The 72089-nt window shown below is 40.9% G+C and overlaps 1 protein-coding gene across 1 annotated transcript; it reads right to left on the bottom strand.

Annotated features, from left to right (window-relative positions):
• Positions 1-24823: 24823 nt before the first annotated feature.
• Positions 24824-70538, bottom strand: EPSTI1 (epithelial stromal interaction 1). Its single transcript, XM_086478742.1, has 11 exons — positions 70351-70538; positions 60504-60562; positions 58440-58523; positions 54556-54629; positions 53833-53916; positions 48086-48159; positions 37329-37422; positions 34761-34844; positions 31861-31934; positions 30251-30356; positions 24824-24844 (listed from the first exon to the last, which is right to left on the bottom strand). The coding sequence occupies exons 1-11, from the start codon at positions 70536-70538 to the stop codon at positions 24824-24826; spliced, it is 942 nt and encodes a 313-aa protein (XP_086334868.1).
• Positions 70539-72089: the final 1551 nt, after the last annotated feature.

Here is a 72089-nt window from a genome sequence, read left to right as displayed (position 1 = left end):
CTGCCCAAGCAGCCAATCAGAAACATAAATGGACAAAAGCAATTCTACAATAAAACTGTTTGTGTATTATATCACAGCCATATTATTCTGAATTTTTGCTCTATTTTTGCCTAAGGATTGATGGATAACTGAAACACAACAGGAAATGTTGTTTGTTTGCTTCTTAAAGAGAAACAGAACCACCAAATTGATAATAAAAATTGGTATGTGCTTTTCTATGAATGCATTCTAGCACAGCAATTAAGTATTGAGTAAATAATAAACATCTCAAGGCAAAAGTTTTACAGCCCAAATAAGACAAGTGAGTTACAAAACATTCACTTATAATAGGAAGAAGGGCTTTATCATCCCTGGAAGCAATACGAAACAACTGATATTACAATTCAATTCCTGGTGCTTTCTCAGCAGCCCAGTGGAATACTGGGTATCACTTGGAACAAATGAATTCCTTCATTCAAGCATGTGGAAATCAACATTTTCAAGACTTCTCAAATTCTGATGCTGTGTTAACCCAGGAAAACAGGAAATATTCTTTGCATTCATCAAAGGTTTTGTTGTTTGTTCTTTTTTTCATCTAAGGGCATTGAGAGCTGTTTTACTTCATAAAGGTATCTAGCAAATGATTAGTCTCCGTGATAGTACAAAAGACATTGATTGTCCAGCTGGCAGAGTAGCAGTCCTTTAATTAGTCCAATCTGCAAGTTGGATGGTCCTCCGTGACACTGTCTGCTGTTGTGTGAACTACTGCTCCTGCTGAAGTCAATGCTACTAATGACATCTGCTGAGCCAGGTTTCATCTCTCAAGGACAGCTTGGTTTTTTCGCAAAAACACACTGGCACCAATCTCTCAGGTTGCCTTGGGACAAGGTCTCCCTTCAGCTCTGACCAGGGTGGACCCTGAGCCCCCCAAGTGAGAGATCACAGCTCCTGGGAATATAACCCTCTGGGTTTCTGGGGCTCTTACTTCCCTGTGAACACTTTCCTTGGGCAGATCCCTGCAGCACTTAGGTTTGCAGTTTGGCTGTAGCCCGTTACAAGTGGACAGCGTCACAGTCATGACAGGGTGTCTCTTGGGGACTTCGCTTTCTGTTTTGCTTGAGCACTCTGCTTGGGTAGTCAATTTTCATGGCGTATTTTCCTGCATGTTAACGGAGAGTTTCGTTTGACCAGGAATGGCTTCTCTGGGTTGTGCTGTGTATCACTAATCAATAAGACAGACACAGAGACATAATGCAGAAATTAATTGATTTCTGTGAAGAGAGAAGAATGCGACTAATTATTGCTAAGCCACCTGCTGCTACAGCCAGATTGAAACATCTCCACTGCTCACTGCTACGTTTAGCAGCAAATTGGTAGGTATGAAGGCTTTCTGCCAGCAATGCAAATGCCCAGCACGAGAGGATGCCTTCTTCACAGCATAATCCCACGACTTCAGCTTTTGTAGACAAACTGGCTTCAAACTAGCAGCCCAGGTGCTGCTAGCAAAATAGGAGGCTCACAGCTCACCCCAATTGCTTGGCTTTTAGGAAGGAGTTTTGAAGATAGTTTGAAACTGAGCTAGGGATGTGACAACAACCTGCAATCCTGGCACTGACCTTGTTATAGACATACCCAGAATGTGATCTGTGGCAGGAAACTCTTTTTGAACAGTGTTTTATCCCAATAGGTCTTGAGATGCTTGACAAAGACTGCCACAATTACGCCGTTTTCCAGATGAGAAAATTGAGGTGAGGAGGCAGCAGCAACTAACTGATCATGGTCTCTTCTCACAGATAGTTAATGGTAGAACAAGAGGGAACAGACTCAAACTGCTCCAGGGTAGGTTTGGGCTAGACATTAGGAAAAAAAAATTCACTGAAAGGGTTGACAGACATTGGAATAGGCTGCCCAGGGAGGTGGTTGAGTCACCATCCCTTAATGTGTTTAAAGGTCTTTTAGATGGGGTGCTTGGAGATATGGTTTAGGGGTGTACTTGGTAAAGTAGCGTTGACAGTTGGACTTGAGGATCTCAAAGGTCTTTTCCAGCCTGAATGATTCTACAATTCTATGATTCTATGATCAAGAGAGCAATGTCAGAGGCTGAAAATGAATCCAGGTCATTTGCAAAATTTCTCCTAGGTGCGCTAGTTCCTAGTATCTACCCATGCTTGCGTCTTCAATTCTTCTGGGAAGGCATTTGCTCTAAGAGAAAAGAAATTATGGATCTCACCTGAGTGATTTTCAAAGCTAGTTATGTTGTTTACATCAGTGCTAGACCTATGAAGTCGACCTGGATGCTCAGTGTGGCTATGCCATTGCATTGCAGCTTTGGTTGGTTGGTACTAGGATGTGAGTGATGCTTGTGACTCTAACAAATCTATTTATAATGCCTGGATACTATTTGCATTTTCTAGAGTCCTCATGGTCTTCAGACAAATTGTCCCTTCTTTCTCTGCTCACTTTCAAGCTTTTAGCTCTTCTCCCAGGATCAACATGTGTCTGGGATTCCCTGAAGGCATTGAATACATCACACTGATTTCTCTAGTGTTTTTGAGCACCTGTCTTTTTAATACAACTGCTATTCTGATGCATGGAAAAATTTGCCAGCTCAACATTAGTCTCACAGTCGTTCTTTGTTTGTTTGGTTGTTTTTTTAATGCAGACTGGTTACCTGTCAATCTGGAGAATATGCTGTTTGCCTGCCACTGTAAAATATTTAATTTGTCATGCTCCTTCTCCTCCTCCATCCATTTCCAAATTAGACACACAGACAAAAAGACAGGAAGACCTTCACTTGCTTAAATGGGAATATCTAGGACTGTATGTGAAGAGAGTTTAATATCTCCTATTTCAAATAACTTACATCTCAGATTTCCCTGCTTAAAGTCCCTTTGAAGTTCATTTTTAATTGGATTGGACTCGGAAATTAATTATCGTGATTCTCAGCAGTCAGAGAGCGCTTTACCTCCTCTGAGCCTTGCTCAGATGTTAATGAATTAAGGACAGTTTGCATCTAATTTGGTCTAGGTGACTAAACAACTCAGAAGAAGGACGGTGTTTCTATATCCAGTGTCTAATTTTGTCGCTGCTGGGGGAAGTACCTGCTGGGGGATGGCTGACATTTAAGGGCTTGTGCAGTGAGGATACTTCCTTTTGCAGCATGGAGTCATTAGGGTTTGCTCCGAGCAGGTTTTCTTGGCATGGTGCTGGAAACAGTTGAGCTCTGTCTGCTCCCCCAACGCACAGGCAGCTGCACCAAGTCACTTAGAGAAACAGTCAGAAAGCGCGGACAGCATGTACCAGGGTAGATGGGCATATTAAAGCACTAAATACATTCAACCATAATCAATGGTTCATTGCTGGTGGGTTAAACAACCTTCTCCCTTGCTGAAGGATTTTATTTGACAGCAAGGTTATAGTGAAACACAGAAATCCAATATCCCTTCTATAAAATACAGAAGGAGAAAAAAAATTATGTGGACTAAAATTATGACTTAATATCACATTTAGTTTGTCCTTTGCTGGGATTGGTAGGCTGTGTTTCAAAGCTTTATAATTGATATTGCTCATAACACCAGGGAAAAAGAGAAAGAGGGCAGGCTATAAACTAAAAGATTGGAGCCGTAAGACAAGCATATTGTAAAGTGACAATAGGGAACAAGGTGGTTAAGGGATCACTAGATGGCAGTCAGCTCTCCAGCAAGGATAATTAAGGGAGGGAGATACAGGCTTGTGGAGACACAAAAACAGCGAGGAGGAAAGCAGCTGTAATGTCATAAAATTATTGAAATGATGTCAAATTTGCTTTGCTTTGTGCCAGAAGTCCCAGAGCAGGCAATGCTCTCTCGAAAGTGCTCTCATTGTGTCAATAGATTTACTGACATGAGGAGATCAGGTGGGATCAGTTTGTGCACACACAAAGCAAGGAAAAGAAAGGAACTCAATTTGAAAGAAAGAAGGAAAGAAAGAAGGAAAGAAAGAAGGAAAGAAAGAAAGAAAGAAAGAAAGAAAGAAAGAAAGAAAGAAAGAAAGAAAGAAAGAAAGAAAGAAAGAAAGAAAGAAAGAAAGAAAGAAAGAAAGAAAGAAAGAAAGAAAGAAAGAAAGAAAGAAAGAAAGAAAGAAAGAAAGAAAGAAAGAAAGAAAGAAAGAAAGAAAGAAAGAAAGAAAGAAAGAAAGAAAGAAAGAAAGAAAGAAAGAAAGAAAGAAAGAAAGAAAGAAAGAAAGAAAGAAGGAAAGAAAGAAGGAAAGAAAGAAGGAAAGAAAGAAAGAAGGAAAGAAAGAAAGAAAGAAAAGAAAGAAAGAAAATTGTCTTGCTGAGTCCTTCAGCCTTGTATTGGGATGTGAATATGCGGTAGTTCAAGCTCAAACCCTAATGAATTTTTAGACACAGATTGCACACATTAATGTTACTTGTACAGCACCAGTGCGGGAGTGCCATATATTTTAGCAAGGCTGAAAACTGTAGAATATCTGATGGTCTCAGAGTTTATGAATGTTGTTCATTATTTCTGTTGCACTGTTCATGGTGCATAGGCCTGTGCTAACTTCAATGAAGAAGGAAAGGTATCCTGCATACAGAAGCCAATAGCAGGGAATGCATTAAAATACCTGCATTTGGGATCATCCCAGCATTTCCCTTCCATGGTTATGCTAGAGGAAGGCAGGGATTTGGAAGGCAAGGAGCATAGATCAAAGAGTAGCTATGGTTTAGTTCACCTGCTCTTTCCTAATTCATATGACTTTCTTCTCCACATTAACACTCATCCAGAAATGTGGCAAACATGGCTCAGTTCTCCATACACTTTCCTGGAATAATTCCTAATTTTAAAGAGACACAGGATTATGTGAGTTCCTCTATACCAGCAAAGACCATAGGATTACATTGAATAACATGCTCCCCCATCAATACTGCACATTTATAGTTGAACTGCGGCTACATTTTTCAACTTGTGGGGTCAGAATTTCAAGTAGATGGGGACAATTAGAAGTGGGAATGTATTAGTCATAGCCCAGTTCTCCCAGTTGGCACTGCCACATGTAAGAGCTGTAATACAGTAATTTGTTAACATTAGTCCTGACACCATTCTTGTAAATGTTAAGACCAAACTTGCCTTCTTCAGTGGAAAAAAGTCATCTAGCTTTCTGTTACCAGCCCCAGGCAGGATTTTTGGTTTTCAACAAAGTCAGGTTGTCTGTGGTCTGATCTGACCTTTACAGACACCAATTTACAGTCATCAGCTTGGTCTCACTAAGAAGAAAGCAGAGGACCCGATAGGACTCCGAGCATCTGGACTCCTAGACACTGTCCACTGATTTCTGATGCAGTTTCATCATGCTCTGTTGACCCACAACCCACAGAGGAATATCAAGCATGATTTTCATGGGATCCAAATCAGCACCCTTTCACAATCCAGCAGTGGATATCTAAAGCTGAGCTATTCCCAGGAAGCTCCTTCTGTAGCCAATGAAGAGAGATGGGCCCCCAAAGATAATTTTAAAAGACCTACATCAGAAACTTAGGGTAAGATTCATCACACAAAAGAGGCATCATTTTTACTACACCAAAAGGAGTGAAGGTAACTGTGTCAGATCTCTGTGTTTTGGTTTTAGAAGTAGATTAATCCTGTCTGTGGACTAGTTAGAAAGAGATGGAAAATTAAGATTTTGGAGCAGTAGAAAATTGAAATTTACATTTTCTACTGAAACTGTTGTAAATTTCAGCATAACAAAAAAAAAAAAAGAAGCCCACAACGGTGAAAATTTCTTCAAATGACAGGTCAGGGGGACAGTTTGCTGTTTCCATGGAAGAATTTAGCTGAGATAAAAGTATTGTCCACAATCAGAACAGTATGTATGCAATAAGCAATTGTCAGTTAAGAGCTCTGCTCCCCAGGCTCATTCTAGAAAAAGCGTATCTAGGATTACTGCTTAGTATCATCGTCCTAAAACTGAATTTCACCTCGCTGGAGTCACATCAAATCAGTGAGTTCTATTCTTTTACCTTTTTCTCTTTCACGGTAGGGATAAGGCATTTGTCATTTGTTTTCCTGGCAGTATATTATCTATTGCATGCCTTATGCCTATGCCTGCACTGCTGCTTTACTTGGCAGTATCAAAGCAACTCCATCCGCTTCTTCTTATGCATGTATTTCTGTTATGGAGTGAAGAAATGAGGGTAATTCATGTCATTGGACTGGGATTTGTGGATGTCATCACAATTCATTAAAACTAGCAAGTGCTGTAGCTTGTTCCCTGTTATTCTGCAATATAATTGGTATATAGATTGACATACTAGTAAAAGTAGATGAGGACAGTTTTCTCTGTAGAGAAAAGTATTTCTGCTTCATTGTCACAGCTTAGTGAAATACTTTCCGTACTGTACCTGGGTAGCAGTCCTTTGCTACCAATATAAATGCTGGTTCTGTCTCTTAAAGGTATTCCCTTCTTCCTTTATTCTTTGACTTTCGTCCTCCTGTAAGTCATATAGAAATCAGTAGAGTTTGTAAAGCTTTCTATAGCACTTTAAAACCATATCACAGCACTTAGTAAACTGCACTTTCGCTAGTTGATGCTATGGGTCAGTAAAACAAGACAGATAAATGCCTTGTGAAAGTTAACAGGCTTTTTTGACCAACTTCTTTTCAGTGCAATCGTTTTTACAAGACTTCTTTCAAAGATGGGCCTCGGAATGAAGTCCTATCTCCCAGGGTGTGGAAGAAAAACTTGCCATCTCTGAGCCGTACATCACACCTCAATCCTGCTCATAGATCTTGCTATTAAGGGCTTGACTGGCACTTAATTTCCATCTCTATCTAGCTGTTCATGTTGGCTCCTTTCTCTTTCATTTACCTTCTTACGATTTTCAGTTCTTGGTTTCCTTTCAAGACTTCCTGGATAAATTCAATAGACTTCTTCCTGACCTCCTTCTCATGCTATTATTAGGTTGGAAGTGCATTTGTTTCTTATAAGTATTTTATTTAGACCATAGAACATAAGAATCTTCTTATTTCATTATTTCAGGTGGTTTTACACTCTAATTATTGTAACTAATCAAATGAGGTTTTTTATGTTTCGTTGTTGGGGTTCTTTTAATTATTTTTTATGTCTCTTCTGGTATTGTTCCTAGCTGGCTGTTTTATTCCAAGACAAAGACGTTCTGAGACAGGTTTCCTTGGTCATACATCCGGTGCCTCTCTTTCACAGTTTTAAGACAGAATTGTTCTTTGTACCAGCTTAGGTTAAGCATTCTGTATTCTGCTGCGTTCTTGCATTTTTGCAGAGCCCTACAACAAAAACAGCTAGGCCCCTTTCTTGTGCTGGTGATCAAACTAAGAATTAATACTAAAAGCTAATCACTGCCTAAAGAGTGTATCAACAGCTTTTTGTTGGTTTTTTTTTTTTTTTAAATTTTATTTTATTTGTTTGTGATTTTTTAAAAGAGCAAGCAGGAACATACGGTGCTCCCTGGCTTGCTCAGTTCTCAGACATATGGATGCCTTCCAGCCACCCCGATGGCAGAGTGGGCTGGCAACAGACTTAATGCCAGTGCCATAGGCACACTCGAACGCACAGCCTCCCTTGAGCTATGGAAGGAACCCTGTGGGGCATCCAAGCCTGTGCTTCCACCGCAAAGCTGTCTTGAGGTGCCCCTCAAAAGATCACAGAGTCGCATCCAAAGACTTTCTGGATTAAATGTGTGGGATATTTGTCACTGTCATCTTTTGAAGACTGTTGTCCCTGAGCCGAAAGGTTTTGGCAAGCTGTGTGCTTGGTGTTAAACTCTGACTCTGAGTAACCAATAATGAACTATTCACTGTCAGCAAAGATAAATTTATGAGTGTAATAATAGTTATGTGCTTACTATCAAATGTTTCTAAATGGAACTTGTGCACATATGGAATAAAGTCAGTTTTGTGACATCTCTTAACTCTGGTCCAGTTTCATTAACTTTTATTTTCCTCACCTGTTTCCACTGTCATTATTGTCAGCTTGGGGGCAGGCATTTTTGAAACATTCCTTTTAATTACAGCACAATAAGAATACGGCCCCTTGTGATATTTATCAGTGGAATACCCAAGAAATTTTTTATATATTGAAAATAAATCCTGTTTATAGCACACTGCTTTCCCAACTGTAGAAGATTTTAGCAGTTCATATATCATGCATTTACCACCTTTTTAACATTTAAACAGAGCCTGGAATTTATACCCTTTGATGACTCACCAGTCCCTGCTGCTCAGATGTAATCATCACTCAATAAGGAGTGGAAGTACTGAGTGAACACAAGTAACGCTGCAGTGCCGACCAGGGTGGCAGAGCTGAGCAAAATTGATTAATAAATTCCAGCATGATCTGTTCCTAGCAACAAACATAGGCACCCCAGAACAGGCTGGGACTGATCTATTCACATGCAAGGCGAGGTAAGAGAGAAAGTGATACTGCTGGATAATCAGTACAGAAGCTTGTTATAAAAGTTTATGGTAGACTTTTACTGGTCCCTTAACCCTTGAGGAATGCACCCTTTGGTGAATGAATAGTCAACAATTTGCTGGGAGCTTTTGTTGAACAAAATATTTGTAGAACCTGTTTGAACAGGCTTTGGCAGAGAGGACCACCTTTGACAGGCTAACTATACCTTATTATAGTAGGAAAACACTTCGCAGATCCATTAGCAAGGAAGTGTCCAAGGAAAAAATGAGCTCCTCACTACTGGGAGCTATTAGCACATAGTACTACTGGCCTTTTTCCCTGACATGTGGAAGGGCTAAACACAACAGCCAAATCTTTGGCCTCACAGCTCTGCAGTTAATGTCCTTTTGCAATTAAACACAGTGAGCTGGTTCTGCCTTCATCTGTGGGCTTTAGCTGTAACTGAGATCAGGCAGTGGCTTGGCATATCGCTGATGCTGCCAGGCATCTCCAATATCTCCTTTACTGATGTGCACAACCGCACTGCTTTGGCACCCGTAGCAGATGCACAGTTGGCATGTTTAGTAGGTGCAAGGAGGTGCGGTAGCAATAGGCTGCAGCTTGCTGAAAGGATTCCCAGGATTAAGTCTGTTGCCAGCCCAATCTGCCATAGGGGGTGTCTGCAAATCCCCCCAGCCTGCCCAGAGCCAGCTGTGTGGCTCCTTCACAATGCATGAGACTCAGCTGCTCAGGATTGCTCGCACCGAGATATACAATCCATGTGCAGTTTAAAGGACCCAGTTTCACCGAGACTATGCTGATTTACCCCTTTTTATGATCTGACCATACATATTTATTTTAAATGCTGTCAGATTCAAGGTATCTTAGAGGCCTGCGTGGTCTATATTGCCTTTAGAATGAAATCGCGTATCAAGTGACATAAACCTCAGTACTGGTACTAGGTATTTATGAGTGCTGTCGTCCCCTTCAAATGGATGCCTGACAAACAGCAGCCAAGAGAAGGTGACTTAGGGATGAAAAGGATTTTTAGCAACAATAAAGTCATAACACATCATCTTCTCAAGGCCTGACCCTGCCTAGGTACCTCCTAGTTGGAATATGAATGAAAGCCCATGAATGGCAGAGGCACCTCTGCAGGCCATAGAAAGGGAAGAAACAGAAAGATGTCAGTTAGCCATAGTCAAACCTTTCTCCTGGCAATCCCACTCCAGTGCTATTGAGCAGTGCCCCTCCAATTCTAGCACAACCATGATACCCCGAGCCATTTATTTTAATGCATTTTGTCCCAAGAGTAATTTCTTTCTGGCCCTCAAGCCACGTGGACTTGATGGAAGGCAATTCTAGGGAGAGATCCTTACTGGGATCACAAAAGCTTTTAAGCTGGCTGGCTGCTCATGTACTGTCTCCACAACTGTTTCACTTCAGCTACGGACCCCTCTGCTCTCTTCTGCCCTGCTCTAATCACCTTCCTTCCACCCCACGCTCCTCTTCACCTTCCCTTATTTCCTTTGTTTTGTTAATCCTCTCTAATGAACTCCTGAAGAATTAAATAATTTAAAAATGCATCTAAGAATTCATTTGTTGTTCGCCAGCCTTCACTTTGTTCATATGTTTTATTCCTTTTTCCCCTACCCTCTGCCTTGCCTGTTTAAACAAAGCCTTTTTTTGGGTCAGGGACTCTCAGTGAACAGCAATGCACAGCACTGCGTGCTCACACAACAGGCTTCTAATCTTGGCTGACCCTTCAACAACCTTTAAGCTTAAACTGCCACAAATATCAACATATAATTTCAGCTAATAGATATCAATGAGTACCAAGGCTTCCATTTTAAACAGTGATCCCTATATTTGCCTGAAAGACGGATTTGTGAGAAGTGACAGACTGAAGTGTGGAGTACTATAACCTCGTGGGAAATCCTTGTATTTATTTGTGAAAGCAGTTTTTTAAAAAGGCCTCAGGACTACCCATATAGTTGCAACTATGGGAATATGCTGCAAGTAAATCACTTTTCTTGGTGCTGAGGCTGTTATAGTTGGGATTCATATCACCCCAAAATTAGGAACATTGTCTGTGGCGATCATTTGTGTTCTCTCCATAGACAGCAAAGACAGTCAGACATCCTCAGAGGCTGATTCATCTTAGGTGTCAAAAATCCTCTATCAGATGGCTCCACAGATCTTCTCTCCAGACAGTTCAGAAAACTGAATCCTTCCCTCAGTAAAGACACTCATTGGAACAGAAAATAAACTATCCCTGCAGGACCAATTTGTGTTTGCTTCTCCTCTCCACATGCAAACTACAAACCTAGTATGTGGTCTGTTTGTATCACCTCCATATTTGTATTCCACCTATGTTTTCAGTTTATCCTGCCTCACAACATTAAAAGACAGCTATAAAGATTATCGTTACCTATGTTACATTGAAAATATAACCAGTAAGAAAGATACACTCTATGAATCATAGATTTTGAAAATTGCTAACACAGCAGCATTTGTTTTCAGTACTTGTTCATGAGCCCACATGCACACTCCCAAGTCCTAAAAGCTGTCCATTTTGCATGTCCATTTTGTGACACCAGAAATCTAACCTGCAAGAGACCAAAGAGCTGGCTATTCCACTTGAATCAAAAGGAGCTGCAACTTGTAAGGCAATAATTACATTGAATCTGTTTATTAAATTATTTTATCTTTATGGTTTGGTTTCTTTACTATCAGTCTAAGCTATTTAAATTCCAATATTTCCCATAGCCTTCTGCTGAAGATAATTGCCAGGGTACAAAGAGTAAGCAATGCATTTTCCCAGATTAAACAGAGAAAGCAGAATGAATCACTGCTTCATACAGCTGTTCCTTGAAGGAGAGCCAAGAGAGACATTGATTTAAAGAGTAAAGTAATTGGCACTTCGAGTTTTGATCTCACATATAGAAAACATATGAGTTCAAGAGAACAGAATTTATCACAATTGATCCAGTGTGACAAGGTACTGCAGAACTTCTGAAAAAATCATGTAAAATAAAGGCTAATCCAAAAAAAAATCCCAGTTTATCACATTCAACCATTTCTTCTCTCTGGATGAAATGAAAACAAAAAAGAGACTTTATTTTATTTTAGTTTGGTTTGGGTTTTTGTGGTTTGGGCTTTTTTTTTTTTTTTTTTTTTTTTTTTTTTTTTCCATTTCATTTTATTCAGGTTAAAAAGAAATTGGGCAAAATAGGTGAAATTTACCTAAGAAACTTCTTCAGGTATTACAGCTTTGCAGATGCAATCCGCTCACCTTAACCTCCAGTAAAAGGTCCAGATTAGTTCATTGTAGCAAATCTTTTTGATTTATTTAAATGGAGCTGGATCAGGTACACGAATAAAGAGAAGCAGTCCAATTTCTAGGATTGAAGGCTCTAGTCTTTGCTTTGCTGTGCTAGCAATTGCTGACCTTCAAGATATACTATAACAGCACATCTGTTTCCCTGACTCTCCATGAAGGAGGAAGCAATTCAGTTGTGTAGATCAGCAAAACAAATACAAATCAAGATACAAGCATTCCAACAATCCGTTTGCATCTTTTATAAGAAAAAAAAAAAAAAAAAGAGTCAATAGCAATAGAGTGTCTCCAGAAAAACAGAGCAAAACTGAAATAGCATGGGCTACTCTACATTAAGGAGGAAATCGTAGATTCTTAAGGTGAGAAATACTTGAAATGTATTGAACAAAGACAATTGAACAAACCAGAGAACTTTTAGCTGTAACTGAGGGGACAGTAATGAAGAGTAGATCTGGTTGTTTTCCTCTTGGCTGCTGGGCCATAGTATTACTCAAAGATTTGAAGTGACCGTTAGATGAAAGTTTTGGTATCAGGGATACACCAAGATAGCATTTATTATTTTCCTCTTTCCATAACTTTGTTTTCTCCTTTGTAACTCAAGACTTAACCTTTACCTTGGTGGAGTAAATATGGAGGGTGGCTACTAAAAGGTTATCTGCTGTGAGGATCAGGTTTTACAAAAATGAGCTAACCTGCTTCTCCAGCAGTCATCAGTCATTTACCATGGCTTGTGGAAACACAGCCTCTGGGAACATCTGTAACCCACAAGGAGTTTGGGAATTGCTGGCACTGGAGTATTTCTCCTGTTAAGGGGCCAAGGTAACACACATGGTCTTCCATGTGGGTGGCAATGAAGCTGCAATGCACAGTCCAAGGGCAATCAAAAGAGACTTCAGGGCCTTGGGATGGTTGGTGAGGAAATCTGGAGCAGAGGTTATTCTTTCCTTTCTCCTTCCAGTTGTGGGCAGAGACATTGGAAGAAACAGATGGGTCCAGTCTATTAACACATGGCTGTGCAGACAAATTTTAGGATTTTTGATAATGGGATGGCCTACATGGCCCTAGGTTTGATGGCATTAGAAGATTCACCTTTCTCAAAGGGGGAAGAGAGTCTTTGCCCACAAGCTAGCAGGGGTCATTGACAGAGCTTTAAACTAGACTTGAAGGGGGAGATGGATAATATCAGGCTTGCCCATGACAAGCTGTGGGATGACACACCAAGGTTAGAGGGATGGGGTGCTAGTGAAGGCCCTCAGCCTGTTGCTCTGAGATGTCCTGAGCACACTGGAGCACACTTGAAATCTTACATCAATGAGCCAGGAGCTCCTGAGGTAGTAGAAGCCACCAGAGAAACACCAGTGAAATACCTCAAAGGAATTAAGGCATGTTCTTCTAAGAAGGTGACACAGTTGACAGCCCAACTGAAGTGCCTCTACACCAATGCACACAGCTTGGGCAACAAACAGGAGGAGGTGGAAGCCACTGTGCTGCTAGAAAGCAACAACGTGGTTGTCACTACTGAAAATTGGTGGGACAAATCCCACAGCTGGAGTGTGGCTATCGATGGCTATAAGCTGTTCAGAAGGACAGGAGTGGAAGGAAGGGCGGAGGGGTTGCCCTCTCCATCAAGAACTGGATAGAGTGTGAAGAGCTGTCTCTGAAGAACAGCCACGAGCAGGATGAAAGCTTATGGGTAAGAATTAGAGACCGAGGCAACAAAGGGAACCGTGTGGCTGGGGTCTACTACAGCCCACCCGATCGAGGGGAGCCTATGGACGAAGCCTTCTTACTCCAGCTGCAGGAGGCTTCGCACTCCAGGCTCTTGTCCTGCTGGGGGACTTCAGCCACCCCAATGTCTGCTGGAAAAGCAGCACGGCAAGCTGTAGGCAATCCTGGAGACTCACGGAGTGCATGAAGGATAACTTCTTAGGCCAGGTAATAGAGAACCCTACCAGAGGAGACCAATGTCAAGATTGGAGGTAGCCTGGGCTGCAGTGATCACACACTGGCAGAGTTTGCAGTCCTGAGGGATATGGGTCAGGCAAAGAGTAAAGTCAGGACCCTGAATTTTAGGAAAGAAAACTTCCAGCTCTTCAAGGAGTTAGGCAACAGGGCCCCCTGAGAAACTGCCCTCAGGGACAAGGGAGCAGAACAGCGCTGGCAGATCTTTAAGGACACTTGCCATAGAACGCAAGAGCTCTCAATCCCCAGGTGTAAGAAACCAAGTAAGGAAGACAAAAGATCAGCATGGCTAAGTCAAGACCTGCTGGTCAAACTAAAGGGCAAGAAGGAAATGCACAGGCAGTGGAAGCTGGGACAGGTATCCTGGGAAAAGTATAAGGATGTTGCCTGGTTTTGTAGAGATGGGGTCAGGAAGGCCAAGGTGTAGCTGGAGCTGAACTTGGCAAGGGGTGCAAAGAATAATAATAAGCTTCTACAGGTATGTCAACCAGAAAAGGAAGGTCAAAGAAAGTGTACTCCCCCTGATAAGCAAGACTGACAAACTGGTGACAACGGACGAGAAGAAGGCTGAGGTACCCAACAACTCTTTTTGCCTCGGTTTTCACTGGCAATTTCTCCTCCCACACCTCTCGAGTGCATGGGCGACAAGTTGGGGATTGGGGGAGCAAAGTCCCTCCCACTGTAAGAGACAATCAGGTTTGTGACCACCTGAGGAACCTGAACATACAGAAGTCTACGAGACCTGACGAGATGCATCCCAGAGTCCTGAGGGAACAGGCTGATGCAGTTGCCAAGCCACTCTCCATGATGTTTGAAAAGTTCTGGCAGTCAGGTGAAGTCCCTGGTGACTGGAAGAAGGGAAACATTGCACCCATTTTTAAACAGGGTAGAAAGGAGGACCCTGGGAACTGCTGACCTGTCAGCCTCCCCTCTGTGCCTGGGAAGATCATGGAACACATCCTCCTAGAAGCTATGCTAAGGCACATGGAGGACAGGGAGGTGATTCAAGACAGTCAGCATGGCTTCACCAAGGGAAGTCCTTCATGACCAACCTAGAGGCCTTCTGCTATGGAGTGACCACATCAGTGGATAAGGGAAGACCTACAGATGTTGGCTATCTGGACTTCTGTAAGGCCTTTGATACCGTCCCCTGCAACATCCTTCTCTCTAAATTGGCAAGAGATGGATTTGATGGGTGGACTGTTCAGTGGGTGAGGACTTGGTTGGATGGTAACATCCAGAGGGTAGTGGTCAACAGCTTGATGTCTGGTTGGAGATCAGTGACAAGTGGTCCATATTGGGATCAGTAATTCAACAAGGCCAAATGCAAGGTCCAGCACCTGCGTCAGGGCAATCCATGGTATCAATACAGACTGAGAGATGAAGAGATTGAGAGCAGCCCTGCCAAGAAGGACTTGGGGGTACTGGTGGATGAAAAACTGGACATGAGCCAGCAATGTGCGCTTGCAGCCCAGAAGGCCAGATGTGTCCTGGGCTGCATCAAAAGCAGTGCGGCCAGCAGGTTGAGGGAGGTGATTCTGCCCCTCTACTCTGCTCTGTTGAGACTCCACCCAGAGTACTGAGTCCAGCTCTGGGGCCCCCAGCACAAGTAAGACAAGGACCTGTTGGAGTCCAGAAGAGGGTCATGAGGATGATCAGGGAGCTAGACCACTTCTCCTATGAAGATAGGCTGAGGGAGTTGGAGTTGTTCAGCCTGGAGAAGAGAAGGCTCCAGGGAGACATTATTGTAGCATTTCAACACTTAAAGGGGGCTTATAAAAAAGATGGGGACAAACTTTTTAGTAGGGCCTGTTGTGATAGGACAAGGCATAATGGTTTCAAACTAAAAGAGGGTAGATTCAGACTAGATATAAGGAAGAAATTTTTTGCAATGAGGGTGGTGAAACACTGGAACAGGATGTCCAGAGAGCTGTTAGAAGCCCCATCCCTGGAAGTGTTCAAGATCAGGTTGGACAGGGTTCTGAGCAACCTGATCTAGCTAAAGACGTCCCTGGTCACTGCAGTGGGGGTGGACTAGATGGTCCCTTCCAACTCAAAGGCCCCTTCCAACTCAAACTATTCTACAGTTCTATGATTCTGTGATTTTGGGTGCTACTGCTACTGCGTGCCTACCTCCAGGCAAACACCCCACTCCTTGCAGGGACCAAAGTATCTAAGATAAGGAGCACCAGCAAAAAACTCTGCCACCCCCACAGATTAGCTCAATAACAAATGCTGAGCCAAAGAGGAGGTAAAAGTGCTAAAACCTCACTCTTGGTAATAAAATAAATTCTTATTCATTTTTAGGAAACAGACATATAACTATCTCCAGATTAGAATAGGGATATCTCTTTTTTTTCATTCCTTTAATAAAGCAGTGAGATACTAAATATCAACAAAACAGAAAACTTGGACCATTGGCTGCAGAAGTATTGACTGGTGAGATTATTAAACTGCTGTTTTCAAAGCAGGCTACTGGTTAAGTCCTCTGAGATATGGTGACTGTCCAAAAGATTGAACAGAGAAGACAGGAAACAAATTTTTCAATATTTCCAAAGAATAATGTGCTGAAAATGTAACTATAGGTCTGTCAATTCAATGCTTATCCAGGGCAAAGTCGCAGGAAGGGAAAATAGGATGTGTTCAATAAAGAATTAAGGGTGAACAGCATAATCAACAGCAGAAAACATGGTTTAATGAAAGATGAAAATTTACATATAAATAAGGTGCATTTTAAGTGGGATTACTAGTCTGACAAAATGTGCATTTGTTAAAATAGCAGAGTTATATAAGGCCATATGACTTTCTCTTTTTAAAAAGAAGAACTATTGAAACTTCAAAGTCTAGGTAAGCAAATTACCAATTTATTAGAGAGATTTTAAAAGAAAATACTAAATCGGAATGATCTGTCAAAAATAACATTTTTGGTAGGGTTTTCTTACCCAAATGTAGTTCAAGGATGTTCATGGATTGGGAGGAAAGGCAAGAGAAATTGGTGGTAAAGGCTGTGGTTGGCACTAACTGAATGAGAGATAAAGATAGCTTCCAGAGCGAGGTCCAGACAGTGGGAAAATTTGGGCTTGTCTTCTTTTAATTAAATAACTAGGTGCAAAGATCAAACTGCCAGGAACAGGGAATGTGTGCTGTAAGTGAAATAAAAAATGAATTAATGTTGACAAGAAAAAAAAACCACCCTTTTTTAATGAGAGCAGACTGGAGAGAGTTCAGATGAGATCCCTAGAATGGTTTGAAATTCGGAAAGCCTTTAATGAAAGACTGAAGATGTTCAAGCGAATTTTCTCTCATCTTCAAGCTTGCATTTCTACTCAGCCCCAGTCACAGCAAATTCTTCCCCTCTGCTAACAGTGTCAGTGTCTGCTGAGTGCCTGCCCATGATCGCCGCGACTGAGGTGACTCCTTTAAGGCCAGGACAAGAGAAAGCATTAATTCCACATAACAGGATACACTTATTGGTTGCTCCTCCACAGGTGAGGGGAGTGAGCAGTTTGGAACTCAGATGCACTGAAGCTAGCATCCAGGGTCTTTTGAGCTATCCAGACCTGCCCAAAGGAGCAAGTGGAGAGGTGGAAGAGAGCCACCATGGGCAGAACTCAAGAGGACCAGGACTGGCTGTTGCTAACAAAAAAGGAGGGTGAAGACAAAGAGTCGACTCCAAGATTTAGACAAAAAGAAATAATTTGAGATATTGATTTAAACTGCTTCTTAAAGAATTAATTTTAGAAGTGTAGAATTACTTTAAGATAGCTACAAATTTTTAAAAAAATGTTAAAATTAATTGAGGCACAAAAATTTTGGTTTATGTCTGCAGGATGGAACAACTCTTTCTTGGATTGTGAACTGAAAGTGGAAAATGCAGGCTGGGGAAAGAAATGAGTGATAGCAGAAGATGAAAGTAGGTATGGATAGATCAGGAAATCACTTCTGGACAGGTGAGATTCACAAGCACCTCTGGAGGACCTCTCCTCACTCAGAGCAGGGTCACCTACAGGTTGATCAGGACTGTGCAGCTTGGTTTTGAAGATCTCTAAGGATGGGGACTCAGCAGCCTCTCTGGGCAACCCGTGCCATTGCCTGATCACCCTCACAGTACAAAAAAAGGGGGGATTGTGTGTTCAGACAGAATTTTCTGTATTGTAACTTGTGCCCGTTGCCTCTTGTTCTGTCAGTCGGCACCAAGAGGAGCCTGGCTCCATCTCCTTTACTCCCTCTCTTCCAATATTTGCCCACATGGATATATATATAATATAAATTCTCCAGACTGAACAGTCCCAGCTCTCTCAGTCTTTCCTCATATCGAAGATGATCGAGTCCCTTCATTATCTTCTCAGCCCTTTGCTGGACACACTCCAGCATGTCCATGTCTTTCTTGTACTGGGGAGCCCAGCACTGGACCCAGTAATCCAGATGCATCTCACACACATACTGAGTAGAGGGGAAGGATCACCTCCCTTGACCCACTGGCAATGATCTTCCTAATGCAGACCCATACCAAGATGGGAAAGGATGGGATAAGTAGGGGACACAGAGAGGAGTCAGGAAAACCCACTGACTGGAAAAGGGGAAACATCACTCCAATTTTCAAAAAGGAAAAAAAGGAAGACCCAGGCAACTACAGGCCGGTCAGTCTTACTTCTGTGCCTGGCAAGATCATGGAGCAGATCCTCCTGAAGGCTCTGCTATGGCACATGGAAAATATGGAGGTGATTTCTGGCAACCAATATGGCTTCACCAAGGGAAAATCCTGCCTTACGGATCTGGTGGCCTTTTATGACAAAGTAACCGCATCAATTGACAAAGGAAGAGCAACTGATGTCATCTATCTGGACTTGTGCAAAGGCTTCAACACTGTCCCACACGACATCCTGGTCTCCAAATTGGAAAGACATAGATTTGACAGATGGAACACTCGATGGATAAGGGATTGGCTGGAAGGTCACACCCAAAGAGTTGCAATCAATGGCTGGATGTCTGAGTCGAGACCAATGCAAGTGGTGTTCCTCAGAGATCAGTACTGGGACCGGTGCTATTTAACATCTTTGTTAGCAACATGGACAGTGGCATCAAGTGCATTCCCAGCAAGTTTGCCGATGACACCAAGTTGTGTGGTGTGGTCGACATGCTGGAGGGAAGGGATGCCATCCAGAGGGACCTTGACAGGCTTGAGAGGTGGGCCCGTGCAAACCTCATGAAGTTCAACAAGGCCAAGTGCAAGGTCCTGCACCTTGGTTGAGGCAATCCCAAGCACAGATACAGGCTGGGCAATGAGTAGATTGAGAGCAGCCCTGGGGAGATGGACTCAGGGGTGCTGGTGGATGATAAGATGAACATGAGCCAACACTGTGCATGTGCAGCCCAGAAAGCCAACCGTACCCTGGGCTGCATCAAAAGAAGTGTGGCCAGCAGGTCGAGGGAGGTGATTCTCCCCCTCTACTCTGCCCTTGTGAGACCCCACCTGGAACACTGCATCCAGCTCTGGAGCCCCTAACACAAGAAAGACATGGAGCTGTTGGAGCAAGTCCAGAGGAGGGCTACCAAGATGGTCAGAGGGTTGGAACACCCTTCCTATGAGGACAGGCTGAAAGAGTTTGGCTTATACAGCTGGGAAAAGAGAAGGCTCCGGGGAGACCTTATAGCAGCCTTCCAGTACTTAAAGGGGGCCTACAGGAAGGCTGGGAAGGGACTTTTTACAAGGGCATGTAGTGACAGGATGAAGGGTAATGGTTGGAAGCTGGGAGAGGGCAGGTTTAGACTAGATACAAGGAAGAAGTTCTTCATCCTGAGGGTGATGAGACACTGGAACAGGTTGCCTAAGGAAGTGGTGGATGCTCCATCCCTGGAAGTGCTCAAGACCAGGTTGGATGGAGCCTTGAGCAACCTGGTCTAGTGGGAGGTGTCCCTGCCATGGCAGTGGGGTTGGAACTAGATGAACATTGAGGTCCTTTCCAACCCAAACCATTCTATGATTCTACAAAAACACATCTGCCTCTGAGAAAGGAAAGAGAAATGACTGCAAAAGAAAAAAGTTAAGTTGAAGCAGCACATAGCAATAGTATTTTGTCTATTTATTCTTCAATAAAATATAGCAGAGGGAGTCTGTTGATGAAGGAGTCAAGAGTGCCGAAGAAGAATCCATGGAGTGCAGGAACCTGATTCAATTCATCTAGTGAAGTAGAGGGATTTAACAAGAAAGGGGGCATGACTGAAGGGAAAGGAGGAAGAATACTTAACAGAGGGAGCAAAAGAGATTTCTGCCAAAGACTCTGCCCTCTGGGAGAAGGACTAGAGAAAACAAACATCTGGAATTATAAAGGAGTGAGTGCGCTATGTGAGGGAGCTCTTAGGGAAGACTATGATGAGGAACAGAGTCATGGCATGGGCCACAGCAGGAACACCCAGCTCTTGGGCTAGATAAAGCCTTCTCATTTCACTTGCATTTTTATTCTTTTGCATAACACACAAGAGCCGTCACAGCCTCAGTGCTGAGAACTACCCTAAAGAGCCTGGTGGTGAAGATATTCTCCAAGGTACGAGACAGGGATTTGGATCTCTTGAAACAGAGGCATGAACTGAACATGGATGAGTACCATAAAATGTAAGCTATGGGTTAGCTCCCTTTCTAATAGCTAGTAATATTCTACCTCAGTGTCTGGATAGTGGGGCACATACTAAAAAGAAGATACACTCACACCAAATCCTATTACATCTAAGGCATTCTGTAACTCTGGGATATTTTTACAAATAAAAGCTGAATAAGGACTGCAAATTGAATGAAGCTGTCCAAACATGCACACTGAAAAAAGTAAGAGTTCCAAGAACAGAAAACTTTAATTTACCAGGCAAGTGGTTAAAAAAATTCAATAACAGATACCTGAAACTTGCCAAGTTTGAACTAGGAGTGAGGCAGATATTTTAAAAAGCAAGGATAGTTAAACCATTGGAACAACTTGTAGGTACATAATGGAGAATAAATCTTGTAAGTCCTTAAACAAACATTGCATTTCTTGATAGGAAAGTAGTTTCTGATCTAGGCAGACCATAAAATCTAAACATAGGAATCTGGCTGTCAAGTTCTATTGGAATCCAGAATAGCTGATCATAATGGTTTAGTCAGTTTGTTAAAATGAATTTGTCTGAGCAATGAAAAAGTAAGGGGGTTTCCTCTTGTAACTTTCAGCCCCATACCACTCCTTGTCGGAAGGTTTGTTTCTGAAATACCAAGGAGGTCATCAGTATAGATAATATTGAGACAACAATTTTCAAAACAAAAAACCTGAACCTCTTATTACTCTTATATAGTAATAAAACATGTTTTTATGCCACTGCATATTAGGTAATTAACTCAGTCAGTGTAAGTTATAACTAGAGGAACCTATTTGTATTTGAAAACCTCTATCAAAGGTTCACTCTAACAGGTAGATAGGAAACACAACCAAGTATCAGTTCCTAACTCTCAACAGACATGAGCCATTTTCCTAGTCTATCACCAGTTCATTTCAATATAACCCCTTTAAAGAGATGTCATAAAATCTCTTTGCTTTCAAGCTTAAAGTTTTGGCAGGATGTGTGTGTGCGGGGAGATGGTAATTCTGAGATACTGGAAGCTTTCCAGCAGGATAAGAACACCGTTTTCCAGACATCCTGCTAACATCAACTCGTGGATGCATATAGCTTCTTATCATCTCCATCGCAGGCCACGGCTCTCAAAGACACTTCCTGGGCCACTGTTCATATAGATTTGTCTGTTCTGTTCAGAAAGATAGGAGAGGAAAAATTCTGATACTTCACCATTAAATAAGGATGGAATAGTTAATGTCTGAAATAGTTTGTAGAGAGCATTTCAAATAAGAGATTGAAATGCTGGATAAGGGGAAGCACTTTGAAGATTGCGATCAAGTTTCATCTTTGAAGACAGCCAAAAGAAAGTAGGCAAGCTTAATGGGAGAGGTTACTCAAGGTGACTTGCCGTCACTGTTCCTGAATGTGAAAGAGGCAGGTTAATAAAAAGTTCTTCTTCTTCTTTGGATATAGAAACACAGCAACGGGATCACACTGAATTTTAACCTGTCAGTGACCATGGTGACTTCTCCCCCACTCAGCCTTTGTCAGCAGGGTCTAGGGGTATTGTACATCAAGTGTGGAGAGGCTGCAAGTTCACTACCTCAAAAAGACCACCTACAAGCCTTAGTCTAATTAGAGTACAATACAAGGATCTGATTAGAGTAAAGACATTTCCTTTAAAATATACATTCATGCATGTACGTGTATCCCACTCTGCAGACATTTAGCCCCAGTTGCTGATATCTACTTAAGGAGGCTGGGTGAGTGAGTTCTTTGAGGAAGATGTGAATTTAATCTCCAAAGCAGCAGTTCAATAGCACAGCCAGGTACCACTTGCAATACAGTGCCATTTGTATAGGTATGCAAAAATCTTCCCAATGAATTTTCTCAGTGTCAGACACTTAAAAAACCCACAGAGCATTACCAAGATCTCTTGCACTTCCTATTAACATCAGCTAGCTATTAGTACAAGACATTTGAGTAATTCTTTGAGGCAAAGAGAGCCAAGGGCAACTGCAGGGAGTCCCAGAGGGGAAAGCAAACATAGCAACATCCATGATTCAAAAGAAAACTTCTAGTGATCAATTATGAAGTTTCCATATTGCAAGGGTGATGGAAAAATATCGTGGCATGCCTGCACACTAAAAAAACTGCTCAGGAAACCTTTAACTTTGCCTAAGATGTACTTGTAAATGCTGCAGATACTTTTTCTTGCCTGCATGGTTTATCTAACATGTACTGTGGACCCTTTTTCCCATTAGAAATACCTTGGTCATGCATCTGACTTTTGGAAAGCATTAAAATATTGTTGTCTGCAGAAACAGGGAGATACAAATTAAATTCCATTAGATTAAAGGGACAAAGAAAAGCAAGAAACTAAAGCTAACCTTGGAGACATTTTCCCCACTCATGTAAGAAGTTACCAAGGTAAACAGGCAAAGTGAAAAACTCGTATATTGTATGACAAAAGATGTGGGAGAGATCGAATAAATGTCAGTGTTATTTTGAGTTTTATTTCTTTCATGTGTTGTATTTGTCTAAGAACATATTTAAAAGATCCTGTCTACAATACACACATCTATTTCTTCTTGAGAGTCTGCCGTTGAATACAAAAGTAAAACAATTCCACAAAAACTCTGCCAAAACAAAGCAAAAAATCCACAAGCCAGCAATACTTCTCCTTCCCATTCCAAAAGAAAACCCTCTACCTGCTTCTTTTTGGCTGGGTATGGAGCAGCAAGTAAACACAGAAATTACTGTATCTTCTGCAGCCACTAGTACCTTCTCTTTCTGAGATCCCAAAGACTGGGATAATTACATTCTGCAAGAGGCAAAACAATTTATGAAAAAAAAATGACACATTCTCTTATTAAAAATTAAATAGGACTTTCATAATAAGCTGCTTCAAATATGCGTGAATAATGACAGATAGAAACCAGCCTCTGCAGATTGCTCATGAAGTGGGTGTGAAGCTAAAGTCAGGGTAAGAAAAAAAATCACAATGATAAAAGAGCGCTTTCTTGGAGCTTTTACAAGGTCATTTGGGCTAGGCCAGATAAAAGCGAATATTTCTCCAATACCCTGTAACAAGAGGGAGAAAACAGAATTAAAAATTATCTTTTGCAGCAAAACCAAAAATCAAAGTCAACTTCTCTAGGATTAAGTCCACTGGAAAATAGAGTCTCCCTTTTTTTCTGACAGGTTTTAGCTTTTAATTATGTAAAGCCTTCATGAAGGGATTTCTATCTTTTTGTAAATTTAATTCACAAAATGTCCTAATTATCTGCAGACATATTAATAACTCTTTGAACAATATATTAATGTAGCAAGCTGAAATGTGTTTTCCAAACAACAGTAAAACAAGGCTTAAAAAATTGCACCCATCAGTAATTCTTGTACAGTTCATATGTAAATGTATTATTGGTATTGTAGATATTGTGAAAAACAACAAAGAATCCAATGCGTTGAAATCCTTCAGCTGCTCACAGTTTACAAAACCTAATAGTATCGTGGGCTGCAAAAGATGGCCACTTCTTCCTCTGTGGGGAACTGCCTTTATCTGCTCATTGCCATTTCTTTAGTGTATCTGAGTTAATTTTTAATAACAATTTTACTCCTCATAAAACTGAAAAGACGACTCATGGGATACCATCTTCAGAATACAACCCTGCTGCAAAAATACTAAAATAACTGTTGGAACAGAAAATGAGGAAGAAAGTTGCAGAAGAATATCTGCACTTGTGGGAGAAGGGTTGAAAGCAAGAGGCTTTTTTAAGTTTGATTTTTTTAAATTCCTCTTTATAAAACCCTAGCTGTCAAAAAAAAAAAAAAAAAGAGTTATGTCAAAGCCATCCTAAGGCAAGAATAATGTGTGTCCGTACCTGAACTTGCTTTAAAAGTCTCCAAGCTTAGAAGTAAAGGCTCTGCACATATCTTTATACTGGAACTGGGAATTAGGGTAGGGAACCCCTTTCAGGAAAGAACATAGGTGCAGTGAGCCTGATGAAATGGTCATTTGAAAACAGAGGGCCTGACTTCTCTGATTCAATAGTAGTGTTTTATCAACAGCCTCCACTAATATGAATAGTCTCCCTTTTTGCTCATGGGAAACAGCCCATGACAAAGTCATCCTCTTTCACTTAAGACCACTGAAAGTTTGCAGAGTCGCCTCCTGCATTTCCAGCCACATTCCTCATCTGCCCAAGTTTATCCACTCACAGTCCATGACACAGAGAATGTGGCTGTATTGTGTTTTTAGCCTAATATGAAGGCACCTCAAGCAGGTGCCTTCCATGCCATCAGCACTTCCTCTGCTTTGAAATACACATTCTGCAGATCTTTACAAAAGAACATGTTTCAGAATAGGTATGTGCCATTGCATGGCCTCAAACACAGAGTTGGAAAGCATTTATTTTAAGATCCCCTCTCATATTATTTGAGAACTAAACCACGTAAGCTGTCATAATGAAATGTCAAATATGAAGCTAAATTAACACCAGCATTGGTACTAAAAAAAAAAATGAACAAATTCATTATTCTTACCTTTTTTCTCCTTTATTCCAAGTAGTCTGACTCCTGGATAAAAGAAAAAAATGCATTAGTACAGTACAATGTAAAATGTACAGTACAATCACATATTTATGCACGGAATTCTGGTTAGCCAGCTGTGTAGAACTTTCTTGATTACTTTGTGCCCTCTCCTGTCTTTTGAAACTCCACTTAAAATAAGTAAACCCTTATGCAAGTTTCCAATTCTAGCAATAAATATTTCTTCGATTTGAACTCAATATGAATAGCAGGATGTATCGACTCAGGAGATAAACATATCTTGTTTCTGCTGGAAAAAAAAAATCAATCTAGAAGTGTTCCAAATATCTTCAGAAGCCTCACACAATTTCTTTCTTGATCTCACACAATTTGAAAGAGTGAAAAGTTTCTTCCATTCCTCCCCGGACTCCCACTATTCTCTTTTAGGATGAGATTTTCAAAGGAAAGAATGATTGAGCTCAAAGTCAATGCAGGCAGAACCCATCTGCATATGCTGTTTGACTGCCTTGTCAGAGTTAAGTCATTAAACTCAGCTACAGCATGCCTAGACCTACTCATCTGAGGTCCCTATATCAATGCTGATACTTCTGCTGAGTTGTTTGTTTATTTTATGCCATCCTTCTGCCAGGAAAGACAAGCACGTTACTCTGAATAAAAAAACCCCAACCAACCAGTTCGAGGAAAAAATTTAATACTGATTGTACATAGACTAACCAGGTTAAAACTAATTTATCAAACCACATTCTTTGTTAAAACAAACGTAACCATTATGGACTGCACTCTGGAACCTTCTCATATAAACATTCTATTCTCAATATTCCCATGTTAAATAAAAGCTTTTTCTTTGTTCTGGGAAACCAGCATTTTCAGTGCATCTTTGCCCATCTAAAGGTTCACGAAAGTTTGCGTTAAAGACTGATTGTGTATGGAAAACTGTGGCATGCATGCTGGCCTTGTAACTTCAGGGACCTTTGAGCTATAGTTCTTCGCTGTACAACAGTAAACTTCATGACGTGTTCCCTCTCAGACTGGTAGCAAATAGCATAAATCAAGTGCTGGTTGAGACTCCAAAGAAACATTCCCATGGATCATGCTACAAGAATTAAACCAAGTGCTAACCCACAAACCATGTTTATTTAAAATAGTTTTATCCATAAATCACGTTTCCTCAAAACAGATTTATTCAGCATCCATTGAGTTCCTGTTCTGCATATGGGAAAGGAAGTGAATGGGGTTTCCTGTCACACTGCTATGTATTGAGGGCACAGTTGCTTCCCATAACAAATAATCTAGAATTATGCATCCACTGAAAGAGCAGAGTCAGCATCTGAGAGAGCATTTGTCATTCTTATGACACCGGGTGTAATGGAGACACGAAACGGGAAGGTGTAACATGTCACGTTGCTTTCTACATTCTGGGTTTACTATAGCTCAGAGAGTTTCAACAAGACCACTAGTATTTCATTAAAGAAGAGTAGAAATATAAATTTCTTATATTTACCATGTGACCTCTCCGCATTAACAGAATAGACAAAAGGGTCCTTGACAGTGCTCTGTTTCCATGCAAAAAAATAAACAAGGGCTCTGTTACAGGCTTGCCATACATTAGCCCTTTGCCTCTGCAAATCCCTTCATACTTGAACATGGGCAAATCTCACAAGTGAGTGAATACAAAAATGTGCAACTGTTTTAAAATTATTATTTTGTAAACGTAGAAGTGTTTTAATATTTAGATAAAACTGGTCATTTGTGCTATTACAGTGAACAGATACTGTCTCGGTCATAGGTCCCAGCTGAGTAAGGATTAAACCTTATTGTTTAAACTTTGATGTCGAAATGACAACTGTTATTTTTTTACCCTCCCATCCTAAAAGGTTTATCCTTATGTTAGAGACAATGGCAGTGCAAAGGACATCAAAACTTTCCTGATAGCATACAACAAGACTCAATACTCTCTTGAGGGTGCACTATCTCACAGACAGATGTGGAAATTCATTAATTTGTCTTCCCATTAAAAAAGCAAACCACATGACCACCCAGAGAGTGCCCTGGCATTTATAACCAAAAAGGGAGAAAAGATTACTTTCATGAAGATCCTTCTTGAAATAACAGCTTATAAATATTCCTAATAAAACACAAGATGTCTGGAGGGCAGATGAATTAATGAAAACTGGTTTCTTATTGAATAGTGGACAATTGGGCAATATATCTGCTCTCCTCCCTCCTGCCCAGACACACATAATAAAAACAAACTTACCCTCCTCCTCTCCATGTCCTCTTTTGCATCCCCTACCCCCAGGAAAAAAGGACAGAGCTGCAGCTGCTCTGGAGCTCTGCCCATGCTGATCGGCTGAAGGGCTGCAGCTGAGCAAAACACAGAGTGCCCAGGTCCTTCCCAGCACCCCTCAGAGTGGAGCACTGTTTTGGAGTCTGTCCTCTGCCAGCCATTGCTTTTCACAAAACACACAGAAACTTAATTATCTTTGAGACTTATACCCCCTTTTAAATTTGGCTAAGTTTGGCCAGCAGGCTGTAGACCTCATTACATGAACACTGACAGTGTGATCATACAAAATTCATTTCCTTAGGAAATCAGGCTAATAGAAATGATGGTGAAAAATACAGCAGGTATATCGACAACACAGTGCGATGTTCAATTTCTGTTAAGTGTGAAGGTGCTGTGACTGTAAAGAGTTCCAACAGTAAAAAAAGGAGGGGGAAGGAGAACAAATATTTCCTCTTCAGTGCCACTGCACAGACGGAGCAGGCTCAAAAATTACCTGCAGGTCTTAACTTTGGGAACCTTTTAAATTTCTTTTAATCTTAGTATATAGTCTGTCCTGCTTCAGTTAGCTTCCTTGTAATGTAAAATGTCACACTGCAGACCACATGACTTGTAAGCCCCACCTGGAGTTCAGAACCTTTTATTTAAAATCCCAAGGAATGGGAGAATAATATTAGTATAATCAAAGACACTGAGGTTGCAGCCTCTAGCCTATCTTTTGAGAGATATTTTTCTTGCTCTTTTTACGAACACTCATTTTTAATTCCTTTCCATGATGACATATTTTTTCATAGTTTATTCTTTCCCTGTTTCGTTTAGTCTTCTAATCTCACATCATAGCTTAAAGGGAAAATGGATAATCTAGCATTACACAACAGAAGGCAGGCTCCTTGGGAGCCATTAAGTAAACATCAGAGTAGGAAATGTATCACTTCTACACACAGGGTTTTATTGCATTTTTGTTGATGCATTCTTTGAATATATATATTTAAAAAAGCATAGTTTGGCTGTGTACATGGCAGCATGTCACTGTCCTGGTTTGAACTAGAACAGAATCAATTGTCCATTCAGTGAGTTTACTTTTCAGCTAAGTCTTTTTAAGTGAATGCACTTTCTGAAGGTAACAGCATATTTTTCCAGACAATGTCTGCTTCTAGTAGTGAGAGCACCTGATGTTTATAGCTACTACCAAGGAATGGTATGCAGAAAGGCTCTTGCTTATACTTGCACCTACAGAAGCCAAGATCACTGCTACATCTTGTGCCCTATGTTGAAGTGTCATAAGTAAAAGTTCAGTATCAGTTTTGTATATATTTGTATATATTTCACTATTATTTTTTTATTATTATTATTGTTAATGTTTAATTAAAGCTGTTTCAGTTTTCTTTTCCAACCCATAAGTCTTTCTCCCTTACTCTCTCTCTTTTCCCCTTCTGGAAGAGGAGAGGGGTTGATAGCATCTGTCATTTGTTAGCGGCCGGCCCCTCAACCCTTGACAATCACAGAGCTGTCTGTTGTTAAAACTGTGCCTGGGCTGAGTGCACTCGTTTGGTGGTACCAACAACTACCCTGTGGAAGAGGACATATGGCATCTGGCTAAAGGCAAAACCCTGCTCCCTCTGCAGACAACGGCAAGGTTTTCAGTGGTGACAGCAGGCACTCTGATGGAGATGCTCAAGTTTAGATATTGGAGATCTCGGCTGTGTCACACATTTTCTTTTGAGTTTATCAGGAAATAGTTTACAAATTGGGACAAAGAACACAAAGTAAAATAAAAATAATAATTTCTGCCCTTGCTGCCTTTGTTAACTAGGCCCCATCCTGCAGACTTTACCTTTTGCCTCTTACTAGGTATCAGCTGGCTCTGTCCTACCTGAAGTCTCTAATTCTGCTATCTGCAGACATGCCATCCTTCATGAGAAGGTTCAGGCCATACAGAGTGCTCTCTTACTCACACTTTTTTACTAGTCTGGACTTCTGTAGTTTGGCTTCCAACAACTCCTGGATTGCCTGGCACATAATACAGGCCTTACCAGTAAAGCCTGTAACCAACCGGTTCTCCAAGCAGCTGCCCATAGACCTTGTGGGACATTGAGCTGGCAGGTCCTGCCTCCTCTCAGCAAGACCAAGAGAACTGCTATGCACAAAGGTGGCCCTCAGTCCAAGGTTCCCAAGCCCTCTGCCATGACCCAGGGCTTGCCCAAAGCCTGTAGGATAAAGATACTCTTTTTCTACATCTAGTATATGGAAACCTCTAGCAGCAAGAGTATCTGCTTCTTAATCATGCCTTGACTTTATAGATGCTTGAACCCAAGTCTTCCTGGCATTCATCTGCCAACATACACATCCTCACCAGACAGCAACTAATCCAATTCAAGCTTTTATGGTTTAACAACTGAACATTTTTCTCTACACTGTTATGTTCACTAAATTCTATTAGACCCATCTTTTTGCTGCTCAGTCTTTGTAAATCTTTCATTTCTGCACTAGGGCCCTCTCAGCAATGGAATTTCAACCTAACGGAAATTTCCGTGATGGGAATACTACATAGGTGGGTTTTTTACACTGAAGAGTGCAATTCTAAGTAACAGTCACATTAATTTAGGACAGCTAAAAAAATTAATGGATGTTTAATAGGCTACAGTCGAGATATCTTTTCTTCAAAGAATCCTTACAAATACTATGGTTTTTAAATTGGATGCAGTTGGGTCTTCTTTGACATAATTTCACATGGGTAAAAAACGAACAGCTGCACCTTTCATGGGATTCTTCCCTCCAATTTCAGTATCATATTAAAATGTTTACAGCATTTCCAAACATCTTTCATCTAAAGACTTTCAAAAAATCCCTTACAATTTTACTACCTGTGTTCTGAACTTAAGGAAATGCAAGGAACCACATTCAACGTATTAATTACCTTGCATGCAAAGCCACTGAGTTCTGCTGCAAGAGCAGCTGTTCCTCCCTTCTCCCAGCTGAACAGCTTATATTTAAGGCAGGATTGTTTCTTAAAAACTATTGTAGACAGCCAGCCAGGACTGTAAGTTCTGTCAGGCAGGCTAAATGCACACAGACACATAATAGTATCTGGGGAAAAGACAACTTTTAAACAACCTCATTGCTATCACGTTCTGTACCCAATATCTTACCCAGGTGCTGTTACTGAGGTAGTCCAGACTCCTAGAATATCCAAGCTGGTAGATGCTATTAGGTTGTGTTTTCTTCTGGAGTTGGTCCAGGAAAGCATTATTTACCCTTAAAATACAACAAAAAATGAATAATGATCGAAGGTAGCTGAGGAGTTCACAGACTTCTGAAATTTAACATTCTGTCAGTGGCTTTCCCTGTTCTCAGTACAATACCCATCTTCCTACGTTTCTCAAGCCTGTGCTGCATAACCATGGATGGACATCAGATAGGGTGGATTTTGGTTTCAATTCATTAGGTGCACCCTTATCCTATCTTCTGACTAAAAGGCATAGCTCAGCTGTTGTCAGAAACGCACCAAAATTTTCCATAGAAAGATGATCTGCACATTACCACCCACCCTATCAGGGAGGTTAGCTATTTTGCCAATTCACCTTAGGCAGTCTCTCAGCCTTCAGTACACAAGGATAGTTTCTAGAAATACTGATTTCCTAATGCTGATGAAAAAATGCACTTAAGCTTGTTACTAATAGGGACAATTTGTGTAGCTGACAACTTTCCCTACCATCCAGCTCTGAAATCAACTCCAGCATTTTCTTTTACTGCTCTATCAATCTGAAAAGCACGCACAAATACAAATACCCCTTTTCTCAATCCGTTTTAAATATTTTCAAACCTTCTGAAAACTGTTTCTTTTTTCCCCCTATTAATGCTCAGGACTGACATGCTTAGACATGACTGTTGTTTTAATGTTTTACAGTGCTATTGGTAAGAACGATGTAAAATGCAAGATGTCTGGGGACATGAGATGGACTGAATCAAAAATCCTTCATTAACTTCTATGGGTAATTATCTCAATATCTTTGCTAGAGAAAAAAAGAATTAAAAACAGTATGGAGGGTGGTTGCCTACAGTAGTATTTTTTGTTTATTTCCCTAATGACATAAAAAAGAAACAAATGGTGTTTTTATTTTTGAGCCTGAGCATTGTTTCTTGTCACCAGCAGAAAACAAAGCTGAGAATAAAGTTGTGCTTCAAGATAATGGCAAGTCAGTTAAGGGACAGAAGCACAAGACTAGAACCGCTGAGCACAGAGAGGGCACAGCTGTGGGGGACAGCCTGGGGCACGAAGCATTGCAGCTGCAGAAGGCCTTGCTGCACTGCAACTTCCATCTGTATTGATATTAAATCCCACGTTTAGCTCTGTCTGTTAACCCCAGTGACAGTCAATCACAAAATGTGGCATAGACAAAATTCTAAAATAAAGTAAAAAAAGATAAATAGATAGATAGATAGATACAATAAATAAAAGGTTTCCCAGCTGAAACTACTGTAATAGAAGTTACCGGAAACTACTAATAGTTTCTACCCTATGCTGTATCTTATGCTGATAGGATAAATAAAGTGAAAAAGGTCCTCTGGGTCATACTGCAGGAGAGTGAGTGGTTGTAATGATGGATATTAGTGGCTCATTTGAAGACAAAGTTAAACCAGAGGTGAGGTCAGGGATCCCTCACTGCAATTGTCTTCTTAAGCATGAATATCTAGGATTTTGAGACTCCTTCTGGATAGGAATTCAATTAAAAGTGTATTCTGCATTTTTGCATCATACCTCCTCTGCTCATTTTGATGTGCTCTTGTCCTGGCTTCCTCTTCCTGCTTTTGTTTAAATTCCATTAATTCAGCCTGGGAATGATAAAAGTGAGAAAAAACCCCAACGATCCAACAAACTTTTAATTAACATACCTACGTTGCAAACCAAATTAATTCCACACAGCGTTAACTTCAGCTAGAGCCACATGTCATTCCCAGAACTTCTCTTGACAGCATTTTATTTATGTGACAGCACTATCTTAAAAACTGAGATAATTTTTCTGTTCAGCGTTGCACTGGATGAGTTTTGTTTGTGCCTTAAAAAGTGGGAAGTTACAGGATTCAGACATTTACAGTCCTACATTTAAAGCAGTATGCCAGAAACCAGTCTGCTTCCACCTGCCCCAACCCATGGGTTTGAATTTCCCTGTGTGTCGAAGGGGGAAGACAGCTGAAGTCATCTAGCAGGAGCAGACACAGCCATAGGGTACGTAGTGCCTGTAGGGTGTACGAAGCAGACATGCCCTTCGCCTCCTGCCTCAGTGGAGCACAAGAAGATAAGAACAGGGGTATGTGGTGTGTCACCTCCACCTCCCTGGCGCTGCCCCAAGGGTAAGGGAAGGGCAAATGGTACCTATCGGTGTGGTGAAAGTGTGGGCAAGCTCCCAGCATTGCAGCAGCCTACCATCCTTATGTTACGTGATATTAAGGTGTATGAACTGTGTCAAAGATAATTCTTTTCAGAGGAGAGATTGCTTATGCAGTTGTAGCCAGGACTGCAAAAGAAACACAGCTTGTATGACTCTGCTCTGCATGTGTGCTTGTTTGTCTGGCTCTTGCTCCCTGCAATGCATCCAAGAATTGAAGATGCAGATTTTTCTGCAAAGAAAATTTGGCTTGCAGGGGGAAGGGGAAGGAATATGAACAGACTCATCTTTCATATTTTCCATAGCAACTGAGCAGCAGTAGGAATAGGAACTAAAATAAAATGATGTGGTTAGATAAAAGCTTCAATAACTGCATTGAACTACAAAAGTTTTTTTAAAAAATCAATTTAAGTGGAACATTAAGTAAAAACTATGCAATAAATGTATGAAGAAAATCAATAACTGTGAATGTGTTGTGTATCAATATTTGTCTAGCCCTAAAAGAAGAAACAGGATTAAGAAATAAAAAAGCCAACCTTAATTTTCACTGCTTTAAATAACTATTCAACCTGAAAATTAAAACCCAGTATCTGACTTTCCAATATGCTGAGTCCTCTCTTGGAGTAATGTTCTGAAATATATTGTGTGTATATGATGCGGTCTTCAAAGCATACTGAAAATTTCTAAATCAAGCAATACATACTAAAACCTGTTCTGAAAAAAAAAAGGGAACTGACAATATCTATACATTTTATAGCTATACTGTGCTAGGACGTACAAGACAGAATCCACAATTAATTTAATAAATATTAGTTTGAAGTAGAAATGAACCAACATATATCTGAGGGACAGCTACTGCAGCCTTTAAAACACCTATTATTTACAGTAGGTTTGTAAGTAGTGCATTACTCTGTGCAGTTGGTAGCAGCCACTGTAAAGGCAGGGAGCACTTGGAATTGTGTACCAAGCAAGAGCAGCCTTAGAAGCAGCCAACACCTTCATAGCAACCTGTGGAAATCAGTAAAGAGTCTAAAGCTCTACATGAGCCCCTTAAACCAAACTCATACAGTAGGGGCATACTAATTCACATCTGCAGTCATCTTCTCTATGGAAGAATCAATGTAAAGAACACAACAGCTACCAGCCTTACACCCATCGGGACTGGCTTTCAAAAATTTCTCCTTTGTATAGTTCCTGAGAATAAGCATACACCTGATGGGAAAGGAATTAAGAGCCTCTCTTTTCCCCCACATTTTGTTCCCAGCATCCTGGTTGCTAGAATATTATGAAATACTAGAATACTATACTAGAATACAATAAAATACTGGAATACTGTACTACTTATCCCCAGCATCTTAAAGAAAGCTATCCACGAGAGGGGCTGAGCGACTTCTCCAGCTCTAATAGAAACTCACTGCATGGAAGTCGTTGCACTAAGATTCTGCTACTGGGGAAGTAGTTTAACATTAATTTGGATGTTACTAACAGCAGTGGCATGGCAAGAAGCTCAGTATTTCCTAATACGTTTTTAAATTATTTACTAATATGATTTTCAAATGCTGCCCTCCCCATATTTGCACAGTCAGACCGGGAGCCAAGAGAGATAACAGCACAGTGCCATCGCCTTGTGTAGATGAACTTTTATGTGGATATGGTACCCAAATCTGTGCCAGCAGGACTACAGTGCTTCAGATGCATTTCAGGCAATGCGTGCCACATATGCAGAAGATGGAGTTCAAACTTGCTGTTATGGCATGCCTGCTTTTCAGACAACTCAAAACTCTTCATTTAGGTGGTAAGCAAGGGAACAGAGAAGCGTACAGACTTAACAGCAAATCGGAGTGCTTCCACACCCCCATTTGGGAAGGCAGGGCACATGGGCCTCAGTTCTCTAGAAAGAGACTATTCAGAGTCTGAGATCTTCATGAATGTCTCAGTAAGATTACTTCTGCTTGAAAGAGAGGAAATTGGTTTCCTTAGCCTATGAAACCAGGTGCCATGGTCAAAAAATGCTCTGCACAATTGTTCAAATGGAGAGGCAAACAGGAGCAAGTCATCCAGATGCAAATAGCCTTGAAGCCAGAAGATAATTGTGCTGTCCCTGTCCAAATTTTACAGGTTGGCTCATCTCTCTCACAATATTTGAAAACAGTGGTTGAATCACTTTTGCTAAGGAGAAGCTCTGTGTGTAGGCTACAAGTAATCAATGTATTTAATTGGTTTCCCAGCATGCAAAAATGATACAATATGCAAACTGTTAATGTATAATTACCTTCCTCCGTTGTTCTTGCTTCATTTCCTCTAATCTTCTGTTTTCATCCTCTTGGAGAGTTTGCTTATAAGTATGGCTTCTTGTCTATTGTTCAGCAGAGAATATAAACATATTGGTGTGGGGAGAAGGGGGGGGGCTAAAATCCCAAACCTTATTCCCAAATCGTTGTACAGGTAATTAGCAAAACAGAAACAGTTGAATGATTCCTGTTACTTAAAAAATGGACCAGTCTGAAGACTAGAATTTTAAAAAGAAGTGGTCTAAAGCCTCTCAGTCATTTGGTTTGGCTGAATGTCACAACCAGTCAGCCACAGCACAGGCTATTCAATGTCCCAGTGTCAAGCATAAAGATACCCTGAGTGGTCAGAAAACACAATCAGGACATACGATAGTGAGATGCTGTATTTTGTGAAGAAAGAAAAGTACTGAAAATATTACCAAGATAACAAAGCAGAATGGAGGCCTGGTAACAGAGGGGAACCCAGGATCATTTGTGGAAAGGCATTTGTGGAGGCAGGGCAAGAGAAGCTGAGAGATCAAATCTGCTATTTTATTTGTGGGGTAGCCAAGAGAACCGAAAATTACACATAACGAATAATGTATTCAACTGTGTTCTATGTTTTCATTAGAACAACTGTCCTTGGTCTTTCACAAGTTGTAGTTGCTAGCAAAGAGGCAGCTTACCATTAGGATCTTACAGGATCCTTAGGATGTTATACATAGGAACTTACACTGTAAAGTCTTTGAGCAGGGACATAGGGTAGCACACTAAACAATGAGCTAGTATAATTTAATTCAAGAAGTGTGCAGTTTTTACTTTAGACCATTTGTTGCAGATCTACACAATATTCTTGAAACTCGATACATGCATGCAGAATGACACCATTAAAACAACACGCACATAATTTGCTAAAAGGACTGAACAGAGAAAGCAATTATTATTAGCTCAATTTTGAGCTGGGAGGACTTGTTACATGTGTCCAAGGAGACTCATTCTGGGCCAATATTATTCATTACTCTCTGTAATGGCTTGGAGAATTGTGTGGAGTGTATGTTAATCAAGTTGGAAGACAATAAAAATCTACGCAGGATTGGTAACACTTTGAAAGACAGGATTAAAATTAATTATGAGCTTGATTAAATAAGTGGGCCAAAAAATTCACCAATGACAGAGTCACTCCAAAAAAGTTGTATTTGTTCATGCACATCAAGTAATACTTGACACTGATATTTGAACAAGGTGCGCTAAATTGATATCGCTATCAAATATGTGAGGGAAAAAAATTGATGAACATTACATTGTCCCAAACATTTTAGAACATTACTTCTAAATTTAAAAAAATCACATATATATATGTCCACCTTTAGCATGCATATCAGGCACTTCCTAAGCTTATCACGCTTCACTGTTTCAAATACATTGTTCCTGAATCTTTTAATTACTCCAGACAAAGGACAGGTCCAAGATAACATCAAAATCAGAGTTCAAGTTTTCTCACTGGTTTAGCATTTTGGTACTACACCAAGTTTATTTAGATAACTGCTCATTGCTTATGTGCTTCAGATTCCTCACGCAGAGCACAGAGGCTGTGCTGTGTGTAATGCCTGTAGACCGTACCTCATCCAAGTTGGTTGGGAAGACATTTTGCTAACTGCATTGCTGCATTATAAGCAAGTGATGAACTGATTCACAAAGCTATAGAAATGCTGCCATGCAAAAGCCATGTATAATATCAGCTAGTTTTAAAGAACAGTACAGAAAAACTGTTACCAAGGAAATATGGGGGTAAATCTTTCCCTTCTTTTACTCAAGGCTGTATACAACAGAGGGCTGCCCAAACTGGATACTTCCAAGTTTCTGCTGACTAAGAAGTAATGCTTGTAATGGCAATTTCTGTCCACTTGGTTGCATGATGTCTGTCTTCCCCCAATTACAAACCCCCCTAAAGGAGAACTCCTTCTGCCTCAGAGTTAATGTTCCTCACCGCAAGCTTTTACATCAGTAGGAAAGCTTGGTTTAGACACGAAGAGACTAATCATATGTGAAAAAGCCTTTTTGAGGCAATTAGAATAATGAAACTTAAGCAATACTTTATCTATTTCCTAATTACATTGATACTTACCAGGCTCATTCAAACCGGGATAAAGTCCCTAAGCAGGCAATGGAATCACTTTTAGGATGCAGTGAGAAATAAGCTTCTCTTCTGACTAGATTTTCAATGCAGTAAAGCATCCACTGACATGAATTAGTTGAGATTTCATAAAAGCTTGCCACCAATGGATGGGTGCAGAGCACATTTAAGATTCTAATCTGACCTTAGAATATAAATCCAGCTCTCATCTATCAGAGAGAGATCTGTGAGTCATAAAGGCAGTCCCATACTACGTAGGATACTCTGCCAGTGTGTAAGAGACAACGTAGGCAATCTCATTCACTCAGAAAGACTCCTTGGTACTCACTGAGTTATATCTAGGCAATTAAGCTCAATTAGAATATTCTAATTTCACACTATTGACAGCACCTGGAAAGCTGACAGAAAATATAGCACATGCCATGGTTTTGCTTACCCATGCTGTAGATTCTGGGCCACTATTAGCAATCTGACAGGAATCACTCTTTGGCAAACTGAAGTCCAATCTGTTCAATAATTCATCGGTTTTGCTACAAAGAAATCCAATCCAAATAGAATTGTTAGTGCTTCCATAAAAATAAATACGGCTTTTTATTCAACCTTTGGAATCTAGCCTAGACATTTTATCATGTGACTGCTGAAAAACATCACAGGTGGAACAATAGATTATGGAGACAACAGAATGAAATGAGACAGAGGACACAGAACCTATGTTGTGGATAAGACAGTTGCTGGGAGGAATTTTTAAGCAAACAATTATTGTTGTTTGCATATTTGGGGTCTACAGGGGCTATGCTTTCATTCCTCATTGTAAAGTTGCTAAAACACAGACTCACATACCATTGGACTTCATCACAATGCAACTGCTTCACTGAATCTCAGATATGTAATTTAAAGGATTATTTTAAGGAATTTTCCTTCATGGTTAATACAATGCAGCCTTAACAAGCAGAAAGACTTTGAAGAATTGTGTAGCATATTGAAAAAAGAATGCTTGTCTTTAGTTGAAGAAGAATTGCACAACATTGTCATTTATTATTCTGCAAGGGCAGTTTTATTTTTCCAGTCGCATCCCTTATAAACCAGATTTTCAAAGTAGCATCATTTTGCTCACAGTTTCAACCACGTGCAGTTAAAGAAAGTCACAAGCAACAACATGGACAAATGCGAGGAACAGGAATTTCAGTGCTGTGATCAGGAATCAGCTTCCTAACCTGCAGTCCCAGGCATACTTATTCAAGTATTTGCTCACTCAAAGGAATAGAGTTAGAGGAAAGAGGAAATTTTATTTCTGCTTTGGAAAGTATGAAAGTACTGAAGCAAGAGCAGAAAGAGTGCTTCAAGAGTCATTCAACACAAAGACTTACTCTGCTTACAGGGCAACCAGCTAGCTCTGTCGGGGAGAAGATGCCACTACCAAAGACAGCTACTTAACCTTGGAGAAAAAGCCTTGGCTGCCAAAGAATGATGATGACTAACTGCTGAAACAGATTGCCAAGCGTGTTTTTATCTTTCACTCCACGATCCAAAATGGTAAGTAGAAGCATTTTGTTTTTCAAAGTGTCCTGCTGGTCAGTGGGTATATTAAGGAGAAGTGGGGAAAAAGAACCAGAACCCACAAGTTCTTCTCTGCTACTCTACACAATACAAAACCGTGTTACCAGTTCAGGTACAGAGCACTTGCTTAAGCTGTAGCAAGCCATGCTTTTAAAGTCTCAGCATTCCCAGTTCACTCCCTTTAATCCATTACCTGGGCAGTTAACATAGCCAATGCACAATACAGAAAGAACCAAGTGAAACATAAGATTCTCTGATTTATCAAGCACTGTATATCAAGGTTAAATAAATTAATAATCTTCTTACCCAAACATTAAGCACACACATTTTTTCCATGAAAGAGGAGTGGTTGAATGGTGAGATTGCACAGAATAATTTTGGGATCTTGAAGTTTTATATTGCAGAATTTGTGTTTCTCTGCCTGTGCTAAAATGTCTAAAATAACAATTTATTTCTACACAGGAAAGACTAAGAACTTCTATAGAAAGCCTGGAATAAATTTGAGAAGGTTGAAGCTCTGAAAAAAAAAAATATCTGGCAACTTGTGGGTATACCTGGACGTCCTAATTCCTTATAAGCAGCAAAAGAATGACATGGGGTATGTAGAAGTTCTCATTATTTGCATAAAAATGGGGTGGAGGGTTAAGATATTGCATTTCCCAGACCAGCACACTGACAGATGAAAAGCTAACTCAGTTTTGGTATTAGAAAAGATGATTATAAGAGTGGTAGCAAATAAAGTTTCTCAGCAAGACTGTGCACTTTGCCTTTGAATACAGAAAACACCCTAAAACACCAAATTAAGTAATACATTATTAAAATGTCCCTATCACAAGAAATGGACTCAGGTTTCCAAACGTGACTAAAGACAAACGCAGTCAAGTCAGTCATGTATGTTAACTTGTTGTGTATCATCTCTATGGAAACCCAGCAATGCATCTGGAGTTGCCAGACTGTCAAAATATTGTCTGAATGGTGTTTCTTATAGTAAAACCTATAGTCATAACAATGCAGAGCACAGCGTAAGCCATGCTGAAGGGAAAGGGGGAAATCAAGAGAGATGACAGTTCAATTAATGTTCCAGAGAGGAAAGCATTATCTCCAGAAGGAAATCAGCATATAGAAGTGTCCATAGGTGTTCCACATTCAAACAGTTGGAGCAACATCTCGCTTGCTAAAACTTCAAGGGCTAATCAAAGATGCTAATAAAACATGCTCCTCTAAGCTAATTAATATTAAAGAAAGAAGAGCATGAGCTGAAGAAATTAATTGGAATACAGCAGCACCCTGATATCCTTGAAAATTAGCCAGGCAAAAGGAGATCCAAAATTTAGACACACCAAAAAGATGGCACCCACTTAACAGGCGGCTAACCTGACCTCTCACTGCCCTTTAAGTAACAGGTTGAAGGGAAGAGAGGGGTTCAGAAGCACTGGTTAAGCTGGAGTGACCTTATGAGGGTATTTTGTATTTTTCAGTAGCCCTGTTTCCCATTACACCATTTGGAACAAAACTTTTGCTCTGCTATTTAAAATAGGCTACTCCCATACTAGTACACTTAATATCACCAAGCAATACTCTTAGCATGGGAACTCAACCATCGATATTGTAGTAATAGTTTCTGGAATAGTTTTGACCTGTTCTAAACAGCACTTTCCCAAATAACTCCTGGCTACTGTCCGGAAACGAATATCAACCACAAGTAACTCCCAAGAGGCACTTTGGATGCAACTGCCAGATTTTGGGAGGTAAAAAAGTTTGCTAGCAAGGGAAGCAGGCAGTCACAGGCCTGTTGGCCACAAAAGTGACAGTGATTGACAGGGTTGTGTTTATTAGTACAGATGGACCCATGGAGGAGTGAGCACAATACTGGATTAGGGGGCTGAAAATCTCTTAAGAGCTGTCATGGGAAAATACTGACTCTGCTGCCAGGATCATTGAGTAATGTGCTAGGAGGAGACAGCGCAGGACTTGGAAATCAGCCCATGTTTCAGATGCTTCCTGTGGTCCTCAGATATATGGCTTTACATTTTGCAACTACTCTTCACGCAGAGTCCTTTCATAAAAGCTGTTACGTAAAAGCATGTATTTGAAGCTCAACCAAGTACATGTAAAATGTAGAAACATGAATTTGCTAGGTGTTCCACTAAGAACGGTGTAATTTAAGGATTAGAGTTGGCACCCTGCACTCACTTGTAGATCAGGGAATCTATACACATTTCTTATTGTTTGGGACTAAAAGCATGTGTTCCCATATTCTTACCGGAGTGAGACAACAGGGTGGATATAAAAGTGAGTGAGCCTAGGTTCCTCTGGCCTAGGCAGGAATTCCCATGTTCAAACAGGGTCACCAGCCTTGACAGTTGAGAAGCAGAAATCTCCACAGTTGACCCCAGAAGTCTGCGGAAGATCCAGCAACTGCAGAAGATCTGAAGACCCACAAGTGATCTTGTTGCAGGACCTGAGGTCTAAAATCCTGCGCAGAATAAGGCCCTTGTGTGTCATTTGGTCTTAACTCCTGTCACATAGACAAGGCAAACAGAAGAGCCAATCCTGAAATGGATTCATCCTTAGGGACATGAATAAACACATGGACTTAGGCCCCAGTATTTTCCTGTGCCCTAGAGTCACACAGCTCCGCTTGCTATGCTTGTCATTTGAGACTATACTTGTCTCAGAACAAAGATGTAAAGAAAATAATTTTTTTGCCTACACATAAAGTTCTTGGCTTTAAGTCTGTTTTAAAGACTAACATTAAAAATGTATCAATTAAAAAGGCTTCTTGTAACCTTCATTACTCCTTCCCAATGAAACCAGTGGCAGTTAATTCTTTTACTTTAATTGACAGATATTGAAATGCCAGGATACAGAAAAATATATTGGCTTTTATGCCAGTGCTTTTGAAAAGAAGCAGCACAAGACTTTTACATATATCATAAATCTATTTATTTTTCTTGACAATTTTTTAAAAATAATGGCCACTCTTATTACTACTGAAAACAAGACAGCTCCTGAACTCCTAGTTTCCTCAAGCTGCAGGATCTCCAGCATTACAATTCTGCTCTAACGAACATCCACAAGTATGCTAAGAGACATTTAAAAACAGTAATAAAAAATAAAAATAAAGAATCCCAAGCCAGGTAAATCATTATAGCCTTTTCAGAGAGGAGACAACATGAGTAGTTACTAAGATAACAAAGGTAGCATCTAGTGCTGAATGACATGGACACTTCAGCTTCCAAATTCATTGCCAGTAAGCAATGCTGAAGGGATATTTCACCATTTTCTTCCAATTTAGCTGAAAAACTAAGAACCATGCATAATGCATACATAATGTTAGTTTCACACATCTGCCGAGAAGTTTCATGATGGTTTTGAAACAATAGCAGGACTCCCCCTCTCAAAAATGAAAACAAATAGCAAACCTGAATTTCATTCAAGATGCATCTTTTTTGCAGCACCAGCAAGTATATCCACACTTCTCTCCACTTCAACGTATTTAATTGGACAACTTCCTCAATTTTTTCAGAAATTAAGATTAGTTGCTTAACACTACCAAGGCCTACCCACAAGAAAACCTGCCCTTCATTTCAGTAAGGTCCATGGTGGGTGTGTTCTTACTGATGCCCTTGTTCTTTCCTCAGTGGGGGCTCTGCCTTACATGCTGCCATATGCATCCTGGTCAGGCACTTGCTATGACCCACAAGGCAGGCTGGCTGGTACTAGGGCCATTGTTGCTTCTCTGTCACGCGGCCTAACAAAATCAGAGGTTAAAATACAGGAATTCCAGAAGTTGATGCAAAGGTCAGTGAGATTTCTGTCCATTTATGCAGGTTTCCTATAGATTCTATGTTGGGAGTTGGAGAAAGAGATTCCAAATGGAGGTGTAGTTGGGATTTTCACTAATGAAAATCATTTGCTAAAATGAAAATGAAGCTGAGAGCCCGATAATACCATTTGTAAAAATAATCCCACCAAAGGTACGTATTTCAAAATGAAGCTGCTAAGAAAGTTGCAAGTAGCCTGAGTGGGAACACCAATGGCTTTTGCTGGTATACAGTTAACATGCCTCCCCTCTCACATCTCCTCCTCCTTGTGAAGATATACCACAGCAAGAAGTTTACAAGGTTTAAATAAGTTTAGAAGCTACAAGCAACTGCCATGTTTCCCACAGCTGGGCCATGAAAAGGGGCAAGGTAGTAAAAACATCTCTGTCTGACAGCAACAAACATGTCCTCAACTCTACACGGATTCTGGTTCTCCTGTACCTCAACTCTAACCCATACCTGCAAGACAGAGTCCACTTTTGGGTAAGAATTAAAACCAAACATCAGCCACGTGCAAAGTTGTCAGCATGAACTAATGTCCATCTTTGTGTGTGCGTGTGTGGGTGGAGGATTCATCTTTTGCTGGAAGCTATAGGGTGAAAAATTACAATGTGAAATAATTAACCTATTAAACTCCTGTATGATGTTGATGGCTCTTCTGCAATGTCCTTTACCAGGAAGAAAAGGCCATCCTCTGGGTGTTTACTTCACTTGCTTTCCGGAACAAATCCTTCCAGTAGCCACATATCAAGCTTAATGCAGTATTCACAGACTTCACTGGGAGTAATGCACAAGCATACTAAGGAGGACTTGGGAAAATCTAATGAAAGTGATCAAAACTGTGCTATCTTTGGCTGGTAGGCTTTCTTGTCTGCAAGTTCTTTAGCATGTGTTCCTGTTCTTGGGGGTAAGAACAAAAAATGTAGCACTAGTTCATTTTAGGTATAAGGCTTGAAAAAACTACAAAATCAGGTTTAAAAAAAAAAAAAAAGGAACTTTCTCAGCAGAATTATTTTCATCACTTCCCACCCACACCCAAAACTAATCTTTCCTGTCAACCCACTTGCTTTTTTTGTTTTCCTGACTGGATGAAATAATACAGCTAGGCTATTCTTTCCTCCCACCAACTCATCCAATATTCTTGCAAGTTATTTTAGACATCAAGTTTCATTTATTATCTGAAGTAATAAGCATAAATCCACTTTTAAGGAAAATGCAGTTTTGTATAAGTCTACTGCATAGATCTTCCATTCTGTGTGCTCCATCTGCATGTGCAATCTGCTTCTATATTTTCAGCCAGCTTGCATGGGCAGATTAATGCGTACAATTAGAAAGCAACCTCACAGGCGTTCAATAAACTGCCTTCATTATTACACTCAAGAGAGTCCCTTTGGATGTCTATAAAAGCCTAGTTTTCTGCCTGTTAGCTAAATAATTGACAACGCTTAAAATAATCAAGAGCAAATGAACAAAACGAAGACCATTGTGGTGAAAAGAAGCAAACAAAAGATTCTCAAGACTGCAAAACCCTTTTTGTGTGAGCCCTCTTTCATTCTCTCTAGCAACCTACATTAAAAGTCTGGTCAGGTTTATATTTGCACTTCTGTGGGGAAAATTTGTTACCAGCCTGCTGTTTGAACCACACATCTTAGGGGACTGAAAACTGGCAAGGACACTAGTATCTATCCTGTAAAAATAGATAAATAAATAAAAACTCTGGTTTGATTCAGGTTTTATTTTCTTGCATTTTATGACTTTCGAGAAAACTGCTTTGGCAGGCATGTGTATATCTGCTTGGTTTGGTAAACCTCCTGCATTGTGTTTGGAATACGCACTTGGAGGCACTCTGGCAAATTCTGTTCCCAGCTCCAAATTCTGAGCAGAATATATTGAGTGCACACATGTACCCGAATGCAGCAGTGCCAGGAATTTTTACAGGAGTACAACCTTCACAAAAGCAGAGGCATGAATATGTAACAAAGGGAAAAATGAAGTGATACAACAGACATCATGTACTATTATAAAGAAACACTATGTGCTAGACTGCTTTTCCCATCACATGAATAGGTAGACAGCTATTAGAAACACAGTGGACCACATCCAACATTACAGTTTCTGGGAAGTCAAATCCAAATTAAATAAAAGCACCTTACTAGAGAGCTGGGCTAAAACTTTATGGTGAGACAATTCATGACATGCTACAGTTCAGAGATTCATACAGCTTGCACAGCAAGCCACAGAGAAAAGCATGTCATGAAGCGGCCATCCCTCATTACTGTTTAAATGATATTTTTTGTGTCCTAACTAAAGAGGGTTGTCCTGAAAAGTCCTGAGCCAGCCATCTAACTTCTTCATTTTGATTTGGAAAGATGGACACTCAGTCCTTTCCTCAAAAGGATTAGCAACTGCAAAGTATGGGCAACGCAAGCATTCATTATCTTTTAATGTACTCTGACAGAAACACAGTCTTTACCACAGGCTATCACAGAATCAATGTAAAATGCATCCCAGACACCATTACTCAGAAGGAAGGATTCCATTTCATGTGTAAGCCATCTCCAGTAGAAAAGTGCATGCGTACTCCTTATTTTCTAGATCTGGCACCTGCAGAGGCAGAACCACAGCAACACTATCACCATCAAATCCCTCAAGTGCTTCTCCTCTGTTAATACAGGCTGTAGCAATTCTGCCATGCAGCAACTTCCCCTGCCCAAAGTCTGCTCCTGTGTGCTCTTCAGGCTTTTTATACACAGCTGTTTTAGGAGATACCTTGTGAGTTTCGTCTATTTTAGTCACCTAATAGACTTTGAGTCCACCTGGGTCAGAGAGGCTGCTGATCCCAGAAGAGGGAGGCTTGCAGACTTTTCCACAGCACTCTGCATGCATGTCTAGACCTCATTCTCACAAGACACAAACACTTACTCAATCTGATAACAAATACACATCTGATAACAGATATTGTTGACTTTCAAGGGCCAGTTGTACACAAAGAAGCAAACAAGGGTTTCAAGAGATAGGAAATAACTCTATTCTGCAGACAGTGGACAAAGCTGCAGATAATTTTTCCTTTTGGCATTCACTTACTTCATGTTACACCCTTTGAAAGTGGATTTCAGCGAGAAGTTCTTGTTTTTAATAGTGACAGGAATTTAATCAGAACAATGAACTTCTGGGAAGCATCATAATTTATTGTCAGAGTATGCGAATGACATGAGAATCTTAAGTGCCTTCTCTTATCAAATCGAAGCGGCACTTCATATAGGAGAGGTACTGATTGGGCTGCACCCCATGGAGGCTGATACAGCTAGAGGTGGTGATCAATTTTAAAAGGTTTCCCAGCTAATGAGACTGCTGGTAGGCATTGATTTCCTCAGGAAAATTGTGATGTTGCAGCTACAGATGCTTATAGAGGACAGACTAACAAGGCAGCTTATCTTTTGAAACAGCTCCACAGGCCATGACTTTGCAGAGGTCATTGCTTTATATGCAGCCCATGACCTTCCTTCCCCACTCTCCCAGCAAGCAGGGAAGGAGATCAAAATACTCTAGCAGAGACAGCAAGGAAAGGGGCACAACCTCATATTTGTTCTCTTTGCCTCTAGACATAGGGTCTTAGATGATGGAAGTAATGAGTCACTCATTTTTGCATAGTAGGCAAAAGCACGTCTTTAAATACCCAGCACTTTTACATGAACATGTCTCTAATAACCAGAAGTACTTCAGTGGAGTTACTTTACAAGATTTGAGATGTTGCACAGTATCTTTCCATTACTCCTGGATGCCGTGCTCCATAATGCCAAAGTATCTTAGCAATGCAACCTCAACAACGTCCAGTTGTCCACCAGAGGATTCCTTCAGACCCAGGAAGTCACTAGTGTCACTCTGTACAGCATGGGAGGTTTTTGCCTAACCAAAATTGCATTCACTGTAGGTAGGTTTTCAGCACGCTTTCTCCAGGTGCAGTATCTACGGGGCCCACCTGCTGTATGTTCAATCATAGTACATACAAATAATCTTCTGATAGTTGAACATAATCTCAAGAGATGGAGCTTGACAGTCCATCTTTTCCTTCAGTTGCATCAGTCAGTTTGGTTTGCTAAGATGACACCAGCTGAATGCTCACAAGGCTTTCCTAAAGCAGTGGACAGAATGGCTGCCAGCCAATCTCCTTCCTGGTGCCCAGGCAGCCTGAGCTCCTGCACCACCTAGGGACCAACCCACTGCCCCCACGAAGGTGTTTCCGAGGGTTTTGGGCTGCTTTTGCCAGAACAAAACTTACTTTTAATGGAAAAAGCACTGATGAGCAGAATTCATTTCACTCTAAGCAAAAAAATGTACAGACGGGGAGGATGAGGGAAAGGGAGAGATATATCTCTGTTCATAACTGAAAAAGCCTTAAGACAAAAGATCAGATTAAATGGGAAGATAAGAACCCTGACAATCCCCTCAGGAAAAAGCAAGTCCCATAGCTGAGGATCCTGCACTGAAAAGATCTGATGAGGTTGTTGAGTTAGGCTCAAAGAGGATGAAGGTGTCTAGTCTGTCCGAAACAGGCAGAGATCTAAAGCTGTGCAGGGTTTTCAGAAATTCTGAGGAATCAAGGGGTGTGTGTGTGGAAAATCCACACTGGGACAAACAGAGGACAAACAGCAGGTAAAATGCCAATATCTAGAGACAAACACAGGCAATGTATTTAAGGAAAGAGCTGTACCTAAAGCCAAATGGGAAGAAGTGAAAGGAAAAAGACAAGAAAGTCTGAGATCAGTGAGAAAGCACTAAAATGCCTATACATTAGAGAACAGAGCCTGGGCAAACGATGAAGGAGCTAGAGCTACTAGCATGGGACAAAAGTTACTCCTTTAAAGGTCACAGAGGAGGAAAAAGCAATCAGTCATGCTAAGAACACAGGTGAGTAATTTCAGGAGCCAAAGATAAAAAAGGTAAAGGTGACTAAACAGCATTGTGTGTTAATTATGTGATAGAATTGGTTTGCATCAGTTAAAAAGAAATAAATAGGGTAGTGTGAACTAGCAAGGCAGGAACTTCACTGCCAATGGAATTAATTACAGCAGGAGTGAAGCCATATCTAAATCTGACATTAAGGAGGTATTCTCAGGAAACAGGTCTTCACAGTGGAAGCTACCTTTGAGCTGTAGGACTATGCTAATTATAGGAAGTCCTCATTATTTCTATGTGGGTTAGATTTCTTTATTAGTCACTAAAATAAATGGGTGGAGATGTAATTTAGATCCTGTTTCAATAATTAGTCTTGGATTGAATGATCACATATTAATTCAGTTAGAGAAAGAAAGCACAAAGTCATTCTATAATTCAGTTTTCATTTCAAAGTGTATATTTTGAGAAGCTAAGAGAAATCTACTGAATCAAATTTCTCACAGAATAAGGTATGGAGGAGGCTTGGAATATTTCACAGAATCACAGAGTGGTTTGAGGTTGGAAGGGACCTCTAGAGGTCATCTTGTCCAACCCCCTGCTCAAGCAGGGCTCCTAGAGCCAGTTGCCCAGAACTTTTGAATATCTTTAAGGTCAGAGACTCCACAGCCTTCCTTGGCAAGCTGTGCCCACGCTCAGTCACCCTCACAGTAAAAAAGTGTTTCAGTTTGTGCCCATTGCCTCTTGCCCTGAAGTCAAAATTTTGAAGTCAAAAAGTGAAAAGACAGCAACAGAAGCCAAATCCTTCCTGAGCCCCAAACCAGACAAAAGCAACAAATTAAAAAATACCCAAACCACAAAACAAAAGGACAAGCTGATCAGGAATTTTAGGTAATAAGTTTCAAATTTTACTTACTAATATTGATCTTCAAGGAACATCTCTCTTCTTTGCATTTCCTGTTGTCTTTTTTTAACTTCAAGTCTGTCTGCCTACAGTATTAAAAACAGGAAAACATACTCAAGATTTCCAGTAAGTCAGAAACAAACATTGACTATTCAATTCATGTATTTCAATATTCTGTTTTTTAAAACAACTATTGCAGCAGTTGGGTACAGAAGTGACCCAATCTCAAATTTAAAATATTCAGATATGACCAAACAGCTCCCACTCAAGAGACCAGTCTGAAACAGAAAATCACACTGTGCTCCTGGCAGACCCATCTATCCTCACAAAAGGCCTTGTGAGCCTTCACAGTTCTCATGCCCCAGCATCGCTGGGGCCATCTCTCAGTATAACTGATGCAATATTAGTCCTAGTAAGAAGGCAGAGGACACAAACCATCGCACCAAAGCAGATGATAGTCTTGTAGCACTGAAAGTGCAGTGACATGAGTACTTGTAGCTCTGTACATAGACCAATGGCCTTCAGCAGTGTTAGGTACTGGACAGTTCAACACATGCTACGACAGATGAAAGTGGGAGACATTTGGATTTAACTAGTGTTATTCTGCCTCAGATACCATGCCCAGTGCAAGAGTTAACTGAATCCTTGAAACAAAAAACTCCTTTGGAAATCTAGATACCACACAAGTGATTAAGTCCTTTAATACAAAATTGTGCATCATTTCCAGTGAAAGGGTTGTCTAAGCTGCCCACCCCCCAAATTCAAGTAGAATAAAATGTTAGAATAAGGCAGAAATTATGTAACTTGCTGCAACAGCAATATGTAGCTCAAGCTAAATTCCAGTCAAAAGGAGGCCAAATGTTTCTTTTTGTCATGCAGGCTGTAGGTAGGTCCAGTGGGAAGTGCAGTCGAAAGACAGTTCAGTATTAAAAGCACAAATCAGAAGTGCCAAACCAGGATTTCAGCCCTGCTATATTTTGAGCACAAGCTCCCATGCTGCAGTTGGTGGGGGGATGCTCCAACAAGAGCTCCCACTCGAGGTTCACAACGACTAGTATGTTGAGCAAACTACAACCTTGGCCTGTCACTCTGCTCGTCACCCACCCTCAAAATGAGAAAAAGTAACCGTGTGGTAACCCAGCAACCAGACATTGCTCCTAACGAATTGCCCTGGAAAATTCAGACAATACCTTGCAGAGACGAGAAGGGAGCTGTAGGTGGGAATGGCCCATTTGTTCAGAGCCACAAATCAGGGACAGGACACTGTACCTGGGCAGAGGTATAGTGCAAGGCCAGGTAGAATGGGGCAGGGGGGGGGGGGGGGGGGGGCGGGGGGGGATGTGTGTGTGTAAAGGGGAAAGTGGTATTAGGAACAGGGCTGTAATCCCCACCCCCATCATTTTCTTCCTGTCCTGCAATCAATAACATTTCAGAAAAATTCCAATTCTACTGGCAGTTACTCAATTACTTTGCCTTCAGTGATTTGAGGGTGGGTATTTTTTAATTGGATGAAGAATGACTGTCTGGAAGAGATGTGCAAAACAAGTGCAAATTCCTCCTCAGCATGAATTGGATTAAGAAAAAAAATCCTGTCAGATGTCTGCAGATCGGAAAAGAGCCACTATGTTCTGTAATGACATAAACTGTTGGAAGGCAAATGACTTAGAAGTTGTTATTTGGAAAAAAGCAATAGGAAAATAAACAAAAGGAGGAAGATGAATCTCTGAATAAGATGTCCCATTGCTCAGTCATTTGATATGCTGAGACAGTGGCAGAATGTATGAAGTACTGATGCAATTCAAACAAAATAATCAGACTGAAGTAAGGAGTATCATCCCACAGTATAGGTAAATGTTGATAGTGCTCAAGTGATAACTTGTTTACTCCTAACCCCTCCACGCAGAGACAGACAATTTTTTTAATGCAAAAGACTCCCACCCATCTGTCCAACTTAAGAATTTACAGGGAAAGAAATGAAAGAGGAAGAAAGGAAATCTGATGGCATCTATTGTCAAATGTGACGTTGGTACCCACAAGACACCAGTAATAACTCCCAGGCTTTTCCCCATCACTGCTCAACACTGGAAGCTGATGCCTTCACCTCTGAAAAAGCATTTGACATGGGATCCACCATCATATTGCAAGGCTCCTGAAAGTTCAAACCCAAAACTCACCAGGGTTTCTGTGGCGTGGTTCCTAGCTAGAAAAACACAGTGATATTAACTTTGACAAATACAATCCTTCATCTCCCACTAGATAGAAAAGAAGGAAATACCCTACAGGTATTCTACCACCAGAACGGTGCCTGAAGAAAACTCCAGCATATTGAAATTATTTACTTGCGGCTGGTGGGACTATTTTCCACTCTGGAGGTTTACCCGGGGACCCCTGCTTAGGACAGGTACAAATGACAGGCAATGGGAGTGGGACATTCTCTAAGTAATGGCCATCTATCAATATACATTGCCAAAGCCCTCCACATTTGGCATGGTCTTCAAAAACAAAGCCAAGAGTGGAACAGCTGTGATATTGAAGGTAAACATGCTGAAAAGCATTACCAGAAGGTCTGTAAAGTGCCTGGTTTTAACAAATTCCCCAAAAAAAGCCATTCATGCTGATCAACACAGTCAAATTAAAGGGCACATGATTTGATAAAGAATATAATGAAATTATAGGTTACTCTAAATAGGAGGCAGGACTGTTACTACGTAATGTAAGACCAAAATAAAGTTGCATGCAGTAGAATTACACTGAGCCTTTTCACTTCAAATCTTTTGAAACTTTTAATATTTAGCCAAGATTTACAATATACAAGGAAATGCTAAAGGCAGGGTAACAGGAACAGAGGTTGAATGGCAGGAAGCAGAAATAAGCAGTGCACTGAAGTTATGCTATTCTGTGCACACCACAAATGCAGAAAGCTTAAAAAACCAGAAGCCAAATACCAGACACTTGTTTATTTTATTGGGAACTTTGACAGTCCTTTCACCCAAAAGACAAAAAGAAGTTGTGGTTTGGTCTGGTCAAAATCTGTAATGTGAATCACTGCGCAAAAGATATGCAACCGCAGACGTCTGCTACTAATATAATGAGGAAACAATAATAATGCTTCTTCCCATGTACTCCCACACTTTCTGCACACGCCTCAGCACTAGGGACAAACACAGACATAGGGTCCCCCTTGCTAACTTTACAAAGTCTCCCCAGAATTATTTCAGTGAGCACTCAAAGATCACTAGCTTAGAAGAATATCCAAACTCATGCAGCTCAGGGTTAACCTACAAATCAAAGCAGTTCCAGGACAAGCTGCCTGACACGGAGCACACAGGATCCCAAATCCCATTCACTGCTACACACAGAGACCGGAGTACCAGTTCACACAAACAGGTCCTGTAGAACATGGAATGAGGGGGAAGGATCCACCTTTCTTCTCTCTGGGAGCTGGAGAGAGACAAGGCAGATGCCAAGAGCATTGGTACTCCAGCACCTAACCTCATGGTTAATTAAAGAATGACAGAGACAGGCAGGTGGACTCGTACAGATGGTAAGGCAGACCTTCCACATTTGGGCATTGCTTTGGCAGACACACGGTTTTCTCTCGGTCACAAAGATAACGGGAGACTGGATACTGCTTTTCTCTGCAAAACCAGCATAAACAGATCTGATGTTCATGAGCAGCACTGGCTTACAGTACATCATCTTTACAATCAAGGAAGAACGGAGCTGAGTACCAGCACCCGTTCTAGTCATCATCTATTAGTCTGTAGGGCTTCACTATTCATGTTTGTCAGCTCTCCAGCTGTGAAAGTTTCAGGGCCCCTGCCGATAAAGCTGGCTAGCCATAATCTCCTTTCAGACTGTCAGACAATCTGTTTTTTTACTGAATCAATAATAACCTGAAGGAAAAGGACTGGACAGCAAGAAAGGTGGGTTGTGAATTTGCAGAAAAACATGCTCTCTGCTGATGCCTTGCAGGTGCAGTTGTCTACAGATCTATTCATTAAAAAAAAAGTTCCTTTCCTGTGGTAACCAGTGCCCAAAGTTGGTCATACAGTACCAGTTCTTTAGGACCCCTTTCCTGTCATCCTCAGCTCTCGGAAGCCTTTCAGCAGCAGCAGGGTGAGATAGCCAAATCGACACCTTTTAGTGGCTTTCCAGCATGCTTTTCTTAAACACAGAGTTGAATTTTTAATATATAAACATCTTCCAAGCAGAAATCTTCATCAGTTCAAACTCTATTGTGAGGACAACCTGAATAAACAAACTCAAATTAAGAGTTCCCTTTCATGCTCCTCTGTTTCGTTTATTTGCTTTGTGGGTGTATGTTTATCTATTCAAATTGAACAGTCTGTTTGGCAAAGTTGTTTGCCATGATACTGCATTCTCCTTTAGAAGAAACTGATAGTTACAGTTTTACTATCTACAACATCTATAAAGATTTTATAAACTGTGGGAGTGAAGATAAAGAAATTAAAGAGCATAAAAACAAAAGTGATACATCAATATATTTTCTAGGTGTAACTATAAATCATAGCAGTCTTGCAACATTTTTCTTGTCCAATTCCCATGGGCAAACAATTTAATAGGTGAATAAAATATAGTTAATCCTCTTTCTACCATTGCTATCATCACTGCTTCTGGAGCTATACATGAGCTGGTAACTGTTAATGACATTTTGACACGATTTTATTGCCCCTGTGAGTTATTGTGTATGGGCTTATCCCCAAAGTGTAATGCTAACCATTGAAAGACTGAGAACAGACTAACCCTCACCTACAGGCAATTAAGGCTATTTTTGGTTATGCATGCCTTTGTATGCCATCCAGTAGCGATGATTTTTTAATTAACTCTCAGCAGTCAGATTCTGCACAGACGATCACTTTTACTGTTGTGGACACACAACTTGCAAACCTGAAATCTCCCTTTCTCTCATTACTACTGTGCACATCAGTATCATGTTCCTCCTCTTTTCTTTTTTTTAGTTAGATTCCATGCTATATTCTCAAGCAAATGCTACTTGGTTTCCCCCAAGGAGACACGAATGAACTTTTACAAAGGTTTATGCAGCACACAGGGCGAGAAGATGCTTTGTGAGAATAACTAGGAAAGAACAAATGCAAAATAAAACTGAAGATTTGAAAGAGAGCTGTCATTGGCTTCAATATATGGTGAATATTAGAAAGAAAAGTGGTCTTACATACTAGCAATACCCATACTGCGCAAGCCCCAGAGGGGCTGGAGTGGCATCTGAATTTCAGGGTGCACTCAGCACAATGCAGATAGACTACACCGACCTTTTCATGATTTGGATGTCTCTTCCACCATGACAGGCTGGATTTGCTATATATTCTTGCCATGTGTACTGCAGGCAATTATGGATTTCTATAAGGTCTTTGTACCATTGTCCACAATCTCATCTTACAGAGAAAGCTCATGCCAAAGTGAACTATATAACCTATATATACAACATTAATCATGACCCTAGTGTTCTCCCTTTCTGTTAACTCTTCAGGATGGATGCAACTGAGAGGCTGGAGTTTCTGAAGAGCCCTAGGAATGCTCAAGCCCCAGAGAACACCACGTCAGGCATCCTTCAGTCAGCTACAAAGAGAAGGAGGATTGGATTTCCTAACTCTTTGATGCAATCCAGAGCTACCATTTAATTTAATTAGCCTGTTCCCTGTAGTTCAGCAACATCAAGCATTAAGACACAAACTTTGTTATATGGCTCCAACCCTGCAGTAACCAATCATGTTTACCTTTTCTCTCTGAATTGCTTTCTTTTTCAGGATTTCAGCTTCTTCAGCTGTCTTTTTTGCTTTTACATATTCTTCTCTCTTGTGCTGTATGACATAAATACAGAAAATTATTTAATGTATGTATATATACAAAGAACACATAAGGTAACTTGACTTAACTCCTGTACTGCACATCTTTCAAACCTAAAGCATGTTTAAGGAAAGTCTCCAGATTTTTTTCTTAAAATGAGGCGCTGAATAAAGAAGGCTGTGCACCAGCTCCTCCAATATTAGCTTTACAAAGACTGAGAAATCTAGGACTGGTAAATGGGCATCCATGTAAGGAATCACACAGCTGATTGATAACTTACAAGCATTTATACCTTTTATAACAGGAACCACATTTCTACATAAGCACTGGATGGGGTGGTACATTGATCAATTAGTCGAAGTGCAGGCAGCATGCTGGAAGATACAGTGAGGCATATAAGTGGCTTTACAACTGCACTGGTTATTATTTTAGATATGATCTGTGATATGGGTTGCCACATATTTATAGCCAGATTTCCCATCTTCTTTGGTGCAGAACATTTGTTTCTAGTTTTCTCCCGCTTCCTTCAGTTTTCACGTCTTTCTCTTGTCAAGCAGCAGTGAGTTCATTTTATACCCATATCAAATACTCAATGAGAAGCTTTTTTTTTTTTTGAGTTCTTAAAATAAACAAACAAATTTATTCTTCCTGACCTTTTGCTGGTATTTAGATTGCATAAGCATCATTTGCTGTTTTTGCCTTGCTTGAGCCTCTGATTCCTTTCCACCTTAAAAAAAAAAAAAAAAAAAAAGTATACATTGCATTTTGCATGAGCATTTGAGCATTTTAAGTTCAAATGCCAGTCATTTCAGAACAGAGCAAGATAACAGATTGGATGTATGCATATACAGGAAATTTTTCGTAATTACAATAGCTGTCTGACATTAAAGACAACAGACAGCAGACCTTTTTGATCATTTTATCCATCCATCTAAAGCACTAGCTTTTTATTTACAGAGCATCCACTGTATCATTCACTCTACCAGCAAATATGTCCTTCCATATATGATCAGTTTACTGAGGAGCCATTCCATTTTCAGAAAATCAGTCACGCTTTGCGGGTGAGTCTTCATTTTCAGATCCAGCTCTCCCCACCTTTGCTCAGTTTGTTACACACACACATACAGAGTCAGAAATTTTATTGCTAAAAAGTTTCTCTTTTATCAAATTTAGGAGTTTGGAGTCTCTGCCAACTCTAATGGGATGCTATTATTTGAATATCTTCTAAGTAACATCTTGGGGCTCGAGGAAGAAGCCCCTTTCTGAAATGGAAATCAAAGCCTTTTCCCACAGACCTCATATTCATATTCAGGTAGCAGAAGGTGCCCTTTCCAAAGGCACAGGCTCTCTTTTGAGAACATCTAAAGCTCTGGCCATAATGTTCAGCCTTTTAAAAAAGAAAAAAGTCAACGCACAAACAAAACACAAAGAAACCAACCACACAAAGTGATAATAGGTTTTAAGGGATGGAGAGCGTGGGTTTGATTCTATTATTCTGCTGTACTATTTTCCAAAGTATTTTCTTCCTTTGGGAAAGTCAATAAATCATTCCCTCAGTTGTTGCAAAAAACAACAGCAGCCCCCACCCCATTTTGAGGATGAGGGCTGTATTTTCACCTAATGTGTTTCTGAGAAGTTCCTCACTATGTGGCTGTTAATTCTACAGAAGCAGCTGGACTGATCTGGAACTACCTGAGGTGTTCGAGATGCAAGGCAACTATACTAGATCTTTCAGGAGGGATCACTCTTCACTAAAGTAGCGTTCTCTGCTTACTAATGGAAAGTAACTAATCTTTAGGTGCTTTTGTGAGGTTCAGTGAATGGAAGATCAATTCCCTAAGTGTGGCAACGTTTCTATGCACACAAATAACTCCATAAGATTAAGCTCTCAAGAAAGACTGGCCATACATTATACAAGCAACAAGCTTACAGTACCTATAAGCATACAGCTGGCATTGTAGAGTGTCTCCTCCCCAGGTCTAGGAAATAAAACTGTGACTAAACAAGTTTTGAAATGCTTTGGATGCTGGATCTTTCTTTCTTTCTAGGCTTTTATTGGCAACATTTAACACTCTTGTGTTCACTGTACTTTTCTGCATGTACTGCTGGACATCAGCTCTAAATAAGTATTTTTCTGATCACTATCAGCCACTGCCTATAGTCTTTCAGCCAGGTTCAAGTTGGCTTAGCTGTAATGTATCAAATGTTTCACTAAAGTCAGAGTATGTCTTGACTGGCTTTATATAATATTATCAAAAAAGAGGCCATTGTATTTATCAGGCATTATTTGTTGCTCCACTCATTGCTTATGGAGGAGGGTAGAACTTGCATCCTTCGTTGCTCTCATCCCTCCATGGTACCCGAAAGTTTGCCAGTCAAATATTACATAGCTGAAATCCAGAATACTTATTTCCCTATGGAAAGCATGAGTGTTAGGAATTTTCAACTTTAAGAATTCTCTGGTGATTTGGACTAGATGTGTAGTCTCTTAAAATCACTCTAAGAAAATAACATAGGACACTTTTTTACCTTAATGAGTACCTACAGTTCTGAAATTAGAGATGCTACTTTTTTTTTCTCCTTCCTTGAGCTCTCTTCTGTTCCAAATTTGTTCCTGTGGGAATGATAAGATTTAATAATCTTTGCACCTTACCTCTTTTCAGAGGCACTGAACATAGCACATGTGTCTCAGTCTCCAGGGGTCTTTCTAAGTGGCAGCTAGACAGTAACTGAAGAGCTCATATAATCTCCTTGAATTCTTTCAGCCTTTTCTTGCCTCTTTTTTTCCTCTAATTTGCTTCTTTGCCACCAAAGTTTTTAAATGCAGTGGGACCAGAAGACATTAAGACTCTCCCCACTCAGTCACTGCATGTTTGCCACCACATCTCTACTCGTGTAGCCAGCCTGCACACATTCTGCATAAACACCACACACCAAATTTCTGTTTTCAGATTTCACTTTCTTCACTAAAAAGCTCTGTGGGCCTCTTGGGACAGAAGCATGTCTTCTAGGAACTGCTGACAGGCAAGAAGCAGCTAGTATGTATGAACTCACAAAGAGCATGTCTACCACACGTCTGCACGTGATGGTGGGATTACAGGGCATCACATCAACTTGCAAAGGTAGGTTCACCACTGCAAACAACTGGGAATTAGGCTGCAGGGCAGAACAAACATGTGGGAGCAGTATCACCTCGACCACAGAAACAAAACCTGGGTTGGAGTCAGTTCAAATTCCTCCATCTCCCAGCTGGTATCTATTTTTATACACAGTACACCATCCCAAACTTATGTTGTGTAGCATGGCAAAAAAAGAACTTAGTTCCCAGGTCAAGGCAGACAATAGCCTGCACGGTGCACCCGAAATTCTCCTATGACAGTTAAGGGAAGGATAGCAGCTCTAGATTCACAAAACTAATAAAGGCATCATCATTATCATTCACTTTGTCAGAAAGAATTTTGTCCCATTTCTATTAGAGCAGTTCCTCAAGGTCATCACATTTTTGCTGTGCAGTATCCTCATCATGTTCTATACGGTTGATGCTTTCAAGGTGTGTCTTTTCAGCAAGCTTCAGCAGCTCTCTCCTACCTTTTGTGCCAAAGACATTAAAGAAGTATACTAAAAGAAGATAGGTCTGAAGACTGGTACTTGAAAAGCGCTTCTAACAACCTTCTTCTTTCACAATCTGCAGCCCTATTCTCTGTACAAGATTAGAAGTGGGTTGTTTTTTGTTTTTTTTGTCTTTTATTTTTTTTAAACTAACTCCCAAATAGCACTAAATTAAATGTTTTATAGTGGTTACAATTAAAGAGATCTCCTACTGTTTCTCTCACCTGTCCAGAAAAAAAGTTACTTATTTTATCAAACACATCAGTTCAGGGTGACTTAAGTTTCTGTAGCTTTTTATCCTGCTTTTCATTTATCCATCTCTGTTATTATTTTTATAAAACTGGTGATACAGAGCCTCATGCACATTTAGCCAGCAAACGCCTGAAGCCACAGGGATCACTTTTGCCTCTTCAAGAGCCAGCAGTCAGGAAAGTGCACATACTGGCCCCTACCAGACAGGAGTTTTCTTATGGGTAGCAGGAGGGTCTCTGACACATGCTGTCCATCTGCAAGCTAATGCCAAGTGTGCGCCCCCTCAGAGACATCAACCGCAGACAATGTCACCAGCAGGGGAGATAATCCACCTGTTTTTCCCAAATGTTGTTATAGATTTTCTACACCGATCTTGCCAGATTTCTTGAGTGACAATCTATGCTGTTTTGTTTCAGAAACATCTTCGTTCCCATGACCATCAAAAAGCACAGAGCACATACAGTAGGCTCATGTTAGCCCTTGTTGACACTGAATCTCTCTAGTAAACAGCATGTGAAAAATGTCTTATGTCCTGGAAAATAAAATTTTGAAATTCATAATAGCATACATAGACTCACAGACTGTTTTGGGTTGGAAGGGACCTTTAAAGGTCATCTAGTCCAACCCCCTCCAGTAAGCAGGGACATCTTTAACTAGATCAGGTTGCACGTCTTACCCAGTCTCTGTGGAACCAACTTAATCAGCCCTGGCCTGTGCTCTTCCTTCCACCGCTCCAGGTCATGTAGCTCTTTCTTAGCAACTGAGCAGGTAGAAGAAGAAACAAATATATGGAAGTTAGATGCAATACTACAAAGCAGGCAGTATTGTTAATTGTATGTAACCCTGAAGACCCATCCAGGAAGACAAATTTATTCTCAAGGGGTGCAGACGCTCCCCAGGAGGCTGCACAGTCACTGCAATGATCAGCTAACAAGGCAAACATTTTGCCTAACTCGAGACTCGATGGTGAGCAAACACCAGGACTCAGCCCCAAAAGCAAAACAAAAACCAGCTAAGGGTCTGCTAACAGACTGCTTTTTAACCCCTGGGAACCTGTAAGTAAATGCCACGGTATTTACTCCTGCAGGTAAAGCAGAAGTTGTTAGGATTAAGATGTTACTGCTTCGTGGAGGGAAATGTTTTTTGTGGAACACTCCTTAGCAGGGAAACGAAGAAAAATTAATTTTCCTTCCCAACCACGTGCTCCCTAAATAAAACAATGAGGAATGCATGATTCATCTTCAAATAAGACACTTCAACATAGGTGTCCACATGTGAGATTGGTGGCAAATTCCCAGTGTAGCTGGCGGAAGTCTAGTCAATATAGCCAGGGGCATCACTCATATGCTCTAGGATGGCTGGTTGATTAAACTGCTCTCTCAAATTGACTGACAGTGGAAAACCCCCAACAATTCCTTTCAATAGCAAGGCCCACAAAGCCTATGGAAAAAGGAGCTGTGTTTTACAGTAGTACTTCAGTTGCTCTACGAGCTCATTTCACTCTTACTAAAATCACCATGAACTGTATTTTCTAATGGCAGGTTATGGCTATCAGATGCTAACATCAGCTCTTCCCTAGCAAGATAAAGCCAGTTCCTGGGCAAGTCTCTAAGGAGGCCCAAAAGACATCAGCTTGTTATTTCACCTTTAGAACAAGCACTTAGGTAGAGACTGGATTCAGTGAGGTCAATATCCAAGAAATATTTGGCATGCTTCAAACCTTGGATGCTGGCAGCACGAAGTGGAAACAGATCTTTATTAGAGCAGCAGCACCTTTGCTGTTAGCATCAGAGTCAGCTCTAAGATGATCTGCTTGTATTCCTCCTTCCAGGTTACAGTTTGGTTCAGAAGTCCATTTCCTTTCTGGCAAGCAAAGGAAACCCAACCCCACACCAGTCTGCTGGTGAAGCATTTCAGCCAAACTCACAACATTTGAGAAGAAAGAAATTAATTGTACTGTTTATTTGAGGGCTCAAAATATGAGAAGTGCTGACTGACAGTCCTTCATCTTTCATATCTTGCACAAATAAACAGCTAGGAGTGTAGTACTGCTGTGCTTGGTCACCTCTGTGTACAGAACTTCTTTCATGACCGACTCTTGCTGTAACTTTGCCAACGAAAGCTTTTAACACATGCCTAATCTTTCTGGTAGAGGTTTAGGGTGTTCCTGTTCAGCTACTTTACCAGCAAGACTCAAAGGCAAGCAAAAGTGAATTTATACCCACAGATATTTTCCATCTAAAATCTTTCCCAGCTTCATGAAAAGAGCCACCTACAATCCCTAAATGGACATTCAAGAACCAGTGGTTCTAGTTGCTTCAGTCTCCACATGAGAATATTTTCAGAAATATTTCTTACTCTATTTTTCTTCTCCATCCCCCTAACCCATAGAGTGTTCAAAGTCAGGTTTTCCAACCTGAATTCAATCCTGTAAAAGTGGGATAGAGCTAATTCCAGCTGAGTCTTGTAGAAACCAGCTTGAACAGCTCCAGCACTGAAATTATCACAAACCTTTTGCTGAATAAGACTTATTCTGCATGATGTTTAGTCAGATGAGAAGTTAATCTTAAGAAAAGCCTACATGATGATGGAGAATGCTCATAGGACTGACTACTGTCACAGCTGCACATATAAAAGCATTGTAAAAATGAGGATAAAAGTTGCAAGGGCAATAAAGTGCACAAAACTGAATTTATTCAAGTAGAAATAATGTATTACCATATCAGACAACTTAACTTACTTTGCTGCAGCTGGTTTCTTCTGGTTTGATTTGGAGTTATCAAGACATATGGGCCGACACTAAAATGAAAGAAAACGCTCTCTTATTTTTTCTGCCTACAGAAAAACAGGACTGAGGGGGTTCCATCATCAGCATGGTTAGTTTTCTGCTGTTGTAGCAAATAATATCATAACAAAATTGGTATTTATTTTGATTCAGCTCTTCAGGAATTTTTGTAAATACTCTAGCAATACTTGTTCTATTTGGAGTCAGCTGTAAATATCAAGGACAATATTTTCAGAAAATTTTAGCATAGCCTTCCCTTCTCTTATTCAAGTCTCACTCTAGACTGCTGACCTCAAGTCTCAGCCATTTCAAATCAAATCACTTCCTTGAATCAAAATGTTCCATGTGGTAGACAACTACTTCCACAGCTTGCTCAAGCACACAGGAAGACCATTCATCGTCTACTGGGTGAGCATTGGTGCTGGAAGTCCCACCCCACATCTCGAGGGCAGCAAGTACTTCATGGATTTAGGCAGTCTGCCCAGGAGTTGTCCAAGGAGTGTGTAAAATCATACTGTTTGTGATGGACACAGGTGACTTGCTCTCAGCCCGAGCCTCAGTTTCCTCGTCAGCCTTGTGTGTGTCAGGGACGCTAGGAATTCCTCGGGCTTATTTATCTTGCTGTCATGCCTAAGGTGTGACTCACTGAATCAGGACAAAGGCCCTGTTTTGCTAGACTTAATTCAAAATGCAGTTGCTGTTTCAAGGATCTATCAATCTAATGTGACAGCAAAGAAGCTGGACAGGGTTCAGAGTGTATTAGAGACTTGAGGTGATCAAAAGAGTGATGAAAACATGTCAGTTCCACTTGGAGAAAACAAAGAGGTTTATCTTCACAGTGTATTGTGTGGGTATGAGTTTACACTGCTCTCGCTCACCAGAAGCTGAGCCAGGGGGGTGCAGGTTTACCAGAAATGCACTAAGCAGCAGCTGGCTCCATGTATCAGAGTAAGCTCACATCTCTCTGCAGCATGAGGCAGGGTTTCATTTGCACACATGGGCACAAATATTTCACCTGACTTCATTGCAGGGAAGTCCCAAGGAGAAGAGCAGAAAACAAAATAATGAGTGGTGAAGGCTGAGCCTCTTAGAAGAAGAAAAGGGCCAGAGGTGGTCGCTAGAGGACAAGCTAGGAAGCAGAGAGAGCACAGTTGGCTATGAAAAAATAACGAGAGAATAAGGCCCGAGACTGAGGCTAAAAAGGGGAATGAAAATCACGCCAAGAGATCAAAGTGCAAAAAGCTGCTCACTGCCGTATCACTGTATTTCAAGGTTTGAGAAAGAAAGTATTTATATCCAATTACCTCTTTCTCTTTGAAGACTTATTCTAGGAGGATGTGGATTAATTTATGAGATTAAACTAGTAAAGATAGAGCTGTGAGCTTTAATGGTGCCATTTAATACGATCCTTTCCCTTCCCGCCAGCTTACTTGTGCCCGTGAGACTGTTTTTCACCTCTCCACCAAATCCCAGACCCTCAAAGGCAGGAGCTAAGAGAGCAGCGGTGCCCCTCTGGCATTCAAGACACAACTGCAACAGTTACTTAAAAGAAGTTTTGACAACCCATCTTGCTTATGGCATAACATTCCCCATCAGTGATGTTTTTTTACATTTTTCTTTATTTGACTGAGCATGAGCATTCACAATTTATCCCAAACTGCCTTTGACAAGATGTTGTACAGTTTTTTAGTTTCAAGAAATTTTTTTAGTAGTTTTTCTTGGCTGTTTCAGATATTAAGACCATATTTCTCTCAACTTCATACACAAAAATTATTAAGTAACTTTTATACTCCCTTCCCTTCATCAATGAAAAAAAATTACTGGAACTGTGAGTTGCAAGGCTATGTATACCCCCCCCAAAAAAAAAAACCACCAATGCATCTCAGATATCCCACTGCTTCACAGCACTAGAGGGCAGAAGAGTTTTTATATCATCTGATGTATTTGATGACTTTAGTTTTTGGTTTTCTTTTGAATCAGGAATTGAAAGCATGGAGCACTGGTGTCTGCACACACACAAGAAATCACGATATCAAATCCAGCCCTTATGCCATGAATCATTTCCTTTATCTGCTTCTGCTTTTTGGCTGGAAGGCTCGGAGTCCAGGAGGCCAGGTGGGGGCCACTCTTCTGACATCTGACTGTGGTCGTTATCCAGGAGCTCAGAAGGATGGCACATGAAACATAGCAAAGATCAGTCAATTTATGAAAGGGATAGAGGTGACATACACTTACCGCCAGGGAAAGCTCTGATATCCAAAGAGCGGTTTAAGAGTCACCGTGGTTAAAAGAGCACTTACTTAAAGGGCAATTTGGTTTCCATGCTATTGAAATAAAGGTGAAGTTAAAATAAAAAGAGGATGTCAAGTCTCAGTGGGGCAGGGAAAGGGAGAACAGGATACGAACTTCTGTCTGTCTTACCTAGTGTTTATACTAGGTGTTTTCAGTCCAAGTTAACAAAAAACCACAAACAAAACCAAATGAAACCAAAAACGTTAGTGAGTTTATCTAATTTTATAGTGTTCACCTTGGTCTCTGGAAAGACAGATATGTAAGAGAGTAGCTTTGGGTGCTGGGATGGCAGGGAAGGAAGAGAGAGCACATGCCACACTTCTTGTGGGGTGGGTGAAACTCAGGATATGAACTAGTCCTTGCTTTTCAAGCCTACAGCAGGAGAGGAGACAGATGAAGCTTTTGCCTGAGAGGCTCCACCTGCCCTACCAGTTCTAATGCTAAAATTAAAATCCGCACCTAGCGTCCCTTATTTTCTTGAGATTTTTTTTTTGAAGGAAAGAAAGTTAATGCAAAACCGACCACCAGCTTTCACCTTGTGTTTTCAGACAGTTTGCAGGATACTGCATGCCATTTCCTTGTTCAGACAAAACCTCTGATCCACTAAAGCCTATAAAACCCACTACAGTCTGTCAATTTAATGTTCCAGTCAGTTTCTTAGTTGCCACAGTAGCCATAAGTCTGGAGCAAATTATCCCACTTACCTTGGTAGCAATTAAGGAAACGTGAACATTTGAAGCTATCTGTGGTGTGCAGACTCTTTGTACTTTATACCAATATACAAAGTGCTTCAAAATCCACAACCAGAGAAGATGATAAAGAATTTAACTTTACAGGTTCCCTAATAATGATTCTTATTGTTATATGACTTAAGCCTATCTTTGAGGTAGGGTTGTTTTATAAATAAAAATACAGAAGTCACTGGAGAAGGGGGAGAGAATACCTTACCTAGGTTATAGCTCTTCAAAAAAGAGAAACAAATAATTTTCTGTCTTTATAGATGATATTAATCTTGATAAGACTTTTTTTTTGGTTTACTTTTTCCACAGAAAATGAAAATGTATTGATTAATTACACAGAGTGAACAGATATTAATGAGAGTAAGAAAGTCATAACCCAGTAAGAGAATGTATCTGTATTGAAATAAAACCAAAACGCAACCTCCTATGATGTTTCAAACAGATAAGACATGAAATACCACAGTACTGGGAAGATAAATACCTATCCAACAAAATATATAAACAGCTAGATATAGAAACATTTCAGTCAGGAGAAACATGCAATACAATTGCAGAAAATCTGCAAAAATAGTTTACAGTTTGAGTGATCAGCAACATAGAGAACACCATGTCTGCAATCTTAAATTCTGAATCCTGTGTGTAACTCTACTCATCTAACTAGCACCACTCAAAGACATCTTTTCAATGCTTTCAGGGTGTAGACCATAGAAACCTTTGTTCTACTTTCTTTCAGGTTTGTACAAAACAGTTTCTTTCTAAAATTGAAAAAATACATGAGAACTGCTATTCACCAATAATGTCTTTTGCAGAGCTATGCCCTTCAGTTTTTCCTCAAGCCCGCTCCAGCCATCTACCACTGGGGAGCTTTCCAAATGAAGTGTGAAATAGTTTAAAGAGTTACAAAAGTAATGGCTGTTATAAACTGTTTCCAGTTCCACTGTGTTTTATATCGCGGGTGCATCGGTACATGAATGCCACAAAGCTGAAAGCTAAATATTTCGCTCTGCTGGGCAATGTGCTCTGTGTAAGAGACAGAAGCCAAGGAGAGTGTAGTTGGAGAGCAACACAAATGACTAAAGCTTGAGAAAAAGACCTGGGCAGGTTCAGTCTGGAGAAAGGACTCAAGGGAAGATATAGATGAAATACTGCATTAAATAATTTGTTAAGACTGCATTTAAAAGGGAAAAGGGACCAAACTGCCACAGACAATTGACAGAATCTCCTTCAAAGATATACTAAGCTGAACTTTGCATTCAATTATCAGGAATTGTTTTAAGAGCCACAAAATTGTTTATTTGCTTGCCACCACAAAGTATTGTTTTCACCAAGGCTCCCATGCCTGATGGAGCAGCCATATGCTGCTAAGCACCACGGAAGCTGCCAAATCAGAGGGCTACAAGGTGCCAAATCCCAGTGAGCAGACAACTGTCCTGTAGGTATCCCTATTTCACAATGCACACACAGCCAGATGCTAACGGTAACCAACAGCCACAGTTCTAGACCTCAGCTGAGCAATATGCTCTGTGCCCCGCCGGTGCCATAAGCAGAGCTCTGGGAGCGTGTACAAACCCTGCATGCAGGCTTGGGACTCCAGCTTTCCATCTTTATCAACAGCAGCATCTTACCAGTTTGCAGCTCAGAGACAAAAGTGAATTACCGGGGCTTAACATTACACACTGTCTGATTCATCCTAGCTGTGTCTGTGCTCTTAACACAAGAGGCAGAAAATAAACTACATTAGCAGAAAATGTTTACCATCAAAGGTCTGTGTTCATGGATTTTGCCCTGTGTTTGCCACAGGCTAGGAGTGCACTTAATTACCACAGTTCAGCTGATTTCTGGAAGCTTATTAAGCCAGGGTAACTCACTTCTGTATCTGGTCCCTCTGGTTAGCTAAAGCTTTCATTAAAACGGCCAACATTTTTGCCATACCGAGGCCTCGAGATAAAACAAAGAGTTAAATCCTGCAGAAGTGAACTTGCATGGGGAAAGAGTGAGAAGGAAAACAGCAGCAGAGAGAGGCCCAGGAGAAAGCATGATTCAGAAACAAGCAGGAAAGCAACAAACCTGCGGTTCTGCTGTTGGCACCCAAATCTCAACTCTCCGGTACCCACAAGCTTGTAGGGAAATTCCTAAAGTTAAAATTTGGTCCAAAGAGTAAAACTGAAACTCGGAACGGGATTTCCAAGAGTTAAGATGGGACTTAGATTCAGCAGCTTGTTTTGGGCTCAGCATGCAACAGCACAGCAGAAAGAATGGCAGGTGCTTCAGCCAGCACCCCATTTTGGATGACCTCAAGCACCTTCTAAAGCTCCAAGGAAATTGTCACATTGATGGAACAAATCAGGGAGCCAAGGGGTAGCTCTCAGCCCAAACTTGGCTCAATTACAGCTTTCTCTCTTCCCTGAAAATGCTAACATGCCATCAGTCAGCATACGCCTGTGGGCAGACTGCAACAACAGGAGTGAGTTCGCTGTGGCACTGAGGTAGAGTAACACCAGACCCAACAAAGCCTATGAAGTCAGGTACGGCTGCGTTTATGCCATCCCTGGGTCCCAAAGCAGCTCAGTTAGCTCAGTGCAGCACAGTGCCAGGGATGCAGCAAGCGTGCCAGAGCCAGCTGGAGCACCTGGTAATCACCAGCTATGAGGAGCACCGAGCATCCATACGTGGGCAGGTCAGGCACTGGGCTTGGCAACACCAGCACCGAGCCGAGTTACCCCCTGCAGAGGGGTCCGTGTGTTGCAAGTCAGGCTTGCCAGCATGCCTAGAGAGGTGAGCAGGCCAGACGCTGTATCACAGGAAGATTAAGATTTAAGCTAGTGGTGTGTTCATCTCTGCTTCCCCCACTGTCTTTTCAACAATATATTTCCTCCTTTGCTGCACCACAGTATTTGTTGTCCTTTTAATGCCCCTGTCCAAACACAGTATCTTCCCAGATGTTCCTTATTCATTGTCTCACCCCAGCTCCTCATCAAGCTATGCATCAAAAGAACATGTCGGGGATTGTGCAAATCAAGCTCTTCCGAGAGAGTCTTCTAATACAGGAGTTAGGAGTTCTTCCCCTGCCTCCAAGCATTACGAGGAACACAGTAACCCCCACAATCCAGACTAACAGAAATCTTACTGCATAGTTATCCTCTTACATAGACCCGGACACCAAATGTTCGGCGGGAGACAAGGCTGGTTACTGACCACAGTCAAGCTGGGCATCTCTGAATCGCCCCACTGGGCAATACTGTGAAGATTAGTACATCAGCCTGAAAGATAAGAGTTGGGAGATTTCTCCTGTGCAGCAAATGCAGAGCTCAACTATAAACAGGTTGTTCATAATTCAAATTACCCTTCTAGCACTCCCACCAGTGGCAGAGGAGTGGGCAAAACAAGCATTTTGCTAAGCATCTGCCTCCAGTTTCATAGACTAATCTGGTGTTTTTAAAAAGAAAGGTCAGCTTGTGAAAGAAAACAAAATTTATAGAAGAACTGTTAAGTATATTCAACCAGCAAAAGATTGAGAGGTTTTACAACACTGTAGATATATATATTTTTTTTTTTTTTTAATTCAGGTTGAAGATTGGAAAAGGAAGGAAAGAAAGCCTTGATGGATTTGGCTCCGGCAGTCAAAGAATACAATTTCGCAAGTCAAGCATTCTAGTAACTCTGCTTTCCTTTGACACAAAATGATGAGGGACTGTTACCAGCTGTGCAACAATATATCATAAGATTTTATTATTTTGAATTTGATTTTTTTAATGGATTTTACCAGAACCAGTATTATTCCTGCCAGCTTTAAAGGTGCCAAGGACAGACTGCTGAATGGGGGCAGCTTTTTCTTTTTTTGGGCACTAGCTATAGTTCAGACTCTAATTTCCTCACTTTCCTCCACCTTTTCTTCTGTACAGACTTTTTTCTTCTGTACAGACTTTTGTTTCTGAAGAGAGATGAACTGGGGCAATTTGGGAATTCACTTTTTACAAGTTAATTTCATGGCACTTAGCAGACAAAGTGAAGTAACTTAAATACAAGCTTAGTATTATAAGTAGTTTCAAGCACTTGTCATCCTGGTGATTTTTTCTCCACGGCCTGAAACCACATCCTACATATAACTGGAGGGGGATGTCCAAAGCTTGATTTCAATTTTCCATTTGAACACGTATTTTTCTAAACTTAATTAGAACCATTTTATTATCACTTCTCAGCCTTGACATATCATATGAGGGCTTTTCCAAAGCAAGAGAAAAATTACCCTCTAATACTGGTTGCCCACCTTGTACTTTTTTTAATAGTCTAGTTTGAATATTGACTAGTGGATAAGACTACAACATGTCAGGTCTCACACATATTTGTCGTGTCCAGTCTACATGAAAGGTCACCTGATCCCATCCTAAGATGCTACTAAGGTGTTTTCCCACTCCCAACTGCTCTGAAGCACAGCCTGAGACTGAGAGTTTGCATGGAAACAACTCACACAGAGGCTTTAAAAGAGATTCCAACTCCTGTTTTGCTGGCAGCAAAACCATATCCTGGCTGTTTCCAAAAACTAGCAAGCAGCACACAAGTTGGAATAGAGCCACTCCTTGGAATAGAAGCATCCTACTTGGGCCCCTCATGTCCCCTCCACTACATGTATTCCAGAAAGCCCTCTAGTCTGCATTTTTCTTCTGCTGGTACTCTATGTCTTTAGCTCTCCAACTACTCTGTTCAACCCTTGGTTATCCCAGAGCCTGAAAACCTGGGCTATTCTGAGGGTGTCCTGGTATTTTAGTTTTAAGGATCATTTTCAAAAGGATTGATGGCTAAAAGGCCAAGTCGGCTTTACCATTGCTGAAATGATATTTTAATCTAAGATCTTTCTTGAAACATAACTTAAAATAACAGAACAAAGATACAACAATGAATGTTAACAGTTAACATTTTAAGAATAAAGATCTCCCTTTCGCTTCAACATTTCAGAGACCTTCTACCACTTTAATCTTGGTTAAGGAAATCACACTGTAAGTGGCTTCATCTCCTTCAAACTGACTGCTAGCATCCCCTTTCTTGAGGGCAGGGAGAAAACCCCAGTCTTGTTCACTCCTTTCTTTGAGTATTTGTTTCCCACTCACATTACATGCTTTCTGTTTGAACTTGCATTCCCTCCTCCTCATTAACCACATGCTAATGCAGATTTTAATTTGTACACTCCAGGTTTAGGAAGGAATTCTTTGTTACAGCTTTACGAAGATGCAGAGAGAATCTTTTGTATCACACAGCAAAAAATACTAAGCAGTCCTTGCGTTAGATGCACAACAGTTTTCTCTCTGCAAGCATCATATAAAGATGAAAAATGGAACAGGGCGTTAAATCATTCTTCCCCAAAAGCTTACTTAGTTTTAGGGGGGATCCCATAATCCAGTCAGAATCTATGTGCATATATTTGCACAGCCTTAAATTCTGCAGGGAGCTTGGGCTAACCAACTGTTTAAGTATTTACCTAACCTATACCAGGGGGTTTGTATACCAGACCCACTATCCACCGCCGCTGCTCCCCCTCCCCCCAAAAAACAAACAACAAAACAACAATGAAATCCACACAGCACAAATATATAAGAGAACTAGGGCTGCTCTCACTCTGCTGTGGGTATATGCCAGTGTGAGGGCAGGCAAGACAGAGGGTCCTTTATGTTTGGAAGTGGCAGAAAATAAACATAGACTGTAACTCAAGAATGGTTGTTTGCTCTCCTGAAAGTCAGTCATTAAAGCGCTGAGGGATTTCAAAGCTACCCAGCTCTTAATAGTCCCTGTATCATTACACCTAGTAGGCAGGCATTCATGGGTTACAATGGAAAGCTGCTGATTGCTGCTTGTGATCAGCAACTTGCCACCTCTTGCACAGCGTGGCTCCACCTTCTTCATCCAGAAAGAAGGGAAAGGAAACTGAAACAGCCTTCAGCTTCCGTCAGCTGCACTTTGAAAGGCGGGGAAAAAAACAAGCAGCTAAGCAAACTTAGCACATAATAATAGCAGCATTACTTGCACTGTTACTAACAGCTCAGGAAAAGCATATCTGGGGAAAAAGACTGTAAACAATTAGCCTTGGTCAGCTAAGCATATTTGTATTAAGCACATGCACATAAAATACACACACACTACCTTCAGTTTCTATTCTGTTTAACATCTGCAAGCTAGAGCTTATACAAGCTATCTAAGAATTGTCACTGGAAAACCAGAGATGGACTGAGCATAGATCCCAATAAAGCCCAAAATGAAATTGAGGGCTGAAGCTTTGGTTTTACTTTTGTCAGCATGAAGTTCTTGGAAGCTGTTCTGGATTGCATTCAGATCAGTGCTGGAACACAGCCTATATCCATCTCTTAAGCCACATGAAGTATTTTTAGACTTTCCAGGATGTACTATTAGGAGACAGAAAACAGGGAGCTAGAACTAGATTTGAAATTTCACTTTGAAAAAAGATGCCAAGAAATCAACACTATGTACACCAGTATCAAACCTACAGAACCAGCTGCAGCTATCACATGAGGTGTAAGCCACGCCATCACAAAGCCTGCCAGAACAACGCAGGTCCTATGTAGGAAGCATCATTCATAGGTAAGCTTCAGGCTGACCACAGGTGGCTCTGAGAGGATGAGGACAAGCTGTTTGTGTGCCCAGTCCCATCCACAGGCTCTCCATAAAGTATTTCCACCTCTGAAGGTGCACACCTCAAGTAAGGTGGAGAACAGACACTCAACAGACGTAACACCATCTCAGTCAGGCTCCTTGCTACTTACTACTGTCCTTCCTGTTCTTGGGAGGCTGACGCTTGTCCACTTTGCTCCTCTTCAGATGTTGTCAGCTTCTGGGGGTTTTCTGTTTTACTGTTGTCATCCGAGAGGTAGCCCTGAGAGGAAAATGGGGTACTGGAGGCAGCAGTCGTCCTGTACCTGCTGCCTTCCCTCCATCCTCTAACCCCAGACATTGCTTCAGGAGTACCTTGCCTTGTCAGAAAGGAGTATTGCTGCTCAGGCTAAGGAAAGACTCAAGTTGGTTTCAATTCCTTGTAAGACCCACCCTTCCCTGGACTCCCAGCTGTAAGACGTGTAAATACATGCACTGGTTTTGGAGTCCTCCTCCAGCTGAAGCTCAGTTTGATCATCTTAGCCACAGCACCCAGACAGACTGGATCACAGGGTGACAGCAAAGCTGATCTGTACTAATAAAACAATCAACAACAGTTTGTGCAGTCTTGGAATAACCTGCTTCCACATAAGCATGGTGAGGTCTGGCTGAAAGCCATATTTCTGACAACCTTTTAGCCCAGCACTTCAAATTTGCCTGTGACAGAGGGGAGTAACTCTAGGCAGGTTGCTGGTTTCTGTTTTGCAGGAGCGTACAAAGATTAATGTGAAACTAAAAACTAACACTCAGATAAATCCTAAGGCAATGGTCCTGCACAACTCCAATTCTGCCTTTCAATTCTGCTCAGTCAGAAAACTTTGACTTTCTTAATTCTACCTGATGAATAGAGGACAAATACACGATCTTCTTAAGTAAAAACGCAGATCCCTTCAGTGAACACACCTGACTAATCTGTATCTATGGGATCTGTGGGGCTGGGGAAAACCATCAACCTTCTTAATATCACTAGTAAAATAGAGATTTTTGGCAGCTCCCAACCCAAGAAAAAAAGAACTAGTAACGCTACTCAAGCTTTATGCAGCAGAGCTAGGGAAATCCAGCTCCATACATGCAGACTCTTATCACTTTTTGTCCTCAGTTGCCCAAATTGCACTAAAACCACATTGCTAAGGGGATGCTCTTGTGACCAGGTTTCCTGACTGTCCAGACCGTCTAGGTCTTACAGCACACCCCGCACATGCTGGGAAAGTAGAAAATAAAATGCGACATGAAGAGCCACTGGCTGCCTGGTGTTCATGATGTCCTCTATGGGGTGCTCTATGGGACCCCACCACCAGTAGCACACCTCCCAGAGCTGCCACATCTAGCTCGATGTAATCTCCTAGGGCTGCCTGATGAAGGCAGCATCAACGGTCTCTCCCTCGCACCATCCCTCCTAACATGTTCTGCAGCAGGGATGATCCTCATTTGTACACGACTCATTCTGCAGAGACTCTGCAGTGCAATGGCAGTGTGTTATAAGGGGATGAACTGGTGTGTAGTCCCTTGCACCACTCCCAGAACTGTCTTGTTTCTGGGCCATGATGGGTCTGGCCTGGTTTATGAACACACAAAAACACTGTGGGAGAGTCTACTACGGTCACTTCTTGGAGACCAGATAGCAGAAGTCACCCAAAGGCCCTCTGCCTACCTTCTGCCAAGCCCTGATCTCTAATCCCAATCTTTTTCAGCTGACTGCACCATTAACCAGAACGCTTGTTCACATAGCCCCTGTCTTGGTTTGGAAACTGCCCAGGAGGCCAGAGCAGAAAACAAACATAGACTGTAACAGCCTTCTTTGCCTCATGTTATTTAAAGCCGTATGCAATGGGCAAAGGAGTACATCTAGTCT

Source organism: Leptosomus discolor, chromosome 1 (genome assembly GCF_034619465.1).
Source record: "Leptosomus discolor isolate bLepDis1 chromosome 1, bLepDis1.hap2, whole genome shotgun sequence".
NCBI classification, from domain to species: Eukaryota; Metazoa; Chordata; class Aves; order Leptosomiformes; family Leptosomidae; genus Leptosomus; species Leptosomus discolor.
The sequence above is the reverse complement of the archived record's forward strand: the minus strand, read 5'-3'. Positions and strand labels throughout refer to the sequence as shown.

Coding starts and splice junctions, on each gene's coding strand:
- EPSTI1 (XM_086478742.1), bottom strand. CDS start 70,538: ATGTCTGGGGTTAGAGGATGGAGGGAAGGCAGCAGGTACAGGACGACT. Junction 54,630..58,439: donor GTTGGTTCCACAGAGACTGG/GTAAGACGTGCA, acceptor TTTTTTTTTAAG/GTGGAAAGGAATCAGAGGCT. Junction 34,845..37,328: donor GCCCAGAATCTACAGCATGG/GTAAGCAAAACC, acceptor GCTGAACAATAG/ACAAGAAGCCATACTTATAA.